At 38.5% G+C, this 72,089-nt stretch overlaps 1 protein-coding gene and 1 non-coding gene across 2 annotated transcripts; both read right to left on the bottom strand.

Moving 5' to 3' along the window:
* Nucleotides 1–28,177: 28,177 nt before the first annotated feature.
* LOC118483508 lies at nucleotides 28,178–28,283 on the bottom strand. Its single transcript, XR_004870798.1, has one exon. It is a non-coding gene; the product is annotated as a small nucleolar RNA R71 (small nucleolar RNA).
* Nucleotides 28,284–46,208: 17,925 nt separating this feature from the next.
* Nucleotides 46,209–48,808, bottom strand: LOC110885281 (methylthioribose kinase). The gene is made up of 6 exons (XM_022132961.2): nucleotides 48,463–48,808; nucleotides 47,558–47,867; nucleotides 47,311–47,485; nucleotides 47,019–47,220; nucleotides 46,726–46,940; nucleotides 46,209–46,642 (listed from the first exon to the last, which is right to left on the bottom strand). The coding sequence occupies exons 1-6, from the start codon at nucleotides 48,646–48,648 to the stop codon at nucleotides 46,483–46,485; spliced, it is 1,248 nt and encodes a 415-aa protein (XP_021988653.1). The 5' UTR covers nucleotides 48,649–48,808; the 3' UTR covers nucleotides 46,209–46,482.
* Between the last annotated feature and the right edge of the window lie 23,281 nt (nucleotides 48,809–72,089).

Genomic DNA, 72,089 nt, shown 5'->3' on the forward strand with positions numbered 1-72,089 from the left:
TCCGTTGGTGTTTAGCTAGTTGTATTCGAAGAGCTCAGAGGTATATGGAGATTACCGGGAAACAATCGCTTGGAGGTGCTTCAACAAAACTTGGATTCGACAAATCCAAAGTGACCTGCTTCAGATGCAAGCAAAAGGGCCATTTCAAAAGAGAATGTAGAAATTCTGAAGTTGCTGAAGGAAATGAACGTCCTTTCAACGATGATTAGTATCGAAAAGCGATTTATCATCGAAGCAGAGAAGAGCCAAAGTTGATTGAAGATAAACCAAAAGAAAAATCAAGAGTTTGTGCTGTAATTTACGAGGATGAAGGTTTTGACTAGAGCACAGTTCTTCCATATGAAGATCATCCTAAAGATCCTCTTGTAACAGCTCATGGCAGAAAAGCATCAAAGGCTCTGCATTATGTTTTTGTTGCTGAAGTTCAAGATGAAAACAAAGACAAAGACACTGCTGAAATCCGTGAAGAAAAAGTTGAGATCAAAGAGAGAACTCGAGAAGAAATCTTGAGTGAGAAGACTTACAGAGAAAGAAACGTGGTCTACAACAGATTGGATGACATGCAGGAAGAGTATGAAAGTGCTGTCAGCAACAGAAGATGGGATAAGAAGAGAGAGTGTTACTACAACAGAGAAGGTGAACCGGTTGTTCCAAAGAAAGACATAATCTTTGATGATGTTCTTCTCGTTGTCCCGTTGAGAGCCGAATACTATAGAAATGTGATGAAAGATGACATATATGCTAAGAGGCTTGAAAAAGAGATCAGATATGCCATGTTATCGTGTCGAAGAAAAAGGGATGAAGAGAGAATGAAGAAGAGTGTTGAAGAGATGGTGAACAATCTGAAGAAGGTTGTTGAAGAGGTTGAAACAGAAGCTGTTAAAGTTGAAGTTGTGAAAGAAGCTGTTACTGAAGAACAGCAGATTGAAAAAGAGGTGAAGAAAGAAGAAAAAGAAGAAAAAAATGAGAATTTGGATGCTGGTAATGATGGTGAGGAAGTCAGTATTGAAGAGAAGCAAGATGATGCTGATCAGATACAGACAAAAGCTGCTGAAAACACCGAGGCGCCAATCACTGAGGTAAATTCTGATTCTGAAAACTTAAAACTGATTGATTAGTGCAAGAAATGCATGGAACCATGCAGAGCTTGTACTGAAAAAGATGAGCAATTCAGAACAAGAGATCTAGAACTCACTAAAATTGAAAACATTTTCAAAGAAAAATGCAAAGAAATGATAGAAAAAGAAAGAGTTTTTAAAGAAAATGATGAAAAACTTTCTGAAAAATGTAGAAAAATAGAAAAAGAAAATGAAGTTTTGAAAAAAAAAATGTTTCTAAAATGACAGAAGAGTGTTCTCAAAAAGAAATTGCTTATCAAGAAATGAAAAAGGAATACGACTCAATGAAATTATCATATCATATTACAAAAGAATCATATGATCAAGTAAAAGACGAAATGAAATATGCTCAATCTAGAATGAATTATCTTTCTGAAACAACTAAAGAGCTTAAACGAATGTATGCTATAAAACAAGATGTTGTTAATTCCTATATTGAGGATGTTGCTAAGTTAAAGCGACAGATTGCTGATTTAGAACAGGATAACAACAAGTTAAAAAGTTACCATGTGTCGTCATATGTGCTTGAATGAATTTTCAATATAAAACCGGGAGATGGTGAGTCTGAGCAAAACAAGAAAGGCATTGGCTCAGAGTTTCATCAAGTTCCACCACCGGAAAAGTTTGCATTTTATGATGAGGAAAAGGTCGAAAAAGCTTTCAACATGGTAGACCAATTGCCAGACAACATTGACATAACCTATTCCAAATCTGATGATTCTCATGATTCAGAGGTGGTAGGTAAAGTCGTTGAAAGTGTGTTGAAAGAAGAGTCGATTGTTACAGGTAAATCTGAATCACAGGATGAAGATGAAGGAAATCTTCATGATGGATATCTGAAAAACACAAAATCTGAGAAAAATTTGAATGATGATTCAAAAGGATTGGTGTATACCATGATTGGATTAGACAAATTGTTCTTAGATGTTGTATTCCCGATTCAGAATGTGATTTCAGAAAAGGTTGATAAAGTTTTCAAAATGGTTGAGATTGAGAAGTCTGAGATTTCAAAGTTTGTTGGTAAGAGTCGTAAATGTTTGTATAACAAACCTGGTTTCAAAAAGAAAAACATGAAGGCTGGGTTGGGTTATAAGAAGAAACAGAATCGAAAGAAAAATGAAGTGCCAAATTATCAGGCTAAAATGAGTTTTGTTCAAGGAAACAGTTTAGCTGAAGAGAAAGAACTTAAAATTGGACAACAGTCTAATGCTGAGTTTGAGGCACAAAAGAGAAAGCAACAACCACAGGTCAAAGATGTGTCCATGAGAACATGTTTCAAATGTGATCAAAAAGGACATCTTGCACGAAAGTGTCCAAATCTAAAACCTGTGGATGTTGACAACAAGAAGATTGATTCTGAGAAACAAAAATCTAAGAATGTGAGACAAAGGTCAACCAGATTTGATTCAAAACAAACTTGGAAGTACAACACAAACAAGTTTGCTTCGAATCAAAATTGGAAATCAAACCCGAACAGGTTTGATTCAAGACAGATCTGGAATTCTCACACACCCAGATTCAGAACAACACAAAGTTGGAAAACATCTGTTGATATGACAAAACACCAAGAGTTTTGGAAACCAAAAAATGTTGTTCAAAACCAAATTGTTCAAAAAGATTCACATTTTTACAAACGTGGTACACCGAAAGGTCAAACATGGAGTGTTAAGAAACATGTTGATTCGGTAAAAGATGAGAAAGCTGAAGTTAAAATTGAAAAAGTTTTTGTGAAAAATGACAATGAATGTCCAGCATTGAATGAAAATTATTGTGTTGAAATGCCTAAGGTCCAACAGACCTGGGCTAAATTGTTCAAGTAATTCAATTAGTTTAATGTGCAGGTGCTCAAGAATACTGAAGATTGTGAAATTGAAAGTTGGAGCAGCCTGGCACATGAAGAGGAAGCAGAGGCTGCTGGACCCTGTGTTGGTTGAAACAGGGAGTTTATATGTTTTTCTGTACATAAATAAACAATATTTTCAAAACCCTAAAAATTTGAAAAATTAAAAACCAAAAATATGTTTGTTTTTAATTTTTTTCAAAAATAGAAAATTTCAAAAATATGTGTTGATTGAATACGCCGAAACCCTCACGGCTGAACAAACATGATTACATTCACCAGATTGAAAAACGGTTTTCAAACTGTAAAAATCAATGTGTTGTAAATCATGGGGGTACCTTATCTTAGTTTTTCTGCTAATTGTGCTAAATAGTATGTTATGTTTTCTGTAATTCGGTACACGAGAAGTAGAACATGGATGGCGAGACAAAGCTATCAGTATCGTGTTGTCAAATTTCTTTTAATGGTTTTGCATTTTAGGGGGAGAAAAATTGTCAGAAAATACAAAAACATTAGAAAATTTGAAAAAGCCAAAAACATGATAAAATTCAAAAATTTTAGTTTTGCGTAAAAAGAGGAAATGATAGTACATCAGTAGACAGTTACGGTATGCTAAAGAATTGTAAAGAATTAATAAGTGTTAAACAGTCTCACTAATGATATGTCGATAGGTTTTTATACACTTAGTAAACTTTTTCGAGATATAAACCTAAATTCAAACACTTGCTTATTTCGTGGGGAACACTACTTTGATATATAGGTAACCCCTGAAATCTTGTTTGAAAGGTCCCATATTCTGAGATACTAGGTCTTTATACTCAGTGATATCTGGGGTATTATTCCGAGACTTCTGCTGTATGGAAGTACTGGCCTAGTCCCCGAATAATACTTTCCGCATTGCTTGAAACATAGCATCGCCCTCAACAAATTAATGAAACAATAAAATTGATAATCTTTGCTGTTGTAAAAAAGATCCTCTAAAGGGGACAAACCGAAAAGTCGAAGCCGACATCTCTCTGCGTATACGGAAGTATCGACCTGAGCTCTCACGGCCCTCGCATTTAACCCCTTACAGATATCATCTGTGGTATACTCACCTGTAAGACTGAATATTGGGATCTGGATACAGGAGTATATTCAAGAGGTGGGACACATGAATGAGTTTAAGTTCTTAAAACATCTAATTCGTATCCTGAATCAGTTGAAATTTGTATGAAAATTTAAGTGGATCAGTATATCGACAATCTAAGTGAATTGTTTAATTCTTAATGTGTAATTAAGCTCAACGGTACTTGTGACTTGTCAAAAACTGATATGATCCTCTGACGCATACTCAAACAAAAATATTGTCTGTAAATATGTTTGTATATATTTCTTTACTGCTTTATATTTTCAGAAAATACAAAAAGATTTTGATTTCTGCTTTATTTTCGATAAAATGATGTCTGAGTTGCTGAGTTTCAAAATCTAAGTAAGCTGATTGTGTTTCTGAAAATAAAACAAGTTCATTAATTTGATACTTGAATTAAAATAAAAAATTTCAAAAACAGTTTGTGATATCTCCGAGGTCATTAGTTTGGACTTGGACGATTAACTGTGAGGGAGTTGGATTCTTTAACACTGCCAAATCTGTAAAGATTGTTGATAGGGGGAGTGATTTAGAGAGTTGAATAGTGCCAGATTACGATTTCTGGAAAATTGAATGTTCAAAACGTTGTTACTTATAAATGTTTGAGTGTTGCAGATGTTATACCAGACTACGATCCCGAAAGCCGCGTCTAGGGGGAGTCTGAAGACAAGCTCAACGCAAAAGGAAGAGTGGATTTGAGAAGCCATGTAACTATCCCAGAAGAGCTTGTATACGAAAAGCAAGGTGTCGATCCCAAAGCACAGAAGCTTGACGAAAGGGGGAGCCTGATGAAGAAAAGAGTTTATACAGAAAGGAGTAACTGAAGCTAAAGACAGATCCACGGGGATTCTGTTCAAACAAGAGGGAGTCTACGTTGATGAAGATGTGTTAAAGCTTCAAGAAGACTCAAAGAGAGAGAGAGAAAGACAAGACGCTACGAGATTGACTGTGGCAATATCCAAGGGGGAGTCTGTTAGTGCAATTATGTCTATAGCCTTCGTCAATTCGAGCCGTAGCGAGAAACAGAAAAATGAGTTGTATTATTAGAGATAGATAGTCAAAAAGGCAAGGTGGCAGTTCTGTAATTAATGAGAAATCTCATTAAAAGCCAAGGCCTATAAATAGGAGCCTTTATGTTAGATTAAAAGCTTTTGCTCATTTTGACATGTAGAAAGCTCTAGATCTAGAGAGAGATTCTAGAGAGAGAAAGTGATTCAAGGTGCTTGTTCCTGTTAGATTTCTAATAGAATCACGTTTATATTACATCGTGTGTGTTAGGTCGCGTTCATGTACGGATTCCGCACGTCATACGTTCGTTTCGCAATCGTTTCGGAGTCAAAACCGGTCCTACATATGTACTCACTTGAGAATGCTTAGAAGTCTTGAATAACAACCAAGCAACGCTAGAGGGATCACGGAATCAAACGACACCTAATATAGGTAACTAAGTAAATAAATCGGACCTAAATCGAAAGATGGGATAGAATGAGGTTTTGTAAACCAAATGAGTATGGGAACTCATGTAATATGGTTTAACAAAGCCTACATACTAAATCGAAACCTAACCTAAGTGCTTACGACCCATTACAACCCGTTTAGGTAACTTATGCTACTTTAAGGCGTCGTTCGCGTAAAACGCTTTTGGACCGCCTAACTAGTCCTATGACAAGTAATATATGCCTTAGCATGTCTAATAATGTTGCCTAATCAGTTTAGATGTCAAAATTTATGTTACATATGCTTAAAATGAATATATGCGTAAAAAGGGCATTTTGGTCATTTACCTAAGGCATATAAATTACCTATCATACAACTAACTTAAACGAAGTGACCATAAGGTATAAACTCGGAAGGTTATTCCCTATACAACTATGGTCACAAAACATGTTTGGTCGGATCCTAATGATCGACCAAATGTGTCGGGTTCGAAAGTCTAAGCGGTTGTTTAGACCGCTTGACTTACGACTCTAAACAAGCACGAGACTAAAAAGTGACGAGCTAAACATGTTAAAACATGTTTAGTTAAGTTAGAAAACAGGTTTTGATATCAAAAAAAAGTGTTTTGATACCCAAGAGTAGTTTGGTTACAAAATACTCATGAATACGCATTTTGGCCGAAACTACGGCTCGTCACTACGCCTAGTTAACGTAGTAATCAGTAGGTATAGTCACACGGGACTATAACCATCGTGATTACGCTCACATTTCAAAGTTCAAATGAACTTTGCGTTGACCATACCCTTGTCAAAGCAGAAAGTCAGACACTGTTTGACTTTCGTGCTTAAAACGCATAAAAGAACGAAAGAATGCTTACAAAGGGTCCAAGCTAGGAAGTTTGATCCAAGTTTGCTCAGGTATGAAGTGTTTTAACCTACTTAGAGCAAAATGAATCAAGGTGTGAGGAAAATGGAATGAGAGCTTGGGTATATATAGATTTCGGAGAACCGTTAGGATCGTTTCTCGCATTTCGTGCTTCGATCTTGGCCCTCCACTTGGGCACATGCTTTTCAAAACCATGGAAATACTTAAAACCATCAAATTCCAGCCCATAGAGTGCAAAACCTTGGGTTAAAACCATTAAAACCTAAAAAATGGACCAAGTTCAATGTATCTGACAGAAATTTCAAAAATGGTTCCTGCACTTGTAGAACTTGATTTTTTTGGCACTTTTATGCCCCGTTAACCCCATTTCAAGGCTCTAAAATGAAGTTAAAGTATAGGGAACTTGAAATGTGCTCAAAAATATCTCGGAGGTCGGTTCGTTTGGTCATACGGTTGCGTTGTTCGGTTAATTACGACGGAAATCGTAACGAACGCAAAAACGATCCAAATTACGCGACGAATGGAATTTTATCATGCCAATCACTAAAATAAAATATTTTAATGATTACACAAATTTTTGGATCTCCAGATATATTCAGAACGTAAGATATGCGCCAAAATGCAAACTTATGCACTTTTTGACGCTTTTTAGTCCCTACTGATCAATAAAGTTTATTTTAGCATACCGTACCCCTCAAAGCCTATTTCTAAGTTATGCAAAGGATATTTAGGGTACGTTTAACTTATGATCAAGTTCCGGAATGTTCGCTACTATGCAAATCGGCATACTTTCGCAGTTTGACACAAATAGTCCCTTCGATCGAATAAACTTGATTTCAACACACCAAACCATCCAAAACTTATTTCTAAGTTATGTAAAGGTTATTTAAGGTATGTTAAGCCTATGTCACTGTTCCGGAGTGTTTGTTGCATTAAACTGGTTATATTTACGCATCAGTTCGCGTATAACCTTCTAGAAAGCGATTTAAAGCTCGAAATCGAACAAAAATTGATATGTGCAAACGATGCACATATTTATACAAATCCCAAGTATGAAATACAATATTTCATTGGTTTGGTATCTGTTTGATGGTTGAAGTGACACAGGTGTCACAGTCTCCCCTACTTTAGGAAATTTCGTCCTGAAATTTAATTTTAGAGGAAACTTGTGAAGACAACTGTGATTGTTTCGCTTTCGAATGAATCCCTCGAACCCTAAGTAAACTCTGGGTCATGTTTAGATTCTTAGCAAAATTGTCAACTGTCAAAGTGAAGTCCTTGTAGTAACAAAACATGGAGTTTCAAACTACGGACAGAGGAACGTTTCTTATGAAGACTATCATAGAAAACTTGTGTGTGCTCGAAATCAGAGTCGGAGAGTGTAAAATAAGATTGGTCAAGGTCCAGGACTTCTAGTAACTTAAATAACGCTACGTTTGCAATGTAATAAGGAACACTTATGTATAGGAAGTACCAGCGGCGTATCCACCATGCCCCTTTCTAGATTGTTCCCGTTTCGTTATTCTCATCACTATAGGTCTTAACACATGACAAAATTTGCTGTGGTTTCTGTGCATTGAATTCCATAATTATGTATGCATCCATAATTACGTAATTCCTTGCATAGTCCGCACAGTTCATTTCACAATGCGTAGGGAAAAAATCAATTGAATAAACATGAAGTGACTTGACTAGACCACCAAAGGATCTTTTTAACTAGATCAACGAACAATCTTTTTAACTAGATCAACACACGATCTCCTTAACTAGACCGTCGTACGATCTCCTTAAATAGACCACTTAAGGGAACTTTTCAGCTATATCATCACATGATATTCCTAACCAGATTTTTGAATCAATCTGTTTAACTAGACCACTCAAGGGGTCCAATTATAGAATAGTACTTTATAATCTAAGGGTCTTAACTATTACGTAGAAGCCCATTAAGGATTTAAGGTAGTACCTTTGGATATCCTACTATGAATCCCTCATATGGAGATATGGAAGATTCTATGAGGATTTGGATAATGAATATTCGGATCACACAAAAACACAAAACATATAAGAAAACACATAAGCACATAATCACATAATTGTTTAACTTGATCTTGTTATCTTTGGACACGGGTATTTAAAGCATACCAGGAATCCAATCCGTGGATTTCATTTGGCACTTTAAACATCTTTAAGAATCTAACTATAGAGATAGAAAGATCTTAATAGGAATTCGGCTTTGTCCTTATTGAATCGTAATATACGTATTAAGGCATACGAATAATTCAATTAAGGGCTCCGATTTGAGCGATATTTATCCACAAGGATCTAACTATGAGGATAGAAATATCCTATTTTGGATTTTGGAATTTGTGTAATGAGAGGTGTTTTGAAACCTTGCACTAAACGTGCTTAAGTCGATACACAAGGTAGAAAGTTCATGAGGTTGAGGTACTAGATATGCCAAGGCGGCATATGAAGCAGAATTTGGAGTTTGAGCAGCGACAGGATTTGCAACAGCTTTGTTTTGGATAGCAAAGTGGCACATGTTAACCAAGTGTCCCCATCGTCCGCAGTGGGTACATTTGAAACAGGGTATTTGATTCGGATGATGACGGTTACATTGATTGCACCAAAAAGCGGTTCCCTTGTACGGCTTCATCCCTGAGGCGAGTCATGGTGATAGCTAAATCAATGGTCCTCTAGAGTACGACGCCTATTTGTTGGGCAATTGTAGCACCTGGTTCGGATACTTGAGCGTTGCTACGATGAAGAGGCATCATGAAGAAAATGGAAGACATGGGTGGAAACAAGGGAAATGAAAACAGAATGACAACGCATAAAAATTGCGATCATTTGTTTGTTCCCTAAGGCAAACAAATGAGATGGTGACTAATCAAAGTAAGTGGGTCATATTAATGTATCGCGAAGACATGCTTTAGCCTATAAGTGGACACTCACCCCAAGAGTTCCCAGGTAAGAGTGACTGGTCTGATTATGTGGATTTGTACGAACACTCTAGCCTTAGACAGAAAGCTCAGAGTACAGGCATCCACCCTTCCAGATTGCACGTGTTCACATTATAAGACCCAACCTTGATGAGATTTTGAAAACTTTGAAGATTCAAAACTTTATAATAAATCATTCTAGAACAGATGATTAGTTTTCAAAGCAGATTCAAAATTTGTGTTCTTATTGTGGTTGTCACCTAAAGATAGGCGACGGTATTGTTTTAAAACTAAACACAAGATAACTTGTATTAGGGTCCTAGGAAGGTTATAGTCTAGGTCAAAGCATTACTAATAACCTAATTCCCTATAACCATTGGCTCTGATACCGACTTTTCTGTCACACCCCGACCACGTAAAACAACAAAACGTGGCGGAAACGTCGGGGAGTGTTGTAACAGAATCATTGTTTCACAACCATGGATTAAATAATTTCGTTTTATTGAATTTATGAACTCATTGTTTTATTACAAATCAGATAAATACAAATATTGTTTTTCAAATTTTAAAGTCGCTAAGGCACGAGTCCATCCTATGTTTATCATGCATCAACAATCATCACAAAGCAGCACCTGAAACATATGTAAAAATAGGTACGTCAGCATAAAAATGCTTGTGAGATACATAGGTTTTATTGAAAATAGGATTCATGACTTGTAATTTTAAAAGAATGTTTTAACAAAAATAGTCATGAACTTTTAAAAAAAAAATGTTTTCTTTTATAAATCATATAATAAGTGAAAATAAAACAGATGATATAAAAGAAAGATGCATAAATAAATAATTAAGTAAAATGAGTTTGTATAAAAAATGTTTTGATAAAAAAGTTTGTAGTATACATAAAAATATACTTTGGTTTTAAGAAAGTCGAATAAGTAAGATATTAAAATATATTTCAGTTCCAAAATAGTCAAACAGATAGTATATTAGATATACTTTAGTCGTCAAAATAATAATATTCAGTAGCATATCAAAAGTATACTTTAGTTATACAAATAACATATTAAACTATGCTTTGGTTTTATAAATAACATATCAAACTATGTTTTAGTAATTAACAAAATATATGTTGTTTTGTACAATATCACACATGAGAGTATATCAAACTATACTTTTGGGAGTATAACGGAATATACAATAAAAATGTGATTTAAGAATTCAACCAAACCTTAGTGCATCAAAATACACCTAGGAGACTATAGAATACCACGAAGGCAATCCGTATTTGGATAAAATATCGGTTTCTGACATTCCATAAACAACAGGAATAGGGTGTCAAATCCTATGGCGCTATATCATACTACCAATCGGTCTGCTGAACGTATAAAACAAGTACAATTAGTTTTATAATCTTTGAAAAATTAGTGTTTAAACCATAAATAATCATTCAGTTTGTCAAAAGATAAGTACTAACATGTATAATCAATTATACTTTGAAATTATGAACATAACAAATAGCTACACATGTATCACCCCAAAACATTGAAAACAGTAAAAGAGGGGACTATGTACTCACTTGAGAATGCTTAGAAGTCTTGAATAACAACCAAGCAACCCTAGAGGGATCACGGAATCAAACGACACCTAATATAGGTAACTAAGTAAATAAATCGGACCTAAACCGGAAGATCAGATAGAATGAGGTTTCGTAAACCAAATGAGTATGAGAACTCATGTAATATGGTTTAACAAAGCCTACATACTAAATCGAAACCTAACCTAAGTGCTTACGACCCGTTTAGGTAGCTTATGCTACTTTAACGCGTCGTTCGCGTAAAACGCGTTTGGACCGCCTAACTAGTCCTATGACAAGTAATATATGCCTTAACATGTCTAATAATGTTGCCTAGTCAGTTTAGATGTCAAAATTTATGTTACATATGATTAAAATGCATTTATGCGTAATAAGGGCATTTTGATCATTTACCTAAGGCATATAAATTACCTATCATACAACTAACTTAAACGAAGTGACCATAAGGTATAACCTCGGAAGGGTATTCCCTATACAACTATGGTCACAAAACATGTTTGGTCGGATCCTAATGATCGACCAAATGGGTCGGGTTCGAAAGTCTAAGCGGTTGTTTAGACCGCTTGACTTACGACTCTAAACAAGCACGAGACTAAAAAGTGACGAGCTAAACATGTTAAAACATGTTTAGTTAAGTTAGAAAACAGGTTTTGATATCAAAACAAAGTGTTTTGATACCCAAGAGTAGTTTGGTTACAAAATACGCATGAATACGCATTTTGGCCGAAACTACGACTCGTCACTACGCCTAGTTAACGTAGTAATCAGTAGGTATAGTCACACAGGACTATAACCATCGTGATTACGCTCACATTGCAAAGTTCAAACAAACTTTGTGTTGACCATAACCTGGTCAAAGCAGAAAGTCAGACACTATTTGACTTTCGTGCTTAAAACGCATAAAAGAACGAAAGAATGCTTACAAAGGGTCCAAGCTAGGAAGTTTGATCCAAGTTTGCTCAGGTATGAAGTGTTTAAACCTCAACTTAGAGCAAAATGAATCAAGGTGTGAGGAAAATGGAATGAGAGCTTGGGTATATATAGATTTCGGAGAACCGTTAGGATCGTTTCTCGCATTTCGTGCTTCGATCTTGGCCCTCCACTTGGGCACATGGTTTTCAAAACTATGGGAATACTTAAAACCATCAAATTCCAGCCCACAGGGTGCAAAACCTTGGGTTAAAACCAATAAAGCCTCAAAAATGGACCAAGTTCAATGTATCTGCCAGAAATTTCAAAAATGGTCCCTACACTTGTAGAACTTGATTTTTTTGGCACTTTTAAGCCACGTTAACCCCATTTCAAAGCTCAAAAATGAAGTTAAAGTATAGGGAACTTGAAATGTGCTCAAAAATATCTCAGATGTTGGTTCGTTTGGTCATACTGTTGCGTTGTTCGGTTAATTACGATGGAAATCATAACGAACGCAAAAACGATCCAAATTACGCGACAAATGGAATTTTATCACGCCAATCACTAAAATAAAATATTTTAATGATTACATAAATTTTTGGATGTCCGGATATATTCCAGACGTAAGATATGCGCGAAAATGCAAACTTATGCACTTTTTGACGCTTTTTAGTCCCTACTGATCAATAAAGTTTATTTTAGCATACCGTACCCCTCAAAGCCTATTTCTAAGCTATGCAAATGATATTTAGGGTATGTTTAACTTATGATCAAGTTCCGGAATGTTCGCTACTATGCAAGTCGGCATACTTTCGTAGTTTGACACAAATAGTCCCTACGATCGAATAAACTTGATTTCAACACACCAAACCATCCAAAACTTATTTCTTAGTTATGTAAAGGTTATTTAAGGTATGTTAAGCCCCGTCACTATTCCGAAGTGTTTGTTGCATTAAACTGGTTATATTTACGCATCAGTTAACCTTCCAGAAAGCGATTTAAAGCTCGAAATCGAACAAGAATTGATATGTGCAAACGATGCACATATTTATACAAATCCCAAGTATGAAATACAACATTTCATTGGTTTGATATCTGTTTGATGGTTGAAGTGACACAGGTGTCACAATTGTTTCTCAAGTGTACTACATTCCAAGTCTGAAAAGCAACATATTGAGCCTCGGACAACTCACAGAGATTGGTTGCAACGTAGTAATGGATGGAGACTTACTAACAGTCTGCAACAGAAATAGAAAGTTACTAATGCGAGTCAGAAGAATGAGGAACAGGTTGTATAAAGTAAAGTTGAAGATTGGAAGGCCAATCTGCCTGCTCTCAAACACAGAAGATTTAGCATGGTTATGGCACGCAAGGTTAGGCCATTTACATTTCGATGCTATCAAAGAAATGACTCGAAAGAACTTGGTACATGGAGTTCCACAAATAAGTCATGCCAATCAAGTATGTGACGCATGCTTATTAGGAAAACATACTAGGACACCATTTCCAAATCAGGCAAAATTCAGATCTTTGAGACCTCTGGATTTAGTCTATGGAGATTTGTGTGGTCCTATATCCCCATCAATACATGCTGGGAAGAAGTATATATTTCTACTTGTAGACGACTGTACTCGCTACATGTGGGCATATCTACTAACTTCCAAGGATCAAGCATTCGAAACTTTCAAGCAGTTCAAAGAAAGGGTGGAGACAGTAACTCGAACCAAGTTAAAAATGCTAAGGACAGACAGAGGAGGAGAATTCACGTCGGCTGAATTCAACAAATATTGCAAAGACAATGGCAAAGCAAGACAGCTTACAGCGCCATATTCCCCACAACAAACGGAGTAGTGGAAAGAAGAAACAAGATGATGTTGTCAACTACTCGAAGTATGTTAAAGGCAATGAACATGCCACAAAATTTATGGGGAGAAGCAAGAAGACATATGTTATATGTATTAAACCGGATTCCAACAAAGGCTTTGGTAAACAAGACCCGTTATGAAGCATTGAAAGGAAGAAAGCCGAATCTGGAACACTTAATGGTTTTTGGCAGCACAGCATACGCTAAGGTATTACCACTTCAAAAAAAGAAGTTAGATGATAGAAGTACACCTATGGTTTACCTTGGAATAGAAGAATGATCAAAGGCATACATATTATATGATCCGGCGAAAAACAAGATATGTGTCAGTAGAGATGTAAAGTTCATGGAAGGTCAACCATGGAACTGGAATAGTTATATGGAAACGGTAGATTCAGGGAATCCCGAATGTACAAACTTTGTCATTCAAGAAGATGACAACCCACCAGAAATGAACCAAGTAGTCCTAGTAGTAGCGGGCCACATCATGAAGATTCAGGGGTAAATCAGACAGAAGAACAAGACTCCTATGAAACCCCGCCAGCACATTCGTACAATCAAAACTCATCAGGAAGTTCAAGCAGATTATCAAGTAGAGGTCCATCTACCTCTGAAAGTACAACATAGAGTATTAGTGGCACTCCAGTAAAACTAAGAAATCTCGAAGAACTGTATGAAGAGACGGAGGAAAATCAAGTAGATCCACAAGAATTACTACTTGCTGAAGAAGAACCAAGGAATTACAAGGAAGCATCTAGTGACAAAAAGTGGATTGAAGCAATGAAGGCCGAGTTAGACTCGATAAACAAGAATAACACTTGGAGGCAGACAGAGTTGCCAAGAAATCACAAGGCAATAGGTTTAAAGTGGGTATTCAAGACTAAGAAAGATGCAAATGGAAACGTGGTCAGACACAAAGAAAGGTTGGTTGCAAAAGGATATGTTCAGCAACACGGAATAGACTTTGGCGAAGTCTTTGCACCAGTAGCACGCATAGAGACGTTTGTGACAACCCTCACAATTACAGGTATTCGTACAATTAATTAATCTTAATTATGTGCTTAATGACTGTGCTTGATTACAACTGACAATTTAACTGCTTTCTGATTTCTGTTACATACATACACATGCATCACATTCATACTGTCACTCCATTTATTACACACAAACTTTAGTGACAAACTTGATGCACAAAGCACAGTTAGCACAGTGAGTGGATAACCCAGAGAACATGCTGACAATGCCAACACATAGACAGACAATGTTTTAGAGGCCAGTATGAGCCAATGACAGGACACTACACTAGTAGGGAGTGTAGGGAAGTGAGGACCATAAAACAGCGTCACTAGGTGACAGTTAAAGTACCAGGAAGTGCCTAAAACCCACTCTAAATGCAGAATTCTGCATCTATTAACAAAATTCAGCATTTAATAGGCTAGTAATGTGCCAAAAATATGGCAGAATGGTCCTGTACACTTTCCTAAGTGTCGGGAATTGAAAGTGTCACTAAAAGTTATATAAAAGACACTTTACGGATTAATTAAGCACTTTAACGGAACGGCATCAAACCGAGCAACCGGACATTACCCGGAACACAAAAGTATTGTCAAAAACATTGTTTCACTTTTACTAAGCTAGTTATGGTCCCCGAACATCATAGCCTATCATACAAAATATCTAGTAACTTATATTCCTAACTAAACATTAGAAATCTAACCAAACAATAACTAAATAGTTGAAACCCAACCCTATACCCCCCCTGGCGACGGTCACCATGGGTGACCCCCCATGGATTTATTTCATTATTTAATTGGATCATGTTCGTGGATAATGAAGCATATTATACAAAGGTTAATGAGGTGTTAGAGGATTATAAGAGTAACTTGGAGTCCATCATTCTCATCATCATCAAACTCACACAACACACTTCAAACACTCTCTCCTCTCTTCCCTTGGTTCGACCGAGAACCACCACCACCATCATCATCATCTTTCGATCACTTTCAACATTCCACAAGCATACAAGTGTGATAAAGGTCATACAACTAAGCTCGGTGTTCTCGGAAGTGGAAGGCCCTCTCTTATCTTCTTTTATCCACTCAATTCTACTCTTGAACTCCCCTAGCCTTGAGCTAGTGGTAAGAACTTAGATCCTTTCATTTTTCATCTTATTTAAGTGGTTAATGATATATCATGATCAAAAATATTAAGAACACTAATGATCATATGAAGAAGACTTGAACATAAACTAAGTTGATGATGAAGTATTGTTAAAATGATGAAGTAATGTTAAGAAATCATGATATTCATGTGTTGTAATGCTTGTTGATTATTGTTTACTCATGTATTTGATGTTGATCATCATATGGTCTTGCTAGATCATGATTAAAAACATGATCTAGCAAGATGAGAAAGTAAGAATGTTGTAGGATGATGGATCATCCACTCATAAACCATGAACTTGAATGAATGAATGGTTTCTTGAAAAATAAAGATCAAAGTAGGTGATAAACATGTAGATCTAAAGATCCATGAGTGGTTCTTCAAAAGAACCAAGTTAAAAATATGAGTTTCATAAAATCTTGGATCTCACATAAACTAATCACATTTTTGTGGATAAACAAGTGTAGAAACACTTGTGTAATAAGAAAAGTTCACAAATAAATATTTTTAGAAAATATGATTAGAAGTTGTAAACACTTAAACTCTTTAAAAATAAAGTTTTTAAAGAACTAATCACACTTTAAAAGGTAACAAGACTTACTAAGAATGCTAGTAAGTTACTACACATTTTTATAAATTTTCAAGTTCATGAGTTTATAGTTTATGCTTGTTTTTCGCAAGTTTGGTAAGTAGAGGTTGTATATTGTTGATTGAAAATTGTTTGAAAGAATTTTTGAAAAGAAAATGATATGCTAATAAGCATGGACACCTCCAATTACAAAGGAAACTCTGGCGAATTTTTTCTAAAATTCCAACACTTAGAAAATATTTTTCTAGCAAGTGTTTACAAATATGTTTTTAACATTGTTCTCAAAATAAACTTCGCCATAGTTGTTATTACAAAAATTACAAGGTATCGGAGGTTGATTTTTGATAAATAAAATTTGATAAATATATATTTAGAATATATATTTTATACTAAAACACATGTGTGAATATATGTATACTTTGTGAACTAGTTATATTATTTTAGGGTAAAATAATATAACTTGACAAATACCATGAACAAGTACAACTCCAAAATAAGACCAAAACTCTCGCGGAATAAATATTTAAGTTACGCATTTGTTATTGCAATACGGAACGCTAAAACATAACTTATGTAATATTTCAGAAAATACTCATACACGTACATTCTTGGTAAAATATTATTTTGGAAAATTAATGAAGTAAAATATATTATTTTTGGGAAAAAATATATATTTTGAATTAAGATGTTTTTGGACAAAAAAAAAATAAATATATTTTTCTAGTGGGACTTTAAATATATTTTTCGGAATTACAAATGTACATGTATAAATACCCCCATCCTTGGGAAGAAAATACACATATAAAATACTTGAGAAGTGTGGATACGAAATAGTTGCCTAACTATTATTCCTACAAACAAAATTTAAGTTAAAGTAATTATTATTATTTTAACAAGTAGTCACAAACTTGGAATAATATCAAAGTAACGCAACTCAAAAACATTAAACCCTAAGCCAAGGCACGGCCCGTTCGTCTAATAGACATTAGTACGTTGTAGGTCGCCGGGTAGCTGATCAAGTTTGAGATTGACGTTACGATACAGGAGACGCACTTCCGTGAGTTCATGTCCCCCTTTTCTTTTAACTGTTTTCAGTTTTATACTTCGGGGGTGAAATACATGTTACAATTATTACAGACATTTATTTACATGGTATGGTTAGCTTAAGGAGGGTTTTTACTATGCGATCATGTGAATGGTGGGCATGACACTTAAGGCCGTTAATCCTCATTGTAGGACCAAGGGACATGAGTGATAGATCTATTTGGGTGTAGCGAGCCCACACCCGTGAGGCCGGGGCGGCCCATAGTGGTGACTATGTCTTCATACCGGAGACAAATCTGCTAGGTTTGAGTCTTCCTGCACCAATTTCACACATACCATTGGCTTTGCAACCCATTGGTGATCAGTTTTTCCTTAATTGCTACATACCAGGGATTTTCATACATACAGACATATTTTTAAAGGTTTTACACACTTACATACACATGAACTCGCTCAACTTTTGTTGATTTTTCAAATTACATGTATTTCAGGAAATTTGTGAATCTGACGGAGTATGTGTTGTGTCAAGGCTGCGTAGTGAATAAAGATGTCATCCGAATGGCTGAGTTTAGGAGGTGGATCCCTTTCCTGGACGGGATACATAGTTCTAAACTTGGGTTTTTATTTACGTACTTTTGATGAGTCTTTGTGAACTCTGTTAATCATGTCATGGTTGTAACTTACTTTATGCGTCAACATTTTCAAACAATGTCTTTGTGGTATTTTCTAAACTTAATGAATGGATGAACATCTTGTGTTTTATCATATAGCATTGTTATGATTGTTGTTATGGTATTAAGAAGTCGCACCAAAATAATCCACGCTTCCGCAAAAGCCAGGGTGTGACAGCTTGGTATCAGAGCCTCGATCATAACGAACTAGGATTCTTTCTCGAGTCTAGACTATGATCACTAGGGCTCTCACGAAAACATTTTTACATTGCATACACGAAACGTCCAGATCCAGGGTACAAACATTTTTACAATAAAAAAGGCACAAATACACTTTTCAAAATTTATATTTCAGTCTTAGAGACTGAGGGAGTTCAGCCTTAGAGGCTGGGGAGGTTCAGTCTTAGAGACTAGGGGGTTCAATCTTAGAGATTGTGAATGTTTAGTCTTAGAGACTGGGAGGTTTGGTCTTAGAGACCAGGGAGTTGGTCTTAGAGACCAGGGGATTAGTCTTAGAGACTAGGAGTGGTCTTAGAGACCAGGGAGTTAGTCTGAGAGGCTAGGGAGTTCAGTCTGAGAGACAGGGAGGGATAGTCCGGGGAAGACTAGGATGATTACTTGCTTGTATTATTGAGACTTACATGTTTATTTGATTATATGTTGATATATGTGCATATGTGTGGTTGTGTTACAGACACTATGGCTTCTTCTTCCGATACTGGAGTATCAGATACATTGGAACCCATGGCGATTGTATCGGACGATGAGATACTATCCGAGGGAGAGGTTTACACGTCGTATACCACGAGCACGGATGAAGATGATTTCCAGCCCTTCGCGTTGCCGGATCTCGGTGACGATGCCCAGCACGCTGATGGTATTCCTAATGGGGATCTACCCCTTGCCTTGATACCTGCTCCCATTCCACTTGCTGCATTTCCTGTAGGGGATTTGCCACCCGATGTCGTGTCCGATGACGACATCGATCTTTTCAAGGGTCCCCCTGAGGACGACCATGAGGGTGGGGCCCTGATTGCTGATGATGTCGCCATTCCTTTGGTTGAGTTTCCGATTGCGGATGCTGTTGTTTTACCGCCTGCTGAGGCTCCTCTGGAGGAGGCTCCTGCTGATTCACCGGGTCCAGACTCGTTCGAGTCTGTGGCGTCCGCTTCCTTGCACGACCGGGGCGTGCAGCACTACTCTTCGGGCACTGACCCAGACATAGCGATGTCAGTTGCACCTGGTTCACCCCACGCGTTTGAGTTTGGTCATGAGTTCGAGGACGAGTTTGATCCAGTTTTTCCTCCTGATTTTGATCCCGATCACGAGATCGAGTTTATTCCTTTGGACCAGCCATTGGAGGCACCAGTGGCTCCTATTGATCAGTTTCTTGATATACCTGCCGACTTTGATATGGACTTTGCCGACCCTGAGCCTGTCATGGCACCAGAGCCTGTTGTTGCTCCTGACCTCGTACCGGTGCACGAGCCTGTTCTTGTAGATGCACCAGCCCTTGCACCACCTATTGTTTATATTCCCATTATTGCACCACCAGTGGTAGATGTTCCTATTGCTGATGCACCCGTTTCAGCACCGCCTGTTGTCGACCACGCACCATTTGCCACACAGGTCGACCCTCGATACGCTGACACCCGTAATGGGTGGATCGACGATGATGATTATCCCCCGTTCGTGCTATCAATCACTCCTCCTGTAGCACCTGTTTCCGCACCTATCGACGTTCCATTCTTCCACCCACACATCTCTGATGTCCATCGCACCGACCTTCTCATCACATTCCTCCAGGATATTCCTCCACCTCAACCTGGGGAGGGTTCATCGAGGCAGCAGCCTGCTTTCGTTCCACCTGTATCGTCATCTGTTCCGTTCATGTCTCAGTTCCCTCACACTACACCATCTTTTGTACCTTCGGGCGAGCCGTTTCTGTGGGCTTCGCCCAATGTTATGCCGTTATCAGACCCGTATCACCCGTTCCATGTGGGGTACACTACAAAGGACATACTTGCATCCCTGCAGCTACAGCAGGATGCTATGAGTCATCGCGTTCGGGAGTTAGAGAGGGCTCCACGTCCTCCATGTCACTGTCAGACTCCTTTTGCCGCACCACACGCTCCCCTCCCCCCTCCCGCTGCCCCCTGATTCGGATGTTCGTTTTCTTACACCTGAGCAGCAGATTGCCTATTTGCTGCGCGTTATTCATGCCCTTGAGGAGGATTGGGTGCACATGCGCCGCTTGCTTTTCTCTTATCTTCCTCCTCCTCCGTCGCCATCAGCATAGCTACATTTTGGTTTGGTGCAGGTAGGTTGTTTTTGGTGAGAAAGTCGCAATTGGGCCAGCATACGAAGACTTTTGGAAGACCACACTTTTGTATATGATTTATGTAGACTGACTTGTATTTTTGGGGGTGATGTAACCCCGTGATCTTATTTTGATGTATGATGTACTGTAAAACATGTAAAACTATATTGTGGTCATGATTAATGAAAGCCCAATGGCAACGTTCTCACTACATGCTTTGTTGAATTATTTGTGTTATATTATGACATGGGATGTTATACGCAATGTGGTTGATGAATATTATTATATATGCATATTTCCTATACTTACTATGACATGACCAATATGATCATCTTTTAGAAGATGCCTCCACGACGAAACGTACACCTGCCTACTACTGAGGCGGAACTCCAGGGGCTAATTGCCGTAGCTATAGCACAGTATGCGGCCTCCCAAGCAGAAACGAGCAGGAACACTTCAAACAACAACAACAACAACAACGGCAACAATAACAACCCACCCAATGGTAATGTCCAAGTCGCTTGAGACACATTATGATACATTTGGATATTTCTAGCACATCCGCTAATACCATCTTTAAACACCAACGTATGTGTAGGGTGCTCCTACAAACAATTTCTCGACTGTAAGCCCGTAAATTTCGACGGCACTGGAGGTGTTGTTGCATTCGTCAGATGGGCAGAAAAGACAGATTCTGTTCTAAGGATGAGCAAGTGTGCTCCCGAGCAGCAAGTTACATACATCTCAAGGCTTTTTCTGGATGGTGCCCTATCATGGTGGAATCTGCAAGTGCAAACATTGGGAGAAGTGGCATCATATGCCCTAACCTGGGCTGAGCTGAAAGAGCTCATGAGGAAGAAATACTGTTCGCGGGCTGAAATACAGAAGCTAGAAACTGAGTTCTGGCACCTAAAAATGGAGGGTCCTAAAATCGCAGAATATGTTCAGAGGTTTCATGATTTGTCCCATGTTGTGCCGTACATGGTCACGCCCGAATTTAAACGCGTTGAGCGCTTCATCTGGGGATTGGCACACCAGATCATGAGCATGGTAACCACGTCCAAATCTGGAACGATTACTAAGGCCATCGATCTCAGTGTGGCACTTACAGAAGAAGCCATTCGGTTGAACAAGTTTTCAAATTCTGAACCAAAGAAGAAGGAGCCTCATGTGGAGTCGTCTGGTGAAAACAAACGGAAATTTTCCAACTTCAAGCAAGGTACCAGCAGTGTGAGCAAGAAGGGTGAGTCAAGCGCACCGGCTAGGGCCAAAACCGGTGTTGAAAGCAAAGGGAAGGGTTACATGGGCACTCTGCCCAAGTGTGATGCATGCCAGTACCATCATCCCGGTCCGTGCAGACTCAGGAAATGCGAGTCTTGCGGGAAGACTGGCCATTCAAAGGAAACATGCTGGATTGGTACCGGAGTTGGTCGTGGGAATCAGCGAGGTCATGGAAATGGGAACGGGAACCGACAACAGGGAGGAAATGGTGGGAATGGAAACCGTGGAAATGTTGGGAATCAAGCTGGTAACCGGGGAGCGAATGTCAATCGGGGTGGAAATGGAATTGGGAATGGTCGAGGACCAAGGTATTTCAATTGTGCAGACCTGGGGCACTTTAAAAGGGAATGCCCAAAACTGAATCAAGCGCAAGGCAGAGTCTTTAACATTGGTGCGAGGGAAGCACGCCAGGATCCAAATGTCGTCATTGGTACGTTCCCTATAAATCAACGCTTTGCATCTGTTCTATTTGAAACAGGTGCCGACTATAGCTTTGTATCGTTAGAATTTAAGAATATGCTGGGGTTAACTGCTAGTAAGTTAGACATTACTTTCAAGGTTTGTCAAAATTAGTCCTTTATTCATTATAGATGCCACGTGTAATCAAATGACATGCTAACGGAAAGCTAGTAGAAACAAGTGAAGTTGTCAGAGGTTGCGTAATCGAGCTGGGAGAACATGAGTTTACGCTAGATCTACTGCCAGTCTAGTTGGGAAGCTTCGACGTGGTAGTAGGGATGGATTGGTTGTCAAGCAACAAAGCCGAGATCGTTTGCCATGAGAAGACCATTCGCATCCCAATGGCAGATGGAGAAACGATAGTAGTACACGGAGAGAAGCGTGATACGCCTTTGAGGATCATTAGCTGTCTGAAAGCTAGGAAGTGTTTACAGAAGGGATGTGTTGCCTTCTTGGCACACATCGTGGATAAAGAAGCCGCTGAGCCAAAGTTGGAAGATATTCCAGTCATGAAGGATTATCCTGAAGTCTTTCTAGAAGACTTGCCAGGATTGCCACCACAAAGACAAGTCGAATTTCGCATTGACTTAGTTCCAGGCCCCGCGCCTGTGGCTAAGGCGCCCTACCGACTTGCGCCTTCGGAGATGCAAGAATTGTCAACGCGGCTTCAGGAGTTGTTAGACAAGGGATTTATCAGGCCAAGCTTCTCGCATTGGGGAGCTCCAGTCTTGATTGTTAAGAAGAAGGATAGTAGTTTTCGCATGTGTATCGACTACCGAGAGCTGAACAAGTTGACAATCAAGAATAGATATCCCCTGCCGAGAATTGATGACCTATTTGATCAGTTGCAAGGTTCAAGTTTCTACTCAAAGATCGATTTGCGATCAGGATATCATCCGTTGAGAATTCAAGAGGAAAGTATTCCAAAGACAGCCTTCAGGATTCGATATGGACATTACGAGTTCCTGGTCATGCCATTTGGGTTGACAAACGCTCCAGCTGTATTCATGGATTTGATTAACAGAGTTTGTAAGCCGTACCTCGACAAGTTCATGATTGTGTTTATTGATGACATCTTGATCTACTCGAAGACGAAGGATGAGCACGAACAGCATTTAAGAGCTATTTTAGAGCTACTTAAAAAGGAGAAATTGTACGCAAAGTTCTCAAAGTGCGAGTTCTGGTTACGCGAAGTCCAGTTTCTTGGTCATGTGGTTAATGGAAATGGAATTCATGTGGATCCCTTAAAGATCGAGGTGATCAAGAACTGGGAAATTCCAAAGACGCCAACCGAGATTCGACAGTTCTTAGGTTTAGCTGGTTATTATCGAAGGTTCATTGAGGATTTCTCGAAAATCGCTCAACCCTTGACCTCCCTTACCCAGAAGGACAAGAAGTTTGATTGGGGAGACAAACAGGAAGAAGCATTTCAGTTGTTGAAGAACAAACTTTGCAATGCACTGATTTTATCTTTACCCGAGGCACGGACGACTTCGTGGTATATTGCGACGCCTCACGTCAGGGTTTAGGCTGCGTGCTAATGCAGCGTCAGAAGGTTATAGCATATGCTTCTCGCCAGTTGAAGGTCCACGAGAAAAATTACACCACGCATGATTTGGAATTAGGAATGGTAGTGTTTGCGTTGAAGATCTAGCGATATTACTTATACGGTACGCGATGTACGATCTTTACTGATCACAAAAGCCTACAGCACATTTTCGATCAAAAAGAGCTTAACATGAGGCAAAGACGCTGGGTGGAGCTATTAAATGATTATGATTGTGAGATCAAATATCACCCTGGGAAAGTGAATGTGGTCGCCAATGCCCTGAGTCGAAAGGAAAGGATTAAGCCCATAAGGGTTAGGGCTTTGGAAATGATTGTCCAGACAGACCTCTCATTGCGCATTCGTGCCGCGCAGAGAGAAGCTCTTAAAGAAAGGAATATTGAGGATGAGTATCTCCGTGGGATGGAGAAGCAGTTGGTACCCAACGAGGAAGGAACTTTATGATCATGAAACTAATTTGGGTTCCTTTGTTTGGTGGTTTGAGGAAGGTTATTTTATATGAAGCTCACAAGTCACGGTACTCGATTCATCCAGGGGCGGATAAAATGTACCAAGATCTTAAGGATTTCTATTGGTGGCCAAGGATGAAAGGCGATGTTGCGATATATGTTAGCAAATGCTTAACTTGCACCAAGGTAAAGGTTGAATACCAAAAGCCTTCAGGCCTCTTGCAACAACCTGAAATACCCAAATGGAAATGGGAACAGATTTCAATGGACTTCATAACGAAATTACCAAGGATGCCCAAGGGCCATGATACAATTTGGGTAATTGTAGACTGTTTAACGAAATCTGCACACTTTTTGCCAATCAAGGAAAAAGACAGTACAAGTAAACTTGCTGAGATATACATGAGAGAGATTGTTGCACGACATGGAGTGCCTCTCTCAATTATCTCTGATCGAGATGGACGCTTCGTGTCAAGGATTTGGCAATCCTTCCAAGAAGCTTTTGGTTCTCAGTTAAATCTGAATACTGCATTTCATCCACAAACTGATGGGGGAGCGAACGAACAATTCAAACATTGGAAGACATGTTGCAAGCTTGCGTAATGGATTTAGGTGGAAGTTGGGACACTCACCTACCTTTGGTCGAATTTTCATACAATAACAGTTACCATGCAAGTATTCAAGCCGCACCGTCCGAAGCTCTCTATGGACGCAAATGTCGATCACCGATTTGTTGGGCTGATGCGAGTGATAGACAATTAGTTGGTCTGGAATTGGTCCAGGAAACGACAGACAAGATTGCACAGATCCGAGAGCGCATCAAAGCGGCTCGCGATAGACAAAAGTGTTATGTGGACCTAAGAAGGAAACCACTAGAATTTGAGGTGGGAGATATGGTTTTACTGAAAGTTTCACCCTGGAAGGGTGTGGCACGCTTTGGGAAGCGTGGGAAATTGAATCCACGTTACATTGGCCTATTCAGAATCCTACAAAGGATTGGGCTTATAGCATACAAATTGGACTTACCTGTTGAACTTAATGGTGTTCATGATACATTCCATGTATCAAACCTGAAAAAAAGTCCAACACAAGAGACAGTGGTCATTCCTGTGGACGAAGTTCATATCGACGACACGCTCCACTTTACTGAAGAACCCGTTGAGGTTACCGGTTGGAAAGTTAACAAGACACACCGGAGTAGTGTCAAACTCGTCAAAGTTCGATGGAATGCAAGACACGGGCCAGAATTCACGTGGGAACGTGAGGATCGGATGAAAGAGAAGTACCCACATTTATTCCCCAAGACCCCTGCAACTAGAAGCAGAACCTAACATTTTGGGACGAAATTTTCTTAACGGGGGGAGAATGTGACTGACGGGTGGTCCATTGGACAACCTTTTCTGTTGTTAAAAGACAAGTTTATCCCTCATTTAAGTGTGTAATTATCTCGAATTAGATAACTACCGTTGCTTATGCCTCATGTGCGGTTTGGCGGCTTAAAGTGAAGAAAAGTGCAGCTTTGGAAGGTTTGAAGTTGAACGGGTCGAGTTTGAAGCAAAAGATGAAACGAAGAAGGAAAATCAGCTCTCCACCGTAAATTACGGTCCTACCGTAATTTACGGTAGACCTGAAATTCACCTGGAGGCTGCCGTAAACCAGTAGAGTAGCACCGTAACAATTTCATGTCCACCGTAACTTACGGTGAAGCCGTAAGTTACGGTGGAGTCTGCGGAATTTATGTAACTGCCACATTAAGTCAGTTTTGATGGTGTCTTTTCACCTATCATCATCATTGGTCGGTTAGAGAACACTTTGGGGGCGATTTTGGCTACCTTGGCTTGGTTTTAGACAATTTCTAACATTCGGTTTGTGTTTTCGATTTGTATGAACATTGAATTGCTTGTTATGATGATTCACCAAGCTATGTGTGGCTAAAACTTTCGGTGATCATCTTAGGTGCAGGTTTCTCTTGAACTTTTGTGTGTTTATTTCTGAATTTCTAGAATGATAACTTGTGTTTGCTTGTTTATCATGGTGTATGCATAATTGTTTGTAGCGTGTTAATTGATAGTGCAATTTCTAGTCTCAATCATACGTTCTTGGTGCCGTTGGCAATCGAGATATCACGGGAAGGGTTAGGGTTGGTTATTGAATAATTGGTCATCGGGAAACAACCTCGCGTTTATATAATCCGAGTACTTTGTTCCCTTTTATCACTTCAATTATCTATACACGAGTTATGTCTATGTAACTCTTTCTAGTTGGAATTACACACAATTGTTTAAAGAAACTGAATCCTAAGATGGTCATTGTTTTCCTAATCTGTTAAACAACCAATTTTGATTTGCACTTAGTTATTAATTTAGCTTCTAAAACAACAATCTAAATCATTGATCTTTGTTTTCTGCAAAATAGGTTAATTGTAGTTTAATTGCAAAGCTATATAATCGACATATTTTCCACATACTCCCTGAGTTCGATACCCTCTTACCACTATCTATAGTTGTTTTTGGGATTAAATTTGATTGTGTACCTACGACAGCACGTCAATTTTGGCGCCGTTGCCGGGGAGTAGTGCGCAACGTATGTCAGTTTGTTAGTTTTGCTTTGTTATTTTCGGGTTTACACTGGTGTGTTTAGTGTGCAGGTTCTACAGGTGCATGCATACTAGAGGCTCTCACAAAGCGTCACCATTGTCATTTGATCCGGAAATCGAAAGAACGCTAAGGCAAAACAGGGTTTTATTACGAGAAAACCGAATCATACCCACTTCACCAATTACACCAAGAAACATCATGGCCGATTCACAAATTCCACCTACAACGGGTCAAACGACCTCATCATTTATACCTACTTCCACACAACCATCACCAAACACAACTATACCAAATTTCACTACAATTCCTACTCCACCTCATGACACTACACCAACCAACACCACACAACCCATTACTACCTAAGAAGAACCAACCATTACCTTTAACCCATCCACTACTATACCGCCATTGTCCCATTTCTTCCCGGGTGCGGGTCCGTCATATTCAAGCCATACCATAGCACCAATTTCGACCATTGTCCATGCTACTTCAACATTTAGACCATCGAACCAAGCAGGTTTTCAATATTTCAAACCTTCCATTTGGGAAATCGTCAGGAATTCAGGGAGATGGGTATGATGAAGGATTTGAGGAGTTTGAGGGTTATGATGAGGATGGGTATACTTACAGGGGTTATGGTGATCAAGGAGAATTCGGATATGTGCAAAGTCAATCTCAAGGGATGGCAAGTGTCGGTGGAATGCAACAACAACTCGTACCACAACACATTCGGCCAAGACCACAAGGGCCACCAATGCAACATCCTATTCCATTGCAACAAATTCGGCCACAAAATGTACAACCACAATTTCAAAGACCACCTCAACGCCCACCGATACGACAACAACAGTTTCAACAACCAATCGCACCACAAGGGCAAGTACCAAGGCCAATGGGTCCTATCCCTCCAAGAGGTAGGTTTGGTGTACCAAGGAGACACCTTAGAGAAAATGTGAGGGGCATCGAAGCACATTTTAAGCCGGTAATCACTCAAAACCCTTCACCGGTAGTTATTCCTCACAATGATCAAGGGAGGACATTTGAAGTGAGGACCAACTCTTTGCAAAGTTTACCAAAGTATAAGGGGTTAGCAACGGAGGAGCCTTACTTTCATTTAGAGGCTTATGACTCGATTTGTAACACTCTTGGGAGTCAGGGGTTCTCGGCCGATGATATTAAATTGGTATTATTCCAATTTTCTTTGGAAGATAAGGCGAAGAAATGGTTCTACACGTTACCTTCGGCATCCATATATACATAGGGGGAGATGCAACAAACTTTCTTGGATGAGTTTTACACCGCCCAAAAGACCAACGATGCAAGAAAGGGGTTGAGAAGCTTCCAACAACAACATGGTGAGATGTTTCACGAGGCATTTGAACGTTTCAATATGATGATTAAAAATTGCCCTCACCATGGAATTGAATTATGGGAGTTGATGAATGCCTTTCACGAGGGGTTGAGTGCCGAAGATGTACGTGATTTGATGTCCATTACCGGTGGGACTTTTGGTACAAATTATGAGAATGATGATTGGGAGTTCTTGGAGAGCATGGCAACTACATTAAAGAGAAAAGCTCAAGCATCAAGGAGAGCACGACCGGCCATAGCCCGACCTCAAGTGCACGCCATAGATGATGGTAATGTTCGAACTACTAACCAAATTTATGATGTTTGTGCTTTGTGTAATGAAATAGGGCATGCGGCTGAGAATTGCCAAGGGATGATGGAAGGGCAATATGAAGAAGTCCATGCGGTTCAAGGTCAAGGTCAAGGAGGGGGTGGTAGAAATTACAACAACATGAACTCTAATACCTACCACCCCGGGTTGAGGAACCACCCAAACTTTCGGTATGGGAACCCTTCAAATCAAGCTAACCCGAACTTTCAAGGTAGCCAAGGTAACTTTGGTTCACGCCAACCTTACAATAACCAAGGTGGATACCGAGGCGGGAACAACCAAGGCTATCAAAGACAATATCAAACGGGTCAAGAACAAGGGGGGTCTTCGGGTGGAAACGAGATGATGGAGATGCTAAAGAGCATGCAAATGGAGATGCAAAAACGGAACCAACTCGATGAAGTTCGAATGCAAAAGGATGAGGTTCGCGACAAAAGCATCCAATCACTAACAACCCAAATGGGTCAATTAGCAACCGACGTGGCTGAATTGAAGAAAAACAAGGGTCAACTTCCTAGCGACACTAAGGTAAACCCTTCGCATGGTACGTCACGGGGTAATGTTAATGTTCATCATGTTAGTGTTTTAAGAAGTGGGAAAGAGTTTAAAGCCAATATGTCACCCGAATTGGTTGAGGGGGTAGTTGAAGACATCATGGGTAATGATAGTGATGATGATGTTTCACCGGTAAAACCAAAAGAATTAAATGTTAACAAACCGGGTGTGGGTGAAAATAAAGAACATGAAAAGAATGAAAAAGTTGAGGGTGAACCGAGTCAAGTTCCTTTTCCTTCGGCTTTACTTGACCCGGGAAAGAAAAACTTTATTGTATCGAGAGGTCCCCAAAAAGAGGAAATGTGGGACATGTTTAAACAAGTTAAAATTAACCTACCACTTCTCGATGCAATAAAACAAGTACCCGCCTATGCCAAATTTTTAAAAGAGCTATGTACGCAAAAAAGGCAAAACAAGAAAAAAGTGCCTAAGCGGGTCGATTTAGCCGGGCAAGTAAGTGCAGTTTTAAATGGGGAGCTTCCTCCTAAGCTCCAAGATCCGGGCACGCCATTGATTAACATACAAGTTGGTAATTTTCAAATGGCTAAGGCGTTACTAGATCTTGGAGTCGGGGTGAGCATTTTATCGGGGGGCTTATATGACCAATATGATTTTGGTCCGTTAGCAAGGGTGGAGACAACGGTTGTTTTGGCCGATTTGTCTCATAAGTTACCTCGGGGTATGGTCCAAAATGTAATTGTAAAAATTGATGAATTTTATTACCCGGTTGACTTTTTAGTCTTGGACTACTCATCCGCGGACCCAAAACAACAACAAAACGTAATTTTGGGTCGGCCATTTTTGAGCACCGCACATGCAGTAATCGATTGTAGATTTGGTACAGTCGATATGACTTTTGGGAATAGAAAAATGTGTTTAAATGTTTTTACTAACAATTCTAATGCTAATGGTGTTGATGAGTGTTTCATGGCAGATATAGTTGACGGATGCAACCCGCATGAGTATGAGGAGGATGGTTTGGATGTTTGCCTGTGTGATTTTTCTGAACAGGTACATGCTTATGCACTCCGGGTTGAAGAGGAAAAGCAAGATGCGATGGCGTTGAAAGAAGGTCGACCGCCATGGACCCACCAGTTCGAAGGTCTACCGGCGGAGATTGATTCGGGTACGAAACCATCATTAGAGGAACCGCCAAAGTTGGAGCTTAAAGACTTGCCAAGCCATTTGAAGTATGTATTTTTAGGGGATAATGACACTTTACCGGTCATTATTGCCTCTAATTTGGAGTTGGCACAAGAGCAAGCATTGTTGGAAGTTTTGAAAGAGAACAAGGAAGCTATCGGATGGACGATTGCCGACCTCAAAGGAATTAGTCCATCCATTGTCATGCATAAGATCATTACCACCAAAGATGCAAAGCCGACACGAGAAGCTCAAAGGCGATTGAATCCGAACCTACGAGAGGTAGTTAAAAAAGAGGTAATTAAATGGTTGGATGCGGGAATTATTTATCCGATTTCGGATAGTGCTTGGGTGAGTCCCACCCAAGTTGTGCCTAAGAAGGCCGGCATTCAAGTAGTCAAAGATGAAAGTGGTGAACAAATTGCCACCCGACCGGTTACCGGGTGGCGTGTATGTATTGACTACCGGAAATTGAATGCCGCCACTTCTAAGGATCATTTCCCGCTACCATTCATTGATCAAACTATTGAAAAACTATCGGGTCAAAAATACTATTGTTTTTTGTATGGGTATTCGGGTTACAATCAAATCGCCATACACCCGGATGACCAACACAAGACCACCTTCACTTGTCCATATGGCACCTTTGCCTTTAGGCGAATGCCATTTGGCTTGTGCAATGCTCCGGCAACTTTCCAACGATGTATGATGAGTATTTTCTCGGACATGGTTGGAGAGTCGCTCGAAGTTTTCATGGATGACTTCTCCATTTTTGGCACTAGTTTTGATGCTTGTCTCAACGAATTACAAAAAGTGTTAAAAAGATGTGTTGAGAAAAACTTAGTGCTAAGTTGGGAGAAAAGTCATTTCATGGTGCAAGAGGGCATTGTGTTGGGTCATGTAATTTCTGAAAGAGGGATGGAGGTGGATAAGGCAAAAATACGGGTAATATCATCTTTGCCACCTCCAAAAAATGTTAAGGGTGTAAGGTCATTCTTGGGACACGCGGGATTTTATAGACGTTTCATAAAGGGTTTTAGTGTTATCACCAAACCTTTATGTAACTTGTTATTAAAAGATGTCCCATTTGATTTTACTAACGAGTGTATGCAAGCGTTCACTGTTTTGAAGGAACATTTAGTCAAGGCTCCTATTTTGCAACCACCGGATTGGTCAAAGCCATTCGAGATAATGTGTGATGCAAGCGACACCACTATTGGCGCAGTTTTGGGTCAACGGGTTGATAGAAAACCGGTGGTTATCTATTATGCGAGTAAGACTTTATCCGAAGCACAACTTAATTATACCACAACCGAGAAGGAATTACTAGCGGTGGTGTACGCTTTGGATAAGTTTCGCTCGTATATTTGGGGGAGCAAGGTGGTGGTTTATTCGGATCATAGTGCGGTCCGATACTTGATGGAGAAAAAAGACGCGAAGCCTCGTTTGATTCGGTGGGTCTTATTGTTACAAGAGTTTGATCTAGAAATCCGAGACAAAAAGGGAAGTGAGAACGTAGTGGCGGATCACTTGTCTCGGATTCCGGTGGAAGGGATTGATGATGTTAGTGAAATCAATGAGAGTTTTCCCGATGAGCAATTACTAGCCGTTTCCACCTTCGTTGCACTGTGGTATGCTCATTATGTTAACTACTTAGCCACGGGTGCCATCCCAAGTCATTGGACCAAAAAGCGTCGACAACAATTTATGGTTCAAGTGAAGCAATATATTTGGGATGAACCGGATCTCTTCAAGATTGGACCGGATCAAGTTATACGAAGGTGTGTGCCCGAAACAGAAGTGTTGGAAATTTTGACCCATGCCCATTCGTCCGCATGTGGGGGTCATTTTAGTGGGCATAAAACAGGTTATCGGGTTCTTTCATGTGGGTTTTATTGGCCCACAATTTTCAAGGATGCATGTGAGTTCGCTAGAAATTGTATAAATTGTCAAAAGATGGGAAGCATATCGAAGAGGGATGAGATGCCATTACAACCAATCTTGGTTGTAGAGATATTTGATGTTTGGGGTATAGATTTTATGGGTCCCTTTCCGAATTCGAATGGCTTTTTATACATTTTGGTAGCGGTGGATTATGTCTCGAAGTGGATTGAAGCTATTGCAACACGAACAAACGACCATTCGGTTGTTTGTAAATTTGTTCAATCCAACATTTTCTCTCGTTTTGGAATCCCGCGGGTTATTATAAGTGATGGTGGTTCGCATTTCAAGAACTTCAACTTCGGAAAATTATTGAAGAGGTATAGCGTGAATCACCGAATTGCCACACCTTACCATCCGCAAACGAGTGGACAAGTCGAAGTATCGAACCGTCAAATTAAAGAAATTCTCATGAAGACGGTTAGAACGGGTCGGAAGGATTGGTCGAGTAAGTTAGATGATGCATTGTGGGCATACCGAACGGCCTACAAGACTCCAATTGGCACAACGCCTTACCGGATGGTGTATGGTAAGGGTTGTCACTTGCCAATGGAGTTAGCGCATCGAGCACATTAGGCAATTAAGACGGTTAACGCGGATTATGACGAGGCGGGGAAGTTGAGAAAGTTGCAATTGAGCGAGATAGAAGAGATTCGGGATGAGGCGTATGAATGTGCATCGGCTTATAAAGATAAACTAAAGAAGGTGCATGATGCAAAACTGCAAAAGAAAACGTTTGAAGTGGGTCAAAAAGTTTGGTTGTATAACTCAAGACTCAAGATGTTCGCGGGTAAGCTTAAAAGCAAATGGATGGGCCCGTATGTCGTTCGGAGAGTTGGGAGATTTGGTGATGTAGATATCCAAGACGAGCAAACATTGAAACAACAAACGGTGAACGGTCACCGGTTGAAGCCATACTTGGAGGGGAACGACATCAACAACTTGGAGCTTGACAAAGCGGGTTACATCTTGCGCCCGGTCAATGAGGAACAACCATGAGAGGCCCAGGTTTGGTAGTGTAAATAGTAGTGTTTTGTTTTGTTTGTTTTGTATAGTGTGTACAATTACCGTATTTCCTTGAAAATCCGTGTTTGAAAAAAGTGTGGGGATGTTCGGGTCACGAATTACTCTAACATTATGTTGAGGACAACACGGGACTTTTGAGGGGGTAGGGTGATTTTTACACGTTTTTGAAAAAAATTTAAAAACATAAAAAAGCGAAAAAACTGAAAAAAAAAATATAAAAATTCACTTCAGAAATTCAATTTTTGTGAAATGATAATCGCCCAGTTAACACCGTAATTTATGGTATTGCCGTAATTTACGGTGGAAATGAAAAAAATTGGGGGCCTTACGGTATTTCTCTACTGATTTACGGTGAAAAATTGATGTTCAGGTCCCACCGTAACTTACGGTCTGACCGTAAGTTACGGTACGCAGCAAAAGTGAATGGATTGTTTGGGGTTCCGTATGTACATAAAAAAAACAACAACTAATAGCATCTGGTCACGTGACATAACCCCATCCACACAATTCTTTCTTCATCTATCACCGTCTCCATCTCTTTCAAAGACCCACAACTCCATAGCATCTTCTACCTTCAATCCTCCATAACTTCTTCGATTCTTGTCCAAACTAAGTGAAATTGGAGTCTATCTCGACTAATGTTTCACGTAGTTTCTGATTTTGCTAAGAAACTTACGAGAAAACGCAGTTTTAGGGACCGAATTTTAAACCCTAGTTCGAAAAATTTGGGGGTTTTGGGAGCTTTGGTTTCACAAGCATTCTTGCATTTTCAAACTAAGGTATGAAAGTTTATTTGTTATATTGTGATGCTACATTGTGAAAAGTAAGGTTATTTAGGTTACTTAGCCATACCCACTTGCTTGTTCTTAGATATTATTATGAATTTGGTTATTTGAACATGGTTATGGTTGTAGATGTGGGATTTGTGATTAAAGTAGTGAACTTTTGGGATGCTCTACATTGTAGAGACACCATGCCCGATTTTTGAAAAATTCTTGATACATTTTTGGTTCACTAACATCTACAACCATGATAACAAGCAAGTGTGGGGATATGTTGGAGAAAAGAGTCTCATTTTGTTTCGTTGGTTGTGTTGTTTGATCTTATGTGTGTAGGAAATGGCACGAACAAAAGAAAAGACCGGAGCTAGTTCATCTTCGTCTTCGAAGGGAAAGGGTAAACAGCCGGAACAACAACCAAGAAAGAGACAATACATGGGTCGAGTGGATGAAAGCGAAAGTGAAAGTGAGGAGGAGATGGAGTTGGACCCGGCTGAAAAGCCAAAATGGAATTCGGGTCCATTAGATGATCAAGCCGAGGAGTGGCAACCGACACTCTACCATGACATCATGAATAAGTTGAAGAACAAGGCTGCTGCATTCATTTGTGAAAGAGAAGTTAATGAGGTTCAATTTGGCCAGTTCGGGGTGTTTGATAAATTTCGCGCCCTAGGTTGGGAGGGGGCGCTTAGTTGTTACGATAAAGATAAAAGCAACCTGTTTATGACCGAAATTTAAGAGTGGATGGCAACTCTTAAGGTTAACCAATATGACAGGCCATCGCAAATGAAGCTAACGGGTATTGTGAATGGAATTCCGGTGGAGATGTCTTTTACCACATTGAAGAAATTGGGAAAATACGACAGTCTACCGGCTAGTGATTATATGATACCGACTCTTGATGACCTCCTGGTTAAGCCGGAGAAACATGTTTGATGGAATGATATGTTGGCAGTAATATTTTTACCCGGTAAATACAGTGGTATTCTATACCAGAAGAATTTAAAAATAGAAGCTAAATTGTTGTTAGCCATTTGTGTTCTCAATGTTATTCCACGAAGGGGAGACAAGGAGCAGGTGAGCTTTCCTGAAGTACCCGTTCTTTACTCGCTAATGCATGGGTCTCCGCGTTTTCCGATACGCTATCTGATCATGAACCACTTATGGATCTGCCGGAATAAGTATGGAAGAGACATCGTCCCGTATTGTCGAATAATTACGGGGTTAATGAAACAACAAAAGGCGATAACATCTGAAGATCGAGGAGCAACAAAAAGGCATCAGCCTTTTACGTTGGATAAGTTGGGGATTGGGTGGTCAAATACACAATCAGAGCGTTATCACAAGTTAAAGTCGGAAGGGCAAAGGTGGAGGGCACTAAAGTTGGGTGCACGAGATTTGTTACCGGGTGAGCCGGACGAGCCAGAAAGTGATGAAGAAGTAGTTCCAAGTGGAGATGAAGACTATGCGGACGAGCCGCATGGTGGTGAAAATGTTGGTCAAGGGGGTTATGGTAGAGGTTACGGTGGTATGTTTTACGATTATACGCAACAGTCTTATGAGCCGGGTTGGGCTTATAACGGTACAATGCAAAAAGTGATTGAGAATCAACGTCCTCCGGCATCTATTTTTGATACATGGTCGGAGTCGGAGAGGACGTTGTATGATCAAAACACGAGGAATAGTGCAAGTATAGAGCGGTCGTTAAAACATAGCTTTGATCGTCAAGAGTCATGGAATCGCACACATGCGTATTCCCGTGAAGTGGAGATGAATAATAGATATCATGACGACCAAGAGAGGAGAATGCATGCTGATTATCATGCCGGGCGGCCGGTGGTTGTGGATCCACAACATGTGGATTATGCGTCTCTACCACCGTATGATGGTAGTGTTTCGTATCCAATCCCGCCGATCCACCACTCACAATGGATTGACCCAAGGCAACAAGAAGGAGCACAACAACAACAAGGTGGAAGTAGTAGCGGCTCATTTGCGTTCGGAGAATGGAACGACATGATGTCTTCCATCTTTGGACCTCCGGGACCGCGCTACTATTAGTCAGGTTGTGTTTCTCCTTTGTATATTTTGTGCATATGTGTTAGTTTGTTTTGTTTTGTTTACGGTTGGGCGGTTAGGTGGTGTATGATTGTTATGTTGAGTGCGGGATGGTGCTTGTTGGTGGTGTCATGTGTTTAAAAAAAACATAAAAAAAATATAAAATGAAAAAATACAAAAAGAAATTTGTGGTTTGAGTGAAGAAGCTTTTTGTTGATGTTGAATGATTTTAGTGATCAAGGCCTCCTAAAGCCATACATTGGGGTCAATGTATCCCAAGTGTGGGGATGGGGGGAATTTTTGAAGATTTTGAAAAATTTTGAGCCAAGCGAAACAATGTGAAAAATTGAACACCCTAGATTAACCCTAAATTGATGCACCGGCAACCTTTGATACCCTTTCATTCTTGGTGAGATAAAGCCACATTTGTATATTAATAATGCTTATCTTTGATGAGAGTGGCTACGGGTGGGGGTGCATTAGAACTTGTGCTTGAATGCGGTTCGAGGCCTTAGTTGAACATGAATGTAGAAAGGATAAGGGCATTTAGATAGCCTCGTCTTAGTGTGTGTGAGTGTGGGATTTGGGGGGTTGGACCTCATAAGTTATATATATGAGCATGGTTGCGAGAGGGGCGGGGGTTTGGACATTTAGTTGCCCAATTTTGTGCCTAAAAGCTTGTCATTTGTTACCCCTAGCTACTTACTTAAAAATTTGCCCAATTTGACCCGGTCTTTTAGTATTAGTAGTAGTAGTTGTAGTAATATGATATAGACATGTTGATGCTTTATTGCATGGTTGTTTGCTTGAAAAAAAAAACCCCTCAGAAAAATAAGTAAAAAAAAAAAAAGAAAAGAAAAGAAAAGAGAAAAAGCAATGAAAAATGAAAAAAAACAAAAAAAAAAGAAAGGATGTTTAGTTGTCTTGTACATAGTAGTTTAGATTGGTAGTTGTAGTTTGTTTTATAGTGTAATAAAAAGACTGGGTTAAATTTTCGCTACTTCATATATATTCCATTTCCTACCCATACACTTAGCCACGTTACAACCTTGAAAGTCCCTTTGATTTGCATTCGTGTTTGGCACTTATAGGAGAAGGATCGATTTAGGTACAAGCCTATGATTGTGCAACCACCCGTTTGCCTATTGTGTGTCTAGCTTATCTTTGCTAGTATTCAATTGTAGCCGAGAGGAGAGATTTAGAGAGGGGTGCATTAGTTGGGTGTTACAAAGGGGTTAGTAAAAGGATTGCTTGTTTTTGCTTGGTTTACATTGATCACTTGTTGAGAAATTGATTAGATGAGTTGCTTGGGACAAGCAACGGTTAAGTGTGGGGATGTGACGGGTGGTCCATTGGACAACCCTTTATATTGTTAAAAGACAAGTTTATCCCTCATTTAAGTGTCTAATTATCTCGAATTAGATAACTACTGTTGCTTATGCCTCAGGTGCGGTTTGGCGGCTTAAAGTGAAGAAAAGTGCAGCTTTGGAAGGTTTGAAGTTGAACGGGTCGAGTTTGAAGCAAAAGATGAAACGAAGAAGGAAAATCAGCTCTCCACCGTAAATTACGGTCCTACCGTAATTTACGGTAGACCTGAAATTCACCTGGAGGCTGCCGTAAACCAGTAGAGTAGCACCGTAACAATTTCATGTCCACCGTAACTTACGATGGAGCCGTAAGTTACGGTGGAGTCTGCGGAATTTATGTAACTGCCACATTAAGTCAGTTTTGATGGTGTCTTTTCACCTATCATCATCATTGGTCGGTTAGAGAACACTTTGGGGGCAATTTTGGCTATCTTGGCTTGGTTTTAGACAATTTCTAACATTCGGTTTGTGTTTTCGATTTGTATGAACATTGAATTGCTTGTTATGATGATTCACCAAGCTATGTGTGGCTAAAACTTTCGGTGATCATCTTAGGTGCAGGTTTCTCTTGAACTTTTGTGTGTTTATTTCTGAATTTCTAGAATGATAACTTGTGTTTGCTTGTTTATCATGGTGTATGCATAATTGTTTGTAGCGTGTTAATTGATAGTGCAATTTCTAGTCTCAATCGTACGTTCTTGGTGCCGTTGGCAATCGAGATATCACGGGAAGGGTTAGGGTTGGTTATTGATTAATTGGTCATCGGGAAATAACCTCGCGTTTATATAATCCGAGTACTTTGTTCCCTTTTATCACTTCAATTATCTATACACGATTTATGTCTATGTAACTCTTTCTAGTTGGAATTACACACAATTGTTTAAAGAAACTGAATCCTAAGATGGTCATTGTTTTCTTAATCTGTTAAACAACCAATTTTGATTTGCACTTAGTTATTAATTTAGCTTTCTAAAACAACAGTCTAAATCATTGATCTTTATTTTCAGCAAATTAGGTTAATTGTAGTTTAATTGCAAAGCTATATAATCGACATATTTTCCACATACTCCCTGAGTTCGATACCCTCTTACCACTATCTATAGTTGTTTTTGGGATTAAATTTGATTGTGTACCTACGACAGCACGTCAGTGACAACCCTCGCAATTACAGGTATCCGTACAATTAATTAATCTTAATTATGTGCTTAATGACTGTGCTTGATTACAACCGACAATTTAACTGCTTTCTGATTTCTGTTACATACATACACATGCATCACATTCATACTGTCACTCCATTTATTACACACAAACTTTAGTGACAAACTTGATGCACAAAGCACTGTTAGCACAGTGAGTGGATAACCCAGAGAACATACTGGTAATGCCAGCACATAGATAGACAATGTTTTTTAGGCCAGTATGAGCCAGAGACAGGACACTACACTAGTAGGGAGTGTAGGGAAGTGAGGACCATAAAACGGCGTCACTAGGTGATAGTTAAAGTGTCAGGAAGTGCCTAAAACCCACTCTAAATACAGAATTCTGCATCTATTAACAAAATTAAGCATTTAATAGGCTAGTAATGTGCCAAAAATATGGCAGAATGGTCCTGTATACTTTCCTAAGTGTCGGGAATTGAAAGTGTCACTAAAAGTTATATAAAAGACACTTTATGGATAATTAAGCACTTTAACGGAACGGCATCAAACCAAAGAACCGGACATTACCCGGAACACAAAAATATTGTCAAAAACATTGTTTCACTTTTACTAAGCTAGTTATGGTCCCCGAACATCATAGCCTATCATACAAAATATCTAGTAACTTATATTCCTAACTAAACATTAGAAATCTACCCAAACAATAACTAAATAGTTGAAACCCAACCCTATACCCCCCCCCCCCTCCTTGGCGACGGTCACCATGGGTGACCCACCCATGGATTTATTTCATTATTTAATTGGATCATGTTGGTGGATAATGAAGCATATTATACAAAGGTTAATGAGGTGTTAGAGGATTATAAGAGTAACTTGGAGTCCATCATTCTCATCATCATCAAACTCACACAACACACTTCAAACACTTTCTCCTCTCTTCCCTTGGTTCGGCCGAGAACCACCACCACCATCATCATCATCATTCGATCACTTTCAACCATTCCACAAGCATACAAGTGTGATAAAGGTCATACAACTAAGCTCGGTGTTCTCGGAAGTGGAAGGACCTCTCTTATCTTCTTTTATCCACTCAATTTCTACTCTTCAACTCCCCTAGCCTTGAGCTAGTGGTAAGAACTTAGATCCTTTCATTTTTCATCTTATTTAAGTGGTTAATGATATATCATGATCAAAAATATTAAGAACACTAATGATCATATGAAGAAGACTTGAACATAAACTAACTTGATGATGAAGTATTGTTAAAATGATGAAGTAATGTTAAGAAATCATGATATTCATGTGTTGTAATGCTTGTTGATTATTGTTTACTCATGTATTTGATGTTGATCATCATATGGTCTTACTAGATCATGATTAAAAACATGATCTAGCAAGATGAGAAAGTAAGAATGTTGTAGGATGATGGATCATCCACTCATAAACCATGAACTTGAATGAATGAATGGTTTCTTGAAAAATAAAGATCAAAGTAGGTGATAATCATGTAGATCTAAAAATCCATGAGTGGTTCTTCAAAAGAACCTAGTTAAAAATATGAGTTTCATAAAATCTTGGATCTAACATAAACTAATCATATTTTTTGTGGATAAACAAGTGTAGAAACACTTGTGTAATAAGAAAAGTTCACAAATAAATATTTTTAGAAAATATGATTAGAAGTTGTAAACACTTAAACTCTTTAAAAATAAAGTTTTTAAAGAACTAATCACACTTTAAAAGGTAACAAGACTTACTAAGAATGCTAGTAAGTTACTACACATTTTTATAAATTTTCAAGTTCATGAGTTTATAGTTTATGCTTGTTTTTGGCAAGTTTGGTAAGTAGAGGTTGTATATTGTTGATTGAAACTTGTTTGAATGAATTTTTGAAAAGAAAATGATATGCTAATAAGCATGGACACCTCCAATTACAAAGGAAACTCTGGCGAAATTTTTCTAAAATTCCAACACTTAGAAAATATTTTTCTAGCAAGTGTTTACAAATATGTTTTTAACATTGTTCTCAAAATAAACTTCGCCATAGTTGTTATTACAAAAATTACAAGGTATCAGAGGTTGATTTTTGATAAATAAAATTTGATAAATATATATTTAGAATATATATTTTATACTAAAACACTTATGTGAATATATGTATACTTTGTGAACTAGTTATATTATTTTAGGGTAAAATAATATAACTTGACAAATACCATGAAAAACTACAACTCCAAAATAATACCAAAACTCTCGCGGAATAAATATTTAAGTTATGCATTTGTTATTGCAATACGGAACGCTAAAACATAACTTATGTAATATTTCAGAAAATACTCTTACACGTACATTCTTGGTAAAATATTATTTTGGAAAATTAATGAAGTAAAATATATTATTTTTGGGAAAAATATATATATATTTTGAACTAAGACGTTTTTGGACAAAAAAAATTAAATATATTTTTCTAAGTGGGACTTAAAATATATTTTTCAGAATTACAAATGTATATGTATAAATACCCACATCCTTGGGAATAAAATACACATATAAAATACTTGAGAAGTGTGAATACGAAATAGTTGCCTAACTATTATTCCTACAAACAAAATTTAAGTTAAAGTAATTATTATTATTTTAACAAGTAGTCACAAATTTCGAATAATATCAAAGTAACGCAACTCAAAAACATTAAACCCTAAGCCAAGGCATGGCCCGTTCGTCTAATAGACATTAGTACGTTGTAGGTCGCCGGGTAGCTGATCAAGTTTGAGATTGACGTTACGATACAGGAGACGCACTTCCGTGAGTTCATGTCCCCCTTTTCTTTTAACTGTTTTCAATTTTATACTTCGGGGGTGAAATACATGTTACAATTATTACAGACGTTTATTTACATGGTATGGTTAGCTTAATGAGGGTTTTTACTACGCGGTCATGTGAATGGTGGGCATGACACTTAAGGCCATTAATCCTCATTGTAGGACCAAGGGACACGAGTGATAGATCTATTTGGGTGTAGCGAGCCCACACCCGTGAGGCCGGGGCGGCCCATAGTGGTGACTATGTTTTCATACCGGAGACAAATCTGCTAGGTTTGAGTCTTCCTGCACCAATTTCACACATACCATTGGCTTTGCAACCCATTGGTGATCAGTTTTTCCTTAATTGCTACATACCAGGGATTTTCATACATACTGACATATTTTTAAAGGTTTTATACACTTACATACACATGAACTCGCTCAACTTTTGTTGATTTTTCAAATTACATGTATTTCAGGAAATTAGTGGATCTGGCGGAGTATGCGTTGTGTCAAGGTTGCGTAGTGAATAAAGATGTCATCCGAATGGCTGAGTTTAGGAGGTGGATCCCTTTCCTGGACGGGATACACAGTTCTAAACTTGGGTTTTTATTTACGTACTTTTGATGAGTCTTTGTGAACTCTTTTAATCATGTCATGGTTGTAACTTACTTTATGCGTCAACATTTTCAAACAATGTCGTTGTGGTATATTCTAAACTTAATGAATGGATGAACATCTTGTGTTTTATCATATAGCATTGTTATGATTCTTGCTATGGTATTAAGAAGTCGCACCAAAATAATCCACGCTCCCGCAAAAGCCAGGGTGTGACAATGTTGGCTTTAGCAGCATATCAAGGTTGGGAAGTACATCACTTAGACGTGAAGTCTGCATTCTTACACGAAGATCTCAAGGAGGAGGTCTATGTCTTACAACCAGAAGGATTTATAAAGCCAGGAGATGAAGGAAAGGTTTATAAACTATCAAAAACACTGTATGGATTGAGACAAGCACCAAGAGCTTGGAATACGAAGTTAGATCAAACCCTAAAGTCACTTAACTTCAAGAAGTGCACTTTAGAAAATGCAATCTATACAAGGACGAGTAAGACTTCTACACTAATAGTTGGAGCCTATGTTGATGATTTGATAGTCACTGGAACGTCAAGGAAGGAGATAGATGTTTTCAAATCTCAGATGAAGAACAAGTTTGAAATGAGCGATCTAGGATTGCTAGCATATTATCTGGGAATAGAAGTTATTCGATCTAGGATTGCTAGCATATTATCTGGGAATAGAAGTTATTCAACAAGATACTCAAAGACGCTGATATGTTAACCTGCAACAACACAAAGATTCCTATGAATCCAGGAACACAGTTAACAAAGACTAAAGAAAGAGATCTAGTAGATGCAACACATTACAGAAGCCTGATAGGTTCTCTCAGGTACTTATTGCATACAAGGCCAGATCTATGTTACCCAGTCAGTTTGCTTAGTAGATTCATGCAAGAACCAAAGGAGCAACACTTGAAAGCAGTAAAGCAAGTACTACGTTGTATCAAAGGAACTAAGGAGCATGGAATCATATACAAGAAGCAAGGAGGATGTAAGATCATAGGTTATAGTGATAGCAGTTATAGAGTTAATACAGACAAAGGAAAAGGAACAACTAGTCTGGTATTCTACTTTGGAGAATCACCTATAACTTGGTGTACACAGAAGCAACAGACGGTGGCACTATCATCATGTGAATCGGAATTCATGGCAGCCACTGCAGCAGCATGCCAAGCACTATGGCTTAAGAGATTGTTAAGCGAAATTACAGGCTGGAAGGAAGAAAAGATAACACTAAGGGTGGATAACGTTTCAGCAATAACACTCATAAGAAATCCAGTCTTTCATGGAAGAAGCAAGCATATTGATACACGTTATCATTTCATAAGAGAATGCATGGAGAACGAAGATATCACTGTGGAACATGTAAGTGGAGAACTACAACGGGCAGATATACTAACAAAAGCACTAGCAAGGATCAAGTTTGTTACTATGAGAGAACTGCTCGGAGTTCAAAATCTGCAACAACCTAAGGATGTTCATGATTAGGGGGTGAATGAAATCACTAATCATTACACATCCTAAACTACAAGGGTTTTATGGTAATTAAAGAGAAGAGTGGCGGTTACAAAGTTCAGGGGCCGTTTATGGCATTTCAGAAGATGGTAACTTCCACCCCAAGGGGTGCGAAACCCCCTAGGGTCGCCTCCTATGATCGACAGCTTCAAGGGGCACCACCAAGAGACATACCTATTCAATTAGTGGCTGTGCTTAAGAAGGAAAAAACGCACCTCTTCATATGTGATCACAACCATTCGCTCAAAGGACATGCCTATTCACGAAGAGACATGTCTCTACACTCGTGACTCTAGGAAAACTATAAATAGGCTCTAGAATTTCATTTGTAGTATCATTATCTTCGATTCATATATTTCGATTTACACATACACATACATTCAATCATTGTATTACGTTTACGATTCAAGTTTTATGAAGTTTTAGTATCATTTGTGATCTAAAGATCAAAGATCATTTTGGGGCCAACATGAAAAAGGGCCCCGGATTTTAATTCGCTTAGGGCCTTCGAAACGGTTGAGCAGGCCCTGGGTATCACCGGACCACAAGCCCTTTGATGTAGTAAAAAAAGATAGATACATTTTGATGTATCTATAGTTGCTAAATCTTTAATGTTTTGGTATGTTTGCTAAAAGTTAAAGAATGTAATTATTACAATTTCTTTATTTAACAATCAGTGTCTAAATATATAATGATAATACCCATGTCACCGCTATTAGTTTTCAAAAGTGTTTATGGTTTCGAATTCTTGATGATCTCATTCATTGGAAAAGAGCCCTTTAAATAGGGAGAATACAAAGTTGCCCTATGTCAAACATATTCCCCTTGTAATTACAAGAGATCACATCTATCTATACATATTAATTTAGCCGATATATGTTTATAGAATAATATTTAAATTAATAATGTATAGATAAATGTGATCTCTTGTAATTATAAAGGGAATATGTTTTCTTGTTTAGAAATAAAGCAACTTTGTATTCTCCCTATTTAAAGGGTTGTTTTCCAATGAATTAGATCATCAAGAATTCTAAACCATAAACACTTTTATCACGGGTGAAGCGACGGACGGACAATAATGTTTTGATAACGTGAGGACTGTAAAGCATGTTGGGTAGGATGTAGGTGCGGTTATGGATGGGTAGGTAACCCGTGCCCGAGCCCTCAATTGGTAAACATTGTCCGGTGCCGACTAAAAGTTTAGTGTTAACAGGAAAAGAGTTAGGGTAACGAATCATACCTTGGTTTTCGGTCACATGACGCTCCGCACCTGTATCCATGACGGGAGTTGGTTCAGTGTAGGTAAGTTGCATATTGTTGAATGTCTTGCTCAAATCCGATGGACTCAATGCATCATAACTTGTGGGAGGCGGGCCGGGATAAGCTGGGTTTGGACCGTAATAGCCTGCGTAATGGGCCGCCGAGTTTTGCTGGGATTGGTTGGGCCGCCATGTGGTTTGGGTCGGATAGGGACAAGGCGGAGTGTATTATTGTTAAGTTAGCAATCCTATAACGAATATAATGATAATTATACCCATGTCACCACTACTAGTTTTAGCAATCCTATAACAAACATATGGTTTACACATATTGTTATATGTAACTAAAATTAGGTATCATTTGATTTTAAAAGACATTGGAAATGATCGAGTATAGCTATTACCCAACCTATGATTGTTTAAAATTAATGTTTGTTATTTAAGTTTGTGATTTTAATTCGCAACTCAAATTCAATTTTAAAAACCATTTTTATAGGAGGATAGAAAAGAGAATATGTGTATGAGCGAATGTGGTGTTCGTGTGCTAAGTGGAGAGCCCTATGGATGGGGCACAAGTGAAGAAGGCCGACCATGGGAGGAGAGCCCGTGTTCAAGGACGGGTCGGGTGTTGTCAGTAACAGGGGGAGGAGAGAGAGAGATGTGTGTAGATGGATGAGAAATAGACAATCAAAACGTAACGTGAAAATGTTAAGTATTACGGATGGTCTTAGAAGGATTTGAGATAATATAATGAACATGCGTCACCTTCCTACTTATTCATTGATTATTAAAAAAAATTGACTTAATTAATATAAAAATAATGCATTTAAAAGATCATTGGTGATACCAGATTATAGAACAAATCAATTTGGGCGTACTTCAATACAAGTCTACTGAAATTACACAACTGGTTTTTGGTTACTATTGTAAAATGTGCCAACTTAAAACAAGTTTGCATTGGATATTCTATATTTATAAGAACCACCCAATATTGTGTCACCATCAGCACCACAAGCCCCACTTTGTACCCGCCATCATCGCTAGCTCATTTCTACTACATCCTACACATTACCACCATAATCACCTCCATGTTCATTGTCGCCACTCATCCGCCGCTATTGTATGAACCACCATTGCCAGCACCTCGATCACTGCCGCTGTTGTCATTAGCATTTATATATCACAAACATCAGGTGAACCCATTTTGAAACTTCTTTATAATACGACAATTTTTAAGGCAAGCTCATTTTGGTCGGAAACCATTTTGACCCGAACCAAATTGATACTCTTTTTAAACTGTCCCATTCTTTTTAAAACGGCCTCTTTTGACCCTGACCATATTGAAGCTTTTTTAAAACGACCCGTTTTGACGCAAACTCATTTTGATGGGAACCCGTTAGCCCACCCAACCCACCTGTCTTGTCAGGTTACCATTCATTAATTCTAAAAACATTAAATCAAACATATATATATTTCACATAAGTTCTCTCGGGCATTACACATGTTTATCAGCCATCAAATAAAACCACTGCATTAAATAAGAAACCTTCCAGATTTTGATGACAACACGATCACCAATCATGACCCACGTGGTAATCCAAGCAGTACGGAAGCAAATGACACAAGGAAACAGTTGCAGTCCATCCTTCTCCTGTTAGGTTCAGTTCATGAACTTTTATTAATATGCATGCCAACCACATCGCGCGTTGAGTTACAGAGCCGTAGAAATAACATCAGTAATGGTGTTGAAACTTCTTCGCTCCTTCATAAGATTCTTAGCAAAGTCAAGAGCCCTTCGTTCACAATCTGCTCGTTTCTCGAGATCAGTGATGGACTCGAAATCCTCCACATGAGCTACCCCAACAATTCGTCTGTCATCCACACATTCTTAATATCAGTGTTAGTCATAATTACGTATACACTAAAGTCACAATTTCCTTAAGCAATGAATTACCTTATCATTTTGGCAGCAGCGAATCCAAGAGAATCATGAAACAAATCGATCATGTATTTCTGTTTAACAAGCTCCCATAGCTCGACATCATTATAAATTTCATGAAGGTATGCCTCACCGGGCCCTTCCTTGTGTATATCCCAAAGAGATGTAAATTTCTTGTAAAACAGATTCCAAGTGTCTGATATTGTATCAATTATCCATGCTTTATACGCCTGCATTCACAATACCTGCCTTATGAAACCCAAAAATAATACAAAATGGTGTATCATAATCAGTAGTAATTTGCATACTTTCCGGTCGTTTCCCTGTTCGGCATGCCCATCTTGTGCAAAAAAAGCCAAAAACAAGTTTCCAATAAAGGCACCAACATCGAACCCCATCGGCCCATAGAAAGCAAATTCTGGATCAATAACTTGAGTTGATTCATGGGTAACCATAACAGAACCAGTATGGAGATCACCGTGTATGAGCGCTTGTGTTCTTTCACAGAATCTGTATAGCAGGCCTCGATAAGTCAAAATTACCCTCACACACAAATGGGAAATCTAAAAAAAACAAGAAATGTATAAAAAAACTATGTACTTAGATTTCAGCTCGGCAACTTCAAGCTTTAATACTTTGTCATTCCAAACAGCTTCAGCGTCACTATCAAGATAAGGTGTAGTCCAACGATTAAATTCAGCAACCTTATACGGGTCTGAAAAAACCACTTGTTCAGTCAGCCTGCATAACTCCACATTCGCACAGAATTCAGCCACTGCACACAAAGTTTCCATGTAAACAAACGTTCTATACGCATTATAAAAAACAACCATAATCTTGTCTTTACCTGCACTTTTGTGTTGTGTAGTTGTAAGATAAAGAAGAGACGTGTAAAACAAAGTGTTAGCCATAAACTCCGACATGTGTTCAGCTAATAAAGGATACTCAACTCCAGCAATCAACCCCTTTCTCAAGATGATATGTGGTGGCTCTATATATCGCATACCGATTACCGACATTGTTCTATCAAAGTGATAAACTTCCGGAACATGTTTTGGGGACAACCCATGCTGGCGTTTAAGCGCTGTCGCTTCAAAATACGATCTTTCCTTTGTCATTGGCCATGATTCACCAATACAGCGGACATACGGTATAGCCTACCCACACCAAAACACCAAGTTACTTACAATTTCAATTACACATTAGACTAGTTGTAGTGAGCGGTATCCCACCACCACGCCAGCCACCCTCGGCGCCAAACACCGCTAAAGGGGCGACTTGGAGGGGCGCCAAAGCTTTAATGGGTGTGATGGGGGAATGGGAGATGGGGTCCACCAACTGCAACCAATCACGTCATTTTATTTTATTTTTTTTTTTTTTTGTCTTTTATTTAGCTTTTTAGGTAAATAACTAGTTAACTACACTACACACTTGTGAATCTATAGTTTAGTTAAAGTATGTGGGAGTGTGACGGGTGAGTGAAAGAAACTTTTACACTTTCTAGTTAAACCAGTGCACATGGTCTTATTACTTTATTACTGACTGATGTGTATTTCTAGGGCACCAATTAACATAAACCCTAGTTCAATCAATTGTTACTTATATCCATCATACAATGTAATAACTATTGGCAACTGAAATTGAAGTTAAAGAAGCAAATAGACATAGTGATCGATTAAGGACTACATTCAGAGGTTAATTTAAACAAACAAAATAGTTATGAATAGTTGGAAGCATAAATTGGGGAAAAACCTGTTTAATGACGAGGGAACCAGACGGAGAGATGACGATGTAGACGAAGTTGAGATTACCGTCACCAACTTCTTTGATTTTGAGGTTTTCAACTTCGTTTCCCAGCTTGGAGGCCAAAGATGGTGTGGATTTTATGTATTCGATTAGCGACTTCTCCTCAAGTACTCGGAACCCCTCCGTCGTCATCTTTTTTCCTGTTGGTGTGGCAGAGAAATTGGGGGTTGAAGATTCAGAAAGGCGTGAATTGCGTTGGAAATTAAAAGTTTGACGAATATATTTGATTCAAGTCATGAGTATGATACGTAGCACAATGGGATAGGGGGTAAATCATAATGCATTGAACCTGGTCACTTCCTTTTCCAAATAGATGAAAATCATAAAAGAGGGTAATTCTTTTTGGGTGGAGTTATTGTCACATTTTGCAAAATTAAATTGAAATCACCAATATGCATGGTATAAGGTTATACGATGCATATTGGTAAAAGGTTGTGTATTAACTTTGACAGATAGGGTTCACATGCAAACCCTACACAGATCGTATAGATCTATACAATCTGTATCAAGTACGGGGTTACTTTATGTCACTCAACAGTGACATAAAGTTATTGAAAGGAACATTACGTCAGCCCTATACGGGTCGTATAGGTCTATACGACCTGCATTGCTTTTTGAATTTACATTATGCTTGGCCTTTATAAATGAGGAAGACGAAGACGGTTCACAATTCCCATCTCTTTGGTTCTTCTTTATATCCGATTCGATCATGTCTTGGTTGAACCTTAATTATATTTTCTGCGAGTCGTCCGACACAAACACGAGCACGTTTATTCCAGGAAGCAGTGTTGTGACAACCCGAACTTTCAAGGTTAGTAACATTTCATCTTGTGATCTTAACTCTCGTTATCCCTTTCTTATATATTAAAACGCTCTATTCTGTTAAACGTTAACGTAAGATAACCTTGTTAATGGACATATTAATATTCGTTGGGCCACGCGTGTGTTGGGCATTTTGTCAACACCTCAAAACTATACATCATATCGGCCTGGTAGTTGGAACCAAATAAGTAATGTATCGGCCCAGCTTATTAGAAGCCCAAACATGAAATAAATAAACACAAGTGGGTTCGGCCCACACCTGTTCCGATTTGATATACACGCATACTCCCATGCATCCCTCTCGTTATCATAGAGAAAAAAAAAACCCAACCCTAACCTCTCCACTCCAAACGTGCGGCAACCATCATCAACATCTCCACTCCAAACTTGCGGCAGCCATAATCAACGCCTTTTCGGCCGATACGCAGCCGCCGATCACTGGTAAGGCCTCACCCCAACGTCTGCAGTGCTTTAAGTTAGTACTGTTGTCGCGGTTCTTCGTCACGGTTTCGGTTTCAGTTTGGGATTGGGTTGTGAATTTATGTTAAGTGGAACGATGCTCATATATAATACAACTGTCTTGCAAACTTGGTTAGGGTGTGTGAACTTGTACGCATGAGTATATAACAAAACTGTAGACATGAGTGGTATGAAGATGATGTATGTGACGTTATGCATGAACGTGTCGTATGAACGGGTAACCGGAACTTGTTAAGCTGATTGTACATATAAACATAACTGTAGGTTCATGATTGTGTATGGACATGAAACGCATTGACGACGTCGAATATATCCGTGAATGTATATACATGCCTTTGGTTGAGTGATTTCATGCAACTGTTTATAGTTATATGTGTATAAGTGAATCTGTATGATAAGTATAGACATGGTTGTGTAAGCATACATATATTCGCGAACACTAAATCGATCTTATGTACTTGGTTGTATAGCCGGGAAGTTGTGCGGTGCGTCGAGCACGTGTGCACGATTCTCCTTATGAATGACATATAGGAACTTGAGTAGCTCTCTTAGTGTACGTGAATGTAGTCGTGCTCGGTTGAATGTGTATTGAATAATAAGAATTATGCCAATCTGAATATATGTATATATATATATGTGAGCGATGTGTGCATGTGTGAGGCTATGATAATATGTGGTAATATGATGAGGGTCTCAAGCATAGATTTCAATGTGTTCATATGATTGTATCACTACATATACAAGCTGCTTTAGGTGGGAACGCATGATATGGTGGATTTGGATGTGAGTTTGTATATTATATGTAATTAATATGATATTATATATATATATATATATGTACATGAACTTAGTTTCGAGTAGAATGTGCATGGTCTAAGTGTTGGTTTCATGTGGTGATATGCAATGCAATAATTAATACAATAATTACAAGTTTGTTTGTGGCATGATCAATGTAGATATATATATATATACATGATGTTATGTGATGAACTGAGATTTTGTAGGTGCATGTAAATATATGAGTGTGCGATATGTATGAACGTGTTATTAGCGATTTAGGTGATAGAGCTTAGTGTGATGTTTAGAGTTCTCGAATTCGAAATCAAGACAATCATGTCAAACTGGGTGACGACATTTAAATAATATATCTAATAATAAAATGGCATCGATATCAGGGCATACCGGACATAGAAGTTGTTACACTCGGTTTACTTTTGTTGAGCACCCTAAGGTGAGTTCATCTCTTGAGCATGCGTCCCGGTGGTTGAAACAGTCAGTGGGTATCCCGGGGAGGGATAAGTCTTTTGAGTAAAAACGGGAATGTTTGATAATATACTCATCCTATCACCATTAAAGTCCCCCCGTGTTGTTTGGTTACCGGGGAGGTAACATGGTTTTAGTTAGTAGCGCTACTTAGGTTTGGCAACCTCACCCCGTACCTGGGAGGACGAGTGTTGAACTAATGACCTAGTCATGACCAATGCTTTGATAGGAGCATTGGAGAAAGGGCAAAATAATCAGGAGCCGTCTTGTATTCGGGGTATTATCAACATTACTTTTGGGTTTAAACGCAATGGATTAACTAAGCACTTGGTAACCAACGTTTTCGTAAAACTATGAACTCACCAGCGTTGTCTGATACACTTGTTGCATGCTCGCAGGTCGTTAGATATCTTGGAATTGGGAACTTGCTGTCTGGAGTAGCTGGAGTGGTCATGGGTCGATTGGAGGGATTCATGTGATTGAATTCTTGATACTATACATTGGTTTTTGAAACAATTTAACTTTGGTTTATTATTTGCTTTCGCTGAACATGTTGGTTTCATTTAAACTTGTGGATGGTATTTTCATTAATAATTAAGGATTTTATTTATAAACTTGTATGGGTTCAATGTAATTAGTGGCTCGTTGTTGGTACGTCACATGCCTAGCAGGGACATTCCCTAGGTGGTATTTTGGGGGTGTGACAGTTTGGTATCAGAGCCACTGGTTATAGTGAACTTGGTTTTAAAACGCCTTTATAAAACCAGACTATAACCGAACAGATCCGAAATCGACCCTGACACTCGGCTCCAGATTGCAAGGTCCGTCTCTCGTATACTCATTGTACTGCGTAACTAGTGAACACCTACATATGATATTGCATGTGATTGCACATTTAGCACAACAGTATGAATTCATGTATTACTTGCATGTGTTATGTGACTGATAGGGTAGTATTTCCCCAAACATTCATGACTTACGTTTCGTGATGCTCTTGTTTGCTACTCGAGTATGAGGAACCATTTGACATGAGTTATAAGGAGCTGAGATGAGCATGCAAATCACAATATTATTGTGGGTGCACACATAATAATAATGTGGGGTGTATGCGAGTCCCAGTGAGGCTTAACCAGTGAAAAGGGGATTTCGTTCCGTTATTTGATCAATGTGAAACGTAACAGTCTATAGGAGTCATAGCAGTGATTATCTCTTACTCGAACATGATCTTTTCACTCCCTTCTGAACTCTTACGAATCTCGATGCTATCGAGTATTACTTAAACACACATTTGAACGCCTAGCAAAACGTGTAGAATGTTAGGTGCTTGCACGAACGTCCTTGAGTTGGTTTATACCTTTCTCGCTTCTCTTCGTTTGTTGGAACTCTATGTATTTACGTCTTAGACTCCGAAGTTGTTAGTACATTAATGTCTATCGCCTCCGTCATCTCAGTTCGTAGCAGAAACAGAAGAACTTTGTGTTTACAATGTAATATCTTGTTATTAAAAGGCAAGGTGGCATTATTGTAAATAAGGAAAGTTTCCTTATCACCTTTGGCCTATAAATAGAAGCCTTAGGCTTTTAGTTAGAGACTTTTGCCATTTTTGATCTTTGGAGCTTAGAAGTTAAAGAGAGAAGCTAGAGAGAGAAAGTAGAGAGAGAAAGGCAAAAGGTGATTCACGGTTCTTGTATCTTTTCAGATCTATCAAAGAATCACGTTAATAGTACGTCTCGTGTGTTTCGGTTATTCACGTTCACGGTTTCCGCACGTCGAACGTGTCATACGCAATCGTTTCGGAATCAAACCGGTCCTAACAAGTGGTATCAGAGCAGGAGCTCGATTGCACAGATCAAACGCACGAATTCGCACAGAAATCCTTCAGATTCAGAGTCGAATTTACTCAGATTTGTCAAATTTCTTCATACTTTCTTGTTCTTCACGTTTTTATCTGAAAATCGCAAAATTAACAGTGTTTTTACGGTTGAAATTGGATGAAATTTTGATATGTTGTGCGCCTATATCTGATCTATGATCCTACAAATTTTCAGGTCAAAATTCCAAGCCGTTTGAGAGAAATCAGTGATTTTGTGTTCGTTTGAGCTGAAACTGTTCGTCATGTTGATGTCAAACTCTGTTCGATCGAACAGCAGAATTCCTACTCAATCGAGTAGGCCAACCGTTCGGTTAGGCTAGTCGAACGACTAGCAAAGTGCTAACCGTTCGAACAGGATATTATCACTCGATTGGCTAGCTTTTACTTGGATCGAACAGCATATTTTTCTATTCGATCGGACAGCTCTCTTGTTTTTGATCGAACAGCATATTAGTGCACTTCAATCGAACAGCTGTTCGATCGGCTAGCAAAGTGCTAACCGATCGGCTAGAAACTCTTGAACGAACAGCATATTAGTGCACTTCAATCGAACAGCTGTTCGATCGGCTAGAAAGTCGTTTCATCGAACAGTTACTCGAACGGCTAGCAAAGTGCTAACCGTTCGAACAGGAAATTATCACTCGAACAGCAACTACACTCAGCCGAACGAACAGAATAAGCATACCTTTGAATCGAACAGCTGTTCGATCGATTGGCCTAATCGAACGGCTAGCACCTCCAAGTCGTTCGAACAGCAGCATTCATTAAAAGCCATTGACTTTTTGACTCTGTTCGATCGAACAGCACAACATTCCTAGCCGAACGGCTAGCACCACCTCCCATTCGATCGGCTAGCACTACCTCCTAACCGATCGGCTAGCATCCTATTACTACTCGATCGGCTAGCAAACCCCATCCAATCGGTTGACAAAAATCAAATTGAATAAATATTTTAGAATTGATTTGAATCATAAAATTTTTAATCATATCAAATCAATTAACTTTCAAAATTAAGTTTGTTAAAAGTCTTTGAACTAATCGGTTGTTTACATAATTCATTCAGGTGATTCGAGGTAATTCAAAGAAAAAGCATCATGGCTGAAGAATTTTATAACACGTTTTTCAACGCATTCACATCTGAATCATCCGAAGTTACAACTGTTACACCAAAAACAATTACGAAGGCAATCAATGAGAACATCAAGCATGATAACTTTTACGGAACGCATTCTAAACCACCAACGCTTGAAAGCATTGAAGATTACACTTGGTGGAAAGAAAGATTTATTAATTGGGCAAAAGCGTATGCACATGAAAGTTGGTTTTGTCTAGAATACGGATATGAAAAGCCAAAAGATGATAAAGGTGAAGATCTACAGTTCAAAAAATTCTCCAGAGACGACAGAGCAGAATTTGCCGCTGAACAAAGGATGATCGCATTGATACAGTCAGCAATTAGAAACGATATATTTGCATTACTAAATCATAGCGGGACATCCAAATCAGTTTGGGAAGCTTTACGTATTAAAGCTGAGGGTGGCAAACAAATTAAAAAGAACAAAATCGCGCTAATTAAAAAAGAATTTGATCTTTTTGATAGTTTAAAAGGAGAATCGGTGAGACAAATGATAGAAAGATTTTGTCACCTAAAAATCGAACTCGAAAGATTTGAAATTGCTAAAACAAGAGAAGAAATCATCGATAAAGTGATTGAAGCGTTACCACGAGTTGATCAGTGGCAAACGTTTGTGTTTATTTTGAAAAATGATGATTCATATGATACAATTTCTCTTGATACATTATTTGAAAAGATTGAGAGTCATGATCTAGAGCTGCAGAAACAAAGCAAGATGACAGAGTCTTCACGTCAACAGAATGTTGGCTTGTATTACAAAAGTAGTGTACTTTCAGAGAAAGGCGTTGGTTCACCAAAGACAGCATTCATTGGTGAAAAGATGAATGAATCTCAAACAACGTCAACAAGTCATCAGTCTGGATATCATTCATCTTCAAAAACAAATTCTGAAGACACAGATGAAATTTTGTGCAACATTGCTCTTAAACTGAAGAATTCTCCAGCAATGAGTATCAATGCAGCGAAGCAGCAAATGAGCTTTCTTGCGTCTGTCCTGGAATCATATGAAGGTCTGGTAGCTGGAAAAATCGGTAATTCTGAACTGACGAAAGAAGACTACGACCAGATTGATCCAGAGGAGATGGAACTTATTGATATTCGTTGGTGTTTAGCAAGCTGCATTCGGAGAGCTCAAAGATACATGGAAATTACTGGGAAACAATCTCTTGGTGGTCCATCAACAAAGCTCGGTTTTGACAAGTCAAAAGTGACCTGTTTCAAATGCAAGCAAAAGGGTCATTTCAAAAGAGAGTGTAAGAATGCAGAAGTTGCTGAAAGAAATGAACGTCCTTTCAATGATGATTATTATCAAAAGGCGATCTATCATCGAAGTAGAGAAGAGCCAAAGTTGATTGAAGATAGACCAAAAACAACTTCAAGAGCTTGTCCTGTCATATATCCTGATGAAGGATATGATTGGTCTCAAATTTGTCCAGAAGAAGATCGAAATGATATTGTTCGCAAAACAGCTCATGGGAAAGCTACGACAGCACCAAGAAAGTTTGCGAATGTTGCTGAAATTAAAGAAGAAAAAGAACCTGCTAAAAACCATGAAGAAAAGAAAAGGTTTTTAAAGAAAATGATGAAAAACTTTCTGAAAGATGTAACAAATTAGAAAAAGAAAATGAGGTTTTGAAAGAAAACGTTTTGAAAATGACAAATAAATGTGAACAAAAAGAGATTGCTTGTCAAGAAATGAAAAAGGAATATGATTCAATGAAATTATCATATGAGATTATAAAAGAGTCATATGAAAAAGTGAAAGACGAAATGAAATATGCTCAATCTAGAATGAATTATATGTCTGAAACAACAAAAGAGCTAAAACGAATGTATGCTATAAAACAAGATGTTGTTAATTCATATATTGAGGATGTTGCTAAGCTAAAGCAACAGATTGTTGATTTAGAACAGGAAAACAACAAGTTAAAAAGTTACCATGTGTCGTCATATGTGCTTGAACGAATTTTCAATATAAAACCGGGTGATGGTGAGTCTGAGCAGAACAAGAAAGGCATTGGCTCAGAGTTTCATCAAGTTCCACCACCGGAAAAGTTTGCATTTTATGATGAGGAAAAGGTCGAAAAAGCTTTTAACATGGTAGACAAATTGCCAGACAACATTGACATAACCTATTCCAAATCTGATGATACTCATGATTCAGAGGTGGTAGGTAAAGTCGTTGAAAGTGTCTTGAACGAAGAGTTGGTTCATACAGGTAAATCTGAATCACATGATGAAGATGAAGGAAATCTTCATGATGCATATCTGAAGAACACAAAATCTGAGAAAAGTTTGAATGATGATTCAAAGGGATTGGTTTATACCATGATTGGATCGGACAAATTATTCTTAGATGTTGTATTCCCGATTCAGAATGTGATTTCAGAAAAGATTGACAAAGTTTTCAAGATGGTTGAGATTGAAAAATCTGAAATTCCAAAATTTGCTAGTAAAGGTCACAAAACTTTTTATAACAAACCTGGTTACAAGAAGAAAAACATGAAGGCTGGGTTGGGTTATAAGAAGAAACAAAATTGGAATAAAAATAAAACTCCGAATTTTCAGGCAAAAATGAACTTCGTTCACGGAACAAGTTCAGAAGAAGAGAAAGAACTCAAATTTAGACAACAATCAAATGAAGAGTTTCAGGCCCAGAAAAAGCAACAACAACAGGTCAAAGATGTTTCAAAGAGAACATGCTTTAAATGTGATCAAACAGGACATCTTGCTCGCAAATGTCCAAATCTGAAACCTGTTGGTGTTGAGACGAAAAAGAAGTCTGTTTATGTTCAAAAACAGAAATATGAAGTTGTGAATCAAAAGACAACCAAGTTTGAATCAAAGCAAACTTGGAAGCCAAAATTGTCAAAGGCTGACTCACAACAAACTTGGAAACCAGTGACACCCGAACTTAGAACAACACAAAGTTGGAAAACAACTGTTGATGCAACAAAACCAAACCAATTTTGGAAACCAAAAGATGTTGTTCAGAGTCCAAATGTTCAAAAAGAGTCACATTTTTACAAACGTGGGACTCCAAAAGGTCAAACATGGAGTGTTAAGAAACATGTTGATTTGGTTAAAAATGAGAAACAAAAACAAATCTGGAAATCGAAAACAGAAACAGAAAGTTCAACTTATAAGGTGAAAAAGGCTGAGGAGTCAATTTCGATTGATTATGATGCAAATTTTCCACCACTTAAAGCTGAAAACTTTAAAATTCAGATTGCTAGAGTCAAGGTTACACCCAAGGCTGGTGAGGCTTGGGTGAATACAATGTTTGATTAAACAATTTGATTTGCCGGAGCTTCCTTTATCGCGAAGCATGAATCGGCATCCATCTTTTATGAAAAGAAAATTATTGGGTCGTATTTGATAAAATTTGAATGTGCAGGTGTTTCTGAAGAAAACTGAATGTCAACCAAAGGAGAAACGAAGCAGCCTGGCACCGGAGGCTGCTGATCCCTGCAACGGTTAAACAGGGAGTTTGTTTGATTTCTGTACATAAATAAACAATAAAAAAAAAAAAAAAAATTAATTTAAAAACCAAAAATATGTTTTCATTTTGTCAAAAATTTGAAAATCAAAAATATGTTTGTTTTAAATTTTTCAAAAATACAAAAATTCAAAAATATTTTATTTGAATTTGCCGGAACTCCCAGGTTGGTAATTGAGGAGTAGGAATCGGCATCTTTCTTGAGAAATGTTTTATCAAGGACATTAAGTTGTACTTGATTTAACTTTCAAATTAGTTGATGAAAGAACAAGGTGATGAATAAACCCCGTGTGTGAATCAAACAAAACTTATTTTCCAGAAAAACTATTTTGATTAAAACAAACTTAAGTGTTTTGAAATCATAATGGGAAAATAGTTTGTTTTCAGGGGAAGTTCTGATTGAATACGCCGAAACCCTCACGGCTGAACAAACATGATTAATTTCACTAGATTGAAAAACGGTTTTCAAAATGTAAAAGATCAATGTGTTGTAAATCATGGGGGTACATCTGCAAATCTATTCATGAGATGCAGAAAATGGATGGCGAGACAAAGCTATCAGTATCAGGTTGTCAAATTTTCTTTAAATGGTTTTGAATTTTAGGGGGAGTAAGAGATATTATTGTCAGAAAATCCAAAAACATTAGAAAATTTGAAAAAGCCAAAAACATGATAAAATTAAAAAATTTGAGTTTTTGTTGATAAAAGAGGAAATGATAGTACATCAGTGGACTATCACAGCACGCTAAAGAAATGTAATGTCAAATGTGAAAAATGGTCTCACTGATGATGTGACGATAGGTTTTCGTACATTTAGTAGATTTATTCGGGATATAAACCTAAAATTTCAAACTTGCGAAATTGGTGGGGAACACTACTTGGATATATAGGTAACCCCTGAAATCTCGTTTGAAAGGTCTCGTATTCTGATATACTAGGTGGTAATACTCTATGATGTCTGGGGTATTATTCCGGGACTTCTGCTGAACGGTAGTTCTGACCTAGTCCTTGGATAATGCTTTGCAGAAAATGCTTGAAACATAGCATTCTAGCCCTCAGTGATTAGACAATAAAATTGATAATCATCTGTTGTAGCTAAAAGATTCTCTAAAGGGGACACACCGCAAAGTCGAAATTGATATCTCTCTGCTGAACGGAAGTTCTGACCTGAGATCCCTCAATTCTCGCATTTAACCCCTAATTTATGTACAGACATCATTGTAGTACTCTTGTCTGTAAGACTGAATATTGAGATTCTGGATACGGGAGTATATTCAAGAGGTGGGACACATAAATCGAGCTAAGTTCCTAAAACATCTAAAGCGTATCCTGAATAGATTGAAAATTGTGTGAAAATTTAAGAGGACAACTATATCGTTAATCGAGGTGAATCATTTAGAACTTAAAATGATTAAAGCTTAACGGTGCTAGTGATTTGTTTCAAAAAACTGATATGATCCTCTTACACGAACTCAAACAAAAATATTGTTTGTAAATATGTTTGTACATATTTCTTTACTGCTTTATATTTTCAGAAAAATACAAAAAGATTTTGATTTCCGTTTTATTTTCGACAACCGATGTCTGAATGTTGTGTTTCAAAATCTAAGTATGCTAATCGTGTTTCTGGAAATAAATCAAGTTCATTAATTTGAAACTTGAAGTTTTTAAAATTAAAATCAAAATTTAAAAAACAGTTTGTGATATCTCCAAGGTCATTAATTTGGACTTGGATGATCAATCGTGAAAGATTTGAAAGCTCATATTGTTAAAATCTTAAAAGAGTCAGTTTTTCGATTTGGATTCTTTAACGCTGTCAAATCTATAAAGCATTTTGATAGGGGGAGAGAGTCAAGATAATCCTGGATATATTCATATTATTATATCTTAAAACCAGAATCTAGATTTAGAAAGTTTAAAGAGCCAGATTACGATTTCTGGACAATTTCAAAACACTGTCACTTATAAACGTATGAGTGTTGCAGATGTTATTCCAGACTACGATCCCGACAGCCGAGTCTGAGGGGGAGTCTGAAGACGAGCTCAATACAAACGGAAGCGTGTAAGGAGCCAGGTATCGTTTCGGGAAGAGCTTGTAACTGGAAAGCCAGGTGTCGATCCCAAAAGCACAGAAGCTTGACGAAAGGGGGAGCCTGAAGAATTTACCGAAAGGGGGAGCTGAAGCTGAAGACAAATCCACCGGGATTATATTCAAGCTAAAAAGAGAGAAAGAAAAGAAAAGAAGCTACGAGTCTGAATGATTGAGATTGACTGCGGCAATATCCAAGGGGGAGATTGTTAGTACATTAATGTCTATCGCCTCCGTCATCTCAGTTCGTAGCAGAAACAGAAGAACTTTGTGTTTACAATGTAATATCTTGTTATTAAAAGGCAAGGTGGCATTATTGTAAATAAGGAAAGTTTCCTTATCACCTTTGGCCTATAAATAGAAGCCTTAGGCTTTTAGTTAGAGACTTTTGCCATTTTTGATCTTTGGAGCTTAGAAGTTAAAGAGAGAAGCTAGAGAGAGAAAGTAGAGAGAGAAAGGCAAAAGGTGATTCACGGTTCTTGTATCTTTTCAGATCTATCAAAGAATCACGTTAATAGTACGTCTCGTGTGTTTCGGTTATTCACGTTCACGGTTTCCGCACGTCGAACGTGTCATACGCAATCGTTTCGGAATCAAACCGGTCCTAACAGAAGTGTGATCACTTCTGCAACCCTCGTGAAACATATCGTAATACTCAGTCAACTTGCAAGAACGATGGATAAGAGGATGAGCGTAGTTTCGTACCAACCTTAGTATTAGAACGACCTTGACTACCGGCAACGGACACCAACAGGCTAACTTCAACCGAATCTTTAACCCTAGTCAGCGACTTATGGGAGTCAACTCCTACGGAATAAACGATGACAACTGACCATGTGTAACTGCCAACACAAGGAGTAGCGCCTTAGGACGTGGCACGGAATGTGACAAGATGGACCCTGTTGGTGAAGGATCGTAGGGCTCCGTTTCAAGCAACGACATTAGAGGTAACGGGTACGACAACATCAAGGTACCCATAATCGCAGCCTGCAGTATGGAAATGAAGGTGACTTCGACAAGGATTGACTGTTGTTAAGTCAAGATGTCAATAACCAAGGGAACAATGACAGTATTGGGAATCATCATGGCCGTAACAACAACACTGGTAGTGGTGCCCGTGGAAGGACATTTAGGATTGGCGTAGGCGACGCCAGGCATAATAGCAACATGGTAGCTTGTGTGGGTAGCTAATTGCTTCATCTTTGCTCTGTTTAACCCTGATACGTCTTGAAATCGAACCTGTCATGAAATCGGCTGATGGCAAGGCAATTGAAGCGTCGTATGTTCGTTGGGATGCAAGCTCGACCTTATGGGACAAGTGTTCGACATCGACCTTCCTTTTCGCTATCCTTGGCAGCTACGATGCAGTAGTTAGTGTGGATTCATTATACAGATATCGCGCAGATATATCCTGTGAGAAGAAAACTTTGCGTATCCCTCTACTAGTGGGGAGTCGTCGCCTGACCTAAGGTGTCAGAGTGGGATAAGGGTTAGCATTATTTCAGCCATGAAAGCACAGAAGGGACTGCGGAGAGATTACCCCACTATGCTAACACTCGATTCTGATGTTAAGGCTAAGGAAAAGAGGATCGAAGATCCACCAATTGTTCGTGATACCTCTCGGTGTGTCACCCGAGGAACTTTCAGGCTTACTTCCACAACCGTTAGGTAGAATCTCAGCTTGATCTCATGCCAGGGACAGCCCTGATTACTCATACTGCATACCGTCTTGCACCTGGAGGGTTGCAAGAACTATCTAGTTAACTACATGAACTATTGGACAGGAGTTTTGTTGGACATAGTTTTTCGCTTTGGGGAGCCCTAGTTATATTCGTGAAGATAAGCCTTATCGTTGGACGTGTGTACCGACTACCAAGAACTCAGCTAGGTGACAGTCAAGAATCGTTTGCCTCGATCATGTATTGCCAGTCAGTCGATCAGGAGCGAGAGTCGAGCTTCCATTCGAGGATTGTCTAAAGAACGAGCTATTGCCAGATGGAAGTCTAAGGAGAGAAGGTTCCTACAATGACATATCAGACGCAGTAAGGTCATTTCAACGTTGTATTCCATGACCTTTGGGCTAATCATCACACCAATAGCTTTATGGATCACATAAAACGATTATGCTTATTAATGACGTGTAGAATCATTTCAGGAGAAAGGAACATCATGGAGGACATCTGTATCTTACTTTAGCGCTCCTGAGGGAGGAGCCACTACGTGCGAAGTCTTGTTAAATGTCACATCTAGATTAGAGAGAGGCAATTTGATCATGTAACCAACGAAATGGGAATACACATAGATCTCGCTAGGATCCATTTTGTTAAGAAACTGACCAACACCAAAGATCCCTTCGAAGATACAACAATTCCTTGGTTTCGCTAGATACCATCGCAGATTCGCCATGGGATTTTCGAAGATCGCGCAACTTTAACCTCTTTAACACAGCAGGGAGCTGTGTTCGTGGAAGACAAAATGGGAGAATGTCTTTTCAGCTTTCGAAACCCAACATTACAATGCACTGAGCTTCGTTTCTACCCGAGGGTGCAGGTGATTCAGTGGTATACAACGATGGTATGAATCAGAGTTCCAGTTACACGCCAATGCAACACGAGGAAGTGATGGCTTACGTAGTGGATTCACCAAAAGAATTGCATTAGTTACAACCTGTGGTGGAAACCGTGGTCTTTGGATTTAAGTCGGAGGCATTACTTGGACGGTACCAGATGCGCTACTTAGACCGATCACAAGGGCCTCTCGTGTACTGTTGTTTCGAGGGAGCTAAAGCATGTAATGACACCGCTGGATGGAACTTTGAATGATTTCAACTGTGAAACCTAGACGCATATGGACCTCGCAGCACATTAGCGACTCTAACCTACCTGATCAGACTCGCTCTGTTCAAACTGGAGAACTGAGGAAAGAGAATTTTCAAGTTGAACCCATGCGGGGCATGGAGAAACAACCTTTGGCAGGTCGGACGATATTCGTTACCCCATGGAACGGATGTGGATCTCATTATACGGCAACTGTAGGGAATTTGTGTTGAGCAAAGCACACCGGCTTCGACATTCTAGTCGTCTGGGTATTGACGAGAGATATTAGGATCCATAAGTCTATGAAGGCCCACCCAGTAATGTATAAGAATGGTGTTTGACTTCTGGGAAAGTCAAGGTGGAGCATCAGTAATCAGAAACACCCATATGGAAATGTAACCAGTACATTTTCTTGCAATCAAGGAGACTGACGAGTCTTCACAGCTTGTGGATGTTCCTCTGAGTGAGGCGGCCTTTAGGCACGAGGTGCCAGCTCCTGTTACCTTTGATTTTGAGCTATACCTGATTTATAGCAGGCAATACGCAACACCTTTGGCTCACATCTAGACATGAGCATTACTTATCATTGTAGGACAACCGGACAGAGTAACGAACCATCCTGACACACAAAGACATGCTACGAGCATGTGCGTGATCAACTTTAGTAAACATTTGGGAAGAACACTTATCTTTGGGTGAGCTCTACTGCAACCGTTACCATTTTAGTATGCATACAACTCTGTTTGAGGCATTGCGTGGATGATAATGCCAACCTCCTTATGGATTGAGGTGGATGACAACCTAATCACGGGTCTAGGACTTGCACACGGTATTGGAAATTGTGTGGCGACAACGCGTGATCGCCAGGAACCCTGATAACTTAGGAAACACCAAGAGTTCGCTGCAGGCGAACGTGTCATATTGGAAGTCTCACCCTGGGAGGGTGTGGTACGCTTGGGAAGCGTGGCAAGCCTAATTTATGTTACATTGAGTTATTCAGAATTCTGGAAAGAATCAGTCATGTCGCCTACAAACTCGAGTTACCCGACGAATTGAGTTATGCCTCGAATCTAAGGCAGTGTTTGTTCGATGGAACGCTTGTGATACCTTTATTAGCGTCCGATGTTAAAGACAGGTTGTAGATATTGAAGAATCTATCAAAAACATGGACCAGGAAGTCAAGGTTCGTTAGCATAGTTGTACGACAATCGTGAGAGTTCGTTGGAACTCAAGACGTGGACCGGAGTTCACGTGGGAGTGAGAGGATCAGATGAAGCTTAAGTATCCTCAACTTTTTCCTGATGACCAATCTAATTCTTGTAGCACTGGCGAATTTCGGGATGAAATTCCGTTTCAAGTTGGGGATGATGTTGCACCTGAGGAAAACCTGCAACAATCTTGATTTACCACTTCACTCCTCTGTGCTTATTTGTCAAATTTCGGGATGAAATTTCTTTCAAGTTGGGGATGATGTGACAATCCGAACTTTCAAGGTTAGTAACATTTCATCTTGTGATCTTAACTCTCGTTATCCCTCTCCTATGTATTAAAACTCTCTATTCTGTTAAACGTTAACGTAAGATAACCTTGTTAATGGACATATTAATATTCGTTGGGCCACGCGTGTGTTGGGCATTTTGTCAACACCTCAAAACTATACATCATATCGGCCTGGTAGTTGTAACCAAATAAGTAATGTATCGGCCCAGCTTATTAGAAGCCCAAACATGAAATAAATAAACATAAGTGGGTTCGGCCCACACCTGTTCTGATTTGATATACACGCATACTCCCATGCATCCGTCTCGTTATCACAGAGATAAAAAAACCCAACCCTAACATCTCCACTCCAAACGTGCGGGCAACCATCATCAACATCTCCACTGAAAACTTGCGGCAGCCATAATCAATGCATTTTCAGCCGATACGCAGCCGCCGATCACTTGTAAGGCCTCACCCCTACGTCTGCAGTTCTTTAAGTCAGTACTGTTGTCGCGGTTCTTCGTCACGGTTTCGGTTTCGGTTTGGGATTGGGTTGTGAATTTATGTTAAGTGGAACGATGCTCATATATAAATACAATTGTCTTACAAACTTGGTTAGGGTGTGTGAACTTGTACGCATGAGTATATAACAAAACTGTAGACATGAATGGTATGAAGATAATGTATGTGACGTTAGGCATGAACGTGTCGTATGAACGGGTAACCGGAACTTGTTGAGCTAATTGTACATATAAACATAACCGTAGGTTCATGATTGTGTGTGGACATGAAACGCATTGACGACGTCGAATATATCCGTGAATGTATATGCATGCCTTTAGTTGAGTGATTTAATGCAACTGTTTATAGTTATATGTGTATAAGTGAATATGTATGATAAGTGTAGACATGGTTGTGTAAGCATACATATATTCGCGAACATGAAATCGATCTTATGTACTTGGTTGTATAGCCGGGAAGTTGTGCGGTGCGTCGAGCACGTGTGCACGATTCTCCTTATGAATGACATATAGGAACTTGAGTAGCTCTCTTAGTGTACGTGAATGTAGTCGTGCTCGGTTGAATGTGTATTGAATAATAAGAATTATGCCAATCTGAATATATATATATATATATATATATATATATATATATATATATATATATATATATATATATATGTGAGCGATGTGCGCATGTGTGAGGCTATGATAATATGTGGTAATATGATGAGGGTCTCGAGCATAGATTTCAATGTGTTCATAGGATTGTATCACTACATATACAAGCTGCTTTAGGTGGGAACGCATGATATGGTGGATTTAGATGGGAGTTTGTATATTATATGTAATTAATGTGATACTATATATATGTACATGAACTTAATTTCGAGTAGAATGTGCATGGTCTAAGTGTTGGTTTCATGTGGTGATATGCAATGCAATAATTAATACAATAATTACAAGTTTGTTTGTGGCATGATCAATGTAGATATATATATATATACATACATGATGTTATGTGATGAACTGAGATTTCGTAGGTGCATGTAAATACATGAGTGTGCGATGTGTACGAACGTGTTATTAGCGATTTAGGTGATAGAGCTTAGTGTGATGTTTAGAGTTCTCGAATTCGAAATCAAGACAATCATGTGAAACTGGGTGACGACATTTAATTAATATATCTAATAATAAAATGGCATCGATATTAGGGCATACCGGACATAGAAGCTGTTACACTCGGTTAACTTTTGTTGAGCACCCTAAGGTGAGTTCATCTCTTGAGCATGTGTCCCGATGGTTGGGACAGTCAGTGGGTATCCCGAAGAGGGATAAGTCTTTTGGGTAAAAACGGGAATTTTTGATATACTCATCCTATCACCATTAAAGTCCCTCCGTGTTGTTTGGTTACCGGGGAGGTAACATGGTATTAGTTAGTAGCGCTACTTAGGTTTGGCAACCTCACCCCGTACCTGGGAGGACGGGTGTTGAACTAATGACCTAGTCATGACCAATGCTTTGATAGGAGCATTGGAGAAAGGGAAAAATAATCAGGAGCCGTCTTGTATTCGGGGTATTATCAACATTACTTTTGGGTTTAAACGCAATGGATTAACTAAGCACTTGGTAACCAACGTTTTTGTAAAACTATGAACTCACCAGCGTTGTCTGATACAATTGTTGCATGCTCGCAGGTCGTTAGATATCTTGGAATTGGGAACTTGCTGTCTGGAGTAGCTGGAGTGGTCATGGGTCGATTGGAGGGATTCATGTGATTGAATTCTTGATACTATACATTGGTTTTTGAAACAGTTTAACTTTGGTTTATTATTTGCTTCCGCTGAACATTTTGGTTTCATTTAAACTTGTGGATGGTATTTTCATTAATAATTGAGGATTTTATTTATAAACTTGTATGGGTTCAATGTAATTAGTGGCTCGTTGTTGGTACGTCGCACGCCTAGCAGGGACATTCCCTAGGTGGTATTTTGGGGGTGTGACAAGTGTGGTATTTTTTAACTTGTTTTGATTGTTTTGTTTATGAAATACTTAGCACACGTTTGATTTTGGATGAAAATGGCAACAAAATTGAAAGCACAGGCCTTAGATTCAAAAGATTTGAGTTTTGCACTAAAGTGACAAAAGTGATCAAACCTCGGGTAGTTTACCCTACTTAATTTATCCATGTCAACTGAATTATCATTTTCTTCTCAAGAGACAAGATCCTCTACTACTCAAGCCAAGGCTAGAATGGCCATAAAAGGTTTTTTTTTTATAAATCAAGCGTTGTGGCTCATTGAAAGCCTACAGAAACACCCTAGATCTGGAAATCAGAGGTTTAAGTTGCAGGATTAAAGATAAAGATTTATTTCTTATTCTTTTAACGTATGTAGACTACCATATAAAATTGGACTCATCCTAACAGACCAAATGATGTGGGCTTAGAAAACAGGATATGATGTCCCAAAAGAAATGTTCATCATCAGAACATAATCAAGTTATTTCCAATGGGTAATGGGGTGGGCTTTGGGCGTTGACTGCCCAGTAGATATATGTTTGATAGCCTTGGACTCTTGGAGCTGCTTCTAATGTGCAATAAAATTTGGTTAATCACGGATCCAATTATTCGTTAGAAATTTTGTTATAAAGTTTGATTTATATTTATATTAATTAGAAGGGTGTCCGAGTGATACGGTGGGAAACAGAGACAGTGTTAGGTGTGTATTGCTCGATTGGTTCGGTTAATATCCTCAACCAAAATTGAAGTCATCGGTTAGTCTATTTTATTGACCAATCGGTTTTCGGTTAACCAGCTCGGTTTATTCGATTACATTGATGGTTTTTGGTTATTCATTTAATTTCGGTTAATAGGCAAAACCAAATTTGGGCTAAAACTTTTGCCTAGAGATACATGACATTGAGTACAAATACATGAAATAAAAGTATAAATACATAAAATGGAGGTATAAAATATGAAATACATAAACCGAATATATAAAAGCTAAAAATATATGAAAATATGAATGGTTAGGTTCGGTTCGGTTAATTTTGGTTTCCCGAGTGTACAAAAAAATCTATAACTGATTTTGGTTAATTCGGGCTTTGGTTAATTGGTTTTTAGTTGATTTCAGTTCGGTTTAGTCTGTTTTTGGTTCGTTTTTTGTTAACTATTCAGTTATTGCTCACCCTTAGACATTATTAATCATGTAACATATCAATTTTTTTAGATTAAAAAATATAATAATACTAGATTCAAATTAAAAAGAAAAAAAATACTCGTTTTTATGGCGTATTTAAAAAAAAACTATCAACGTACAAAAAAGTTATGACCGTTTAAAAAGAGGTGGTATAAATACACCCAACATATGGATTAATATACCAAATTAGCCAAACTTGGTAATGATTAAGTACTTTAATATATTATTTTATTCTAAAGTCAAAAAGTAATGATTATGTTTTTTATATTAGAGTAAACTGCAAGTTTACCCCCGGGGTTTAACCCAATTGGCACCCTGACCCTTGTCACACCCCGACCACGTAAAACAACAAAACGTGGCGGAAACGTCGGGGAGTGTTGTAACAGAATCATTGTTTCATAACCATGGATTAAATAATTTTGTTTTATTTACCTTTATTCTTAAAATGAAAGGTCGGTGCCTTTCTTTATTATTTCTGCACAGTTGGCTACACGTGATAAAGGTTTTCTTCAGTTCGCCTCCTTCCACGTTACCTCCTTCCTTCCTTCCTTCCTTCCTTCGCGCTTCCGTTTTTTCACCGTTACCAACCCGAAATCGATCGCACAGCCACCGTCAACTCCGTTCTAACCTCTTTCACCCATCTCCTCCTTTGCAAGCCTTAAGTTCTCCTATTTGACCACCAGATCTCCTTCGCATGCCATCCTTAAAGTCGAGTCTGTCGAGCCTCGATTTTGCCTTCATACGATGGCCAAGTAAGTGTTTTTATGTTATTAGTATTTTGATTACTCTCAAAACATGTATTGATCTGCGATTATTTTTAGGGTTTAGTCGATTCTTTGGAACACTATTGGTCATCTCTATCTATGCAATTGTCTGTTTGATGCCGAATGAATCCAGTGTTAGTTTTTTATTTGATTTTGAGATCGTTTGTATACAGCGTACGGAAGATATGTTAAACGAGTGTCTGTACCAGCTACTTATACTTTTATGTGAACATTGCTTTTGAGATAGTTAATACTCCATTTCTACAAGGGGGTGGTTTATCAAATCATTGGGGTTTTAGTAGAAGGAATTACGTGCCTTTGAGTTGTATGGGTGAAAGGGTTCCCATTTTTATAGAAATCAAGTGCAGACTAGGCAAATTAAGTACGATTTGTAAACATAGAGACACCAAGTAGATTATCTTTAAATTTCTGGGAAAACAAGGTTCCATGCATTTTGATAAAAAGGATGTGTGTTTCTTTGGTGGTCATGGGATTGTTGGAGCTCATGCTTCATTAGGGTGTGGATTGGCATTTGCTTAGAAGTATAGGAAGGAAGAGCATGTGACTTTTGCTACGTATCATGATGGTGCTGCTAATCAAGGGCAACTGTTTGAAGCGTTGAATATGGCTGCTCTTTGCTAGAATCGGTATTAACTCAAGTATTGATAAACATCATCTAGACTATTAAGATGTGATGCCTGTGAGATATATTATTGGATTAGTTGTCTGGACCGGAGTATATTGCAAGAAAGGTTTAAACTTGTAGTCTGCCTTTGGTAAATCAAATCAAAGACTGTGGAGCGATTTGGGATTGTCCACAATAGAGCATTCACATCCATTCCACTATATATTCACTCTAAATTACACTAAAAAACACTACATTTTCTCTCTCATTTTCAATTAAATAATATTTTTATACCTTTATCATTACCTTTTCTCTCTCCTTCACTCACAACCACTTTCAAAATATATTAAAAAATTATAGGGGGTGAACAGTGTCCCCCCAAATATACAGATGAACAGTAACATTTTCTCTCTCCTCCACTCATAACCACTTCTTATACTTTTTACATTATAAAAACTCCACACACATTATTTGATGGAATGGATGTGAATGCTTTAGGATTGATAATAGTGATGTAAGAAATCTGACAAATCATTCCAACTTTTATATAGTCACTAATGTCACTTGCTTGACTTTGATTTTATTTCACTTTGTAGGTATCGGTAGAGTGGCATGGGCTTCTCATTGGTGTGAAATTTTAGCCCACTAATCTTGAGCTCTTAGAATATTTGGCAGCCAAATGGGGTGTGAGGAATCAAAAACCACACCGATTAATTGAAGAGTTCATCCCTACACCTGATGTAGATGAAGGAATATATTGCAAACATCCTGAAAATCTTCATGGTTAGCAGAGTGCTTATGATGCAATGTTTTCAGCAATTAGTAGCGGTGGAATATTGGGCGGGTTGGGTAATGGGTCAAAATGGTTGCCCATTTTACCTGATTGATCTTTATGGCCCATTTTACCTGCGTTTTTAAAGCCCAAGCTTATCTCTTTTTTTTTTGTTTTTTACCTGCTTGGTTACTTTCAACAAAACGGTTCATTATTTCTAATGTTTTGTCTTTGATGGGTCAAATGCGTAAGCACAAAACATTAGCTAAAGGAGCTTCTGCAAAGTAAACAAAGCTAGAGAAATTTGAAGAAAAAGAGAGTGACATGAAAATGTAAATTATGATTTCTATTACACTACGTATTACAGTTTCTTATGATTGTATATATGTAGGTGTGTGTGTATTATGTTTTGTATGTGTAGGTTGAAGGGAATTATTCCATCACCACCAAAGGTGATCAGGGAGAATGATATTGATGAGCAGGTGCCTGTTATTTGGTAGCGGAGAGGTAATTGATCGGGTGTGGGGCATTTGGTTTGGTGTATATGGGGATGAATCTCGATTCTGGAGAGCTTCTTGCTTTAAACAAGTTTGTTTTTTATTTTGTTTATTGAGTTTTGTCACTTTGTGTGTTTTGTGTTTGATTAGTGGTTAGAGCTTGATTGTTTGTAGCTGACTGGTTTCAAGTTTCAATTGCTGCAAATAGTGCTTTGAAAGAAAAGACTCAGGTTTGATTGTTATGCGTAAAGTGTGACTGTTGATGTATATTTGTTTTATTAGTATTGGTTATATCAGATTATGTTAAGTAGATGTTATGGAACTTAGCATTAAGTTAGAAGCATTCATTATCTGATTATCATTAGTGTTTGATGTGAGTCTGTATTTGGTTTTGTTTGGTTAGCTGGTAATTATTATTTTTTCCACATGATCCATGTAAAAGTGAACTTCATATTTGTGGCAATGGCAAAAATGTAAATGTGATGTGGTCAACTGGTACTTATTTGGCTTCGTGCCAACACGGTTGTTTATGACATCAAAAGTCAAAACTGTATCTTTTGTAAAAACTTTAGGTTCATAATGCTTAAAATCAAGGCCTTTTTCAAGCAAGTTGAAGGTGAAGTGTCTGGTTCCCCTATATGCATATTGAAAGATGCTCCCCACGTGAGAAAATGTTTTATCAACTAATCTACCCTTAGTTTGCAACTACTGTTTGATTAGAATATAATAAAGGAACTTTATAAACAGAGTCGGCTTTTAGAAGTTCAACTACAGTCAGTGTGGCAGCGTACTGGCTTTACATAGTCGTGATTGCAGTGTTCACAGTCACTGTGGCAGCGTATTGGCTTTACATTTTTTTCATTCGACGGTATAAATTTGAGTTACTATGCGTTTCGACGTAAATTTTGTTTGGAAACAACTCAGGTCAGATATAATACATTTTTATTCATAGTCGTGATTCAGTGTTCACAGTCAGTGTGGCAGCGTACTGGCTTTACATTTTTTTCATTCGACGGTATAAATTTGAGTTACTATGCGTTTCGACGTAAATTTTGTTTGGAAACAAGTCAGGTCAGATATAATACATTTTTATTCAATGATATGAATTCGGATTAATCTACGTTTTAATGTAAATGTAGTTCCAAAACGAGTCGAGGTGTCGCGTATAGCGCCACCGCAATGCGCGGCGGGTAAAAGAACTAGTTGAATCATTGAACTCTTTGTTCTATTACAAATCAGATAAATACAAATATTATCTTTCAAGTTTTAAAGTCGCTAAGGCACGAGTCCATCCTAAGTGTAGCATGTATCAACAATCATCACAAAGCAGCACCTGAAACATGTGTAAAAATAGGTACGTCAACATACAAATGCCTGTGAGATACATAGGTTTTATTATAATTAGGATTCATGACTTATAAGTTTAAAGAAAAATGTTTAAAAAAAGTAGTCATGATCCTTGTAAAATGTTTTCTTTTATAAATCATACTAAAATTTATAAGAAATCAGATGATATAAAATAATAATACATAGGAAATTAAATAATTAAGTAAAATGAGTTTATATAAAATATATTGTTTGAAAAAAAAACAATATTTTGATAAAAAGGTTTATAGTATATACAAAAATATACTTTGGTTTTAAGAAAGTCGAATAAGTAATATATTAAAATATATTTCGGTTCCAAAATAGTCAAACAAATAGTATATTAAATATAATTTAGTCGTCAAAATAACAGTTTTCAGTAGTGTATCAA

Source organism: Helianthus annuus, chromosome 10 (assembly GCF_002127325.2).
Source record: "Helianthus annuus cultivar XRQ/B chromosome 10, HanXRQr2.0-SUNRISE, whole genome shotgun sequence".
Lineage (NCBI taxonomy): Eukaryota > Viridiplantae > Streptophyta > Magnoliopsida > Asterales > Asteraceae > Helianthus > Helianthus annuus.

Bases quoted from the DNA above. Each gene is read 5' to 3' on its own strand.
- LOC110885281 (XM_022132961.2), bottom strand. From the start codon at position 48,648: ATGACGACGGAGGGGTTCCGAGTACTTGAGGAGAAGTCGCTAATCGAA. The intron at 47,868-48,462 runs GTTTTTCCCCAA...TGGTGTGGGTAG, and splicing joins GTTCCCTCGTCATTAAACAG to GCTATACCGTATGTCCGCTG. The intron at 46,941-47,018 runs GTATGCAAATTA...TTGTGAATGCAG, and splicing joins AACAGGGAAACGACCGGAAA to GCGTATAAAGCATGGATAAT.